This window comes from Eumetopias jubatus, unplaced genomic scaffold (genome assembly GCF_037043125.1).
Source record: "Eumetopias jubatus isolate StellerSeaLion01/CBP00866 unplaced genomic scaffold, mEumJub1_p1.0 scaffold_15, whole genome shotgun sequence".
Lineage (NCBI taxonomy): Eukaryota > Metazoa > Chordata > Mammalia > Carnivora > Otariidae > Eumetopias > Eumetopias jubatus.
This window is the reverse complement of record NW_028274821.1, coordinates 6174424-6237390: the sequence shown is the minus strand read 5'-3', so window position 1 is coordinate 6237390 and position 62967 is coordinate 6174424. Positions and strand designations below refer to the sequence as shown.

Sequence of the window (62967 nt, the reverse complement as noted above, 5' to 3'; positions counted from 1 at the left end):
TTCTGTTGTGGCACTTACACTGCCCCGCACTGTCACCACCAACATCCCATCTCAGGAGGAGAGACAGACCCCAGTGTCCCTCAGTGGGCAAGTTGTCAAGGCAGGCTAGAAGATAGTGGGGTGTTTCTGTGCCTGCATTTACCAGCCTCTACAATAATTCTGTTCATTTGTCATTCTCCCCACTGGATGTGGGCTCCTCGAGGCAGAGACAATGTCTTGTGCATCCGCAGTGCCAGGAACATAACATCATTTAATTAATAAACACCCTTCTTAGAGTGAAACACTGGAAATTATAGCCACGTGGCCTTATGATTTCAGAGTAATAGTCAGGGAGAGCAATGCTTGCCTATTAATTTCTTTTGGTTTCCTGTTTTCTCCCTCATCTGGCACCATGTTCAGAGTAGAAATGATCATTAAGTAAAGAAGTCACTAATTTTTACCATGCCACTTCTGCAACCTAATTTAAGAAATTATAATTTACTATGTAATAATTTTCTATATAAGTTAGAAAATACCATTTACAAAATTCCTTCTATTGGATCAGGCATTTTCCCACCACCACTCAGAGCAGTCAAGTCACACAGCCAGTGTGAGTGGAGCCCGATCCAGCGTTTCTGCCCTCTATGTCCACTGCTCTAACTGTCCACATGGTGTCTACTTTCTGTCTATGTTCCACATAGTGCCTCCCTCCTCTGACCAATTACTATGGTTTCTAAATCCCCACATGCCACTAGCTCTGGCATCTTAGGAGAGTACCTCATATCAGAGTGCTTGCATATTCCCCCCATGGGTAAACTGAGGATCATGAAATCAGCTCGTCTTACAAGAGAAAATCGAAGAAGCAGAGGCAGATATAAGGCACATGTTGCGATAACCACTGTTTTTGGGTTCTCACCTTCCTTTCCTCCCTTTTCCTCACTTTCCTTCACAAGGATGGCGGTGACCAGAGGAATCAAACCGTGGGATTCTCTGTTCCTGAGCCATCGGTTAGGATATGCTGGTGACATCAAAATCACTTGATCAAAGTTTCCTCCAAAATGCCTATTTCTGCACCCCAACCATGGAGATTTTCAATCAGGAGGTCTACGGTGGTGCCTAGGCACCTCTAGGCTTTGAAAGTTCCCCAGGGGATTCTGATGTGCAGCCAGGTTTGGGAAAAACTGGTCTGGGTCAGAGTCTCCTCAAAACATGAGTCAGCTGTCTTCTCCTATCTCTGACTGCCTTTGAAAAGATGAATCATCACTTCACTTTCTTTTCTTTTTTAACTGAGTTGAAACCAAGAGTCAATGTGAGAACTTCTTATTTCCTTTATCTGAGGTTGAGTTCAGATGTCCCCCCCCACCCCCGCCACTTCATCCAAGCACTGCGTCTTCTAAAGATCTTAAGGGTGAAGGACATTAGTCCAGGACGTAGGAGAAAGATTCCCTCCTCCATTCAGTCCTGGGACCATGTTGTAGTCTTAATGAGCCATGGTTAGGGAGTCCCTGGATGAAAGGGCTGTATGATACTGTGATTTCTAAAAGAAATAGACATTTGGTCTTTGGCCCAGAGCTCTGCAATCCCTTGGAATTTTGTACGTGACAAGAGCTATGTTTTCGTTATGTCAGGGAAGTGACTTTTGGATGCACCTAAGTTTGGGGCTGGTTGCCAGGAGAGCGAACCATGTGATTAGAGGCTTGGAACTTGGAGTCCTAACCCCCTGACCTCCTGGCAGGAGAGAGGTGTCAGAGGTTAAATCACGCACCAATGGTCAATGATTTCAACAGTCTTCCCTATGGAATGAAGCCTCCATAAAAACCCAAAAGGGGAGGGTTCAAAGAGCTTCCAGGTTGGGGAATCAGAATGCTTCCACATGCCACTGTGCTGGGCCCACAGTCTACCAGGACAGGAGGGCCTTTGTTCACGATCTCACCCTTTGTATCTCTTCATCTGGCTAGTGATTAGTATTTTCTAATATCCTTTGTAATAAGTCAGTTATCTAGTGAGTAAACGGGTTTCCTGAGCTCTGTGAGCCTCTTCAGGAAATTAACCAAACCCAAGAAGGGGTCATGGGAACCTCCGATCGGTAGCTGCTCTGTCAGAAGCCCGGGTAGCAGCGTGGACTTGGGACTGGCACGTGAAGTGGGGTCAGTCTTGTAGGACTGAGCCCTCAACCTATGGAATCTGCTATTACCTCTGGGCAGGTAGTGTTGGAATGGAGTTGAATTGTAGGATGCTCAGCTGGTGGCCAAGAGCTGCTTGGTTGGTGTGGGAAAAAACCCACCCCCAACATACACACTAAAACTGGGTGCTGGCTCTGGGGAACCTTCCATCCTGAGTTACTGGGACCGTACCGGGTGCATCTTAGAGCGGGCCTCAATGTCTGGGGCCGACAGTCTTGCCTTCCTCTGTCCTCCCGGAGATGAGGCAGGACCAGGAAACAGGAGAAACGTGGGGATGCAAGTAGATTATTTAGTTCCCTAGTTCTACCTTGTCCTTCTCCCCCAAACCACCCTACAAACGAGGCCAGGCCTGTGTCAGCATGTGAGGGGATCTCAGGCTCCTCCGCTCCTTTGTGTTACTAGAACTGTCTGATGTAACGCTTGAGCAAAAATCGTAATTCCACCAGCTGTCTAGGCAAACCTGACACTGAAACTACAGGCCAGACTGCAGAAGGGACTGGAACAAGGACCAGAATTCTAGTCAGGACTGTCTCTCCCTTCTCTGCTGCTTTCTTCCATTTCTCTCTGAGGAGCTTCCTGGGCTGAAGCGGCCCTCTCCCCCGACCCCTGCCCATCCTCCCATCCCCCCACCCCGGTTGGGTAGAGAGTGAGCTTCTTCCTATCTCAGTCCAATTTCATAATTTGTAGGTAGGTCACTTATGGCTCAGTTAAGTTCCAGGTCTTTCAACAACTTTTTGAGATATAATTCACATACCATACAATTCACCCATTTAAAGTGCACAATTCAATGCCTTTTTGTACATGGACAGAGTTGTGCAGCAATCTCTACAATCAATTTTAAAGCATTCTCGTCATCCCGAAATGAAACCCCATTCCCTTTGGCAGTCAGGCCTCCGCATCCCCTCCTAGTCCCAGTCCGAGGCCATCACTAACTACATTCTGTCTCTAGGGATTGTCTATTATAGACATTTCATATCCGTGGAAGTATACAGTATGTGATCTTTTGAGACTGGCTTCTTTCGCTGAGCATGACGTTGTCGAGGTTCATCCACACTCTAGACCGAATCAGTACTTCAGTCACTTTTGAGGCTGGATGCTGTTCTGCTCGGTGGGTACACCCGAGTGGATTTATCCATTCATCAGCTGCTGGACAGTTGAGTTTGTTCTGCTCGTGGCTATCATGAATAATGCTGCCACGAACATTGGGGCACACGTGTTGTATGGACATGTATTTCATTTTCTCTTGGTTATATTCCTCTCTAGGAGAGGAGCGCTTGGTCATACAGCAGCTCTCGTTTTAACATTTAGGGGAACTGCCAGAGCCCAGTCCCCCTTGAAATTCCAACCTCATATCCTTTTCAATCTTCCCCCTGCTCGCAGAACAGTGTAAACACGTGGTTTGGCTATCTTGCAGTGGGAGAGACAAATACCCCCAGGCTGGGTCTGGTTCAGGCCAATACGTGTGGCCTCTGATATGGTCCCAGGACCCCTGTGCCTGTGGCTTAGCTCCCTTCTGTGTCCCCTGAGGACACAGGAGCCATGGAGTCTCTGATGGTCACTGAGAGCTCCAGGGCCTGGGATGAGGGGTGTCCCCATTTTCTTCATCCCTGAAAACAACCCTGCAGCCCTTCCCACCCCCAGGCATGGGGTACTTCAGGGAACCTCCCTCCCACCTTCAGAAACTCCAGGCAAAAAGCAGGTGTCACATTTTATTAAGAGCACTCTCAAACCTCAGGATATCTAGCATCCCTTTTTTTTCCCCCAAAGATGAGAGGGGAAGGGAACAGTCCCCATTCCCTTCAGGTCCCCAGAATGTCCTCCTTGCGTCTGGAATTCCTCTCTTGTGGTTCACATTAGAAAGGCTAGTGGACCAGGTCAGCCTCTGCCACTCCTCCGTTCTCCACCCTCATTTTCCGGCCCTGGACCTCAGAGACTCCCCTTATTGAATCTGACCTTTGTGACTGCAGTAACTTTGTTGTCTAAGCAACTGTCTCCCAAGCGTTTTGTCCGGATGCAGTCACCTGGGGCAAGATGGGGCAGGAAAAGTGCTTCATCAGTAACTTAACGTCAACCCATTCAACTTCCAATAAACCTCCCTTTTATCTGAGTTGCTTTCAGGGAATGAGCCAAACCTTGACTTCTTTCCTTATAAAAACAAACATGCATCTCTGTTGCTCTGGCCAAGAACACCTTTTCCACACCCTCCCTTTCCTCACATGAAGGCTAGGCCCTCCTTCAGGGGTCAGGGCAGGGGTCAAGTAGGATCCAAGCCACATGCGTGACTTCCGTAGGATCACTAGAGGCTGATCCCCAGCCCCTGGGCTGATCATGAGTCAAGGAAAGCCGGTTTGCAGGGTGTCCCCAGGTGGTCTCCTCTCCCTCTCTGCCTCCAGGTACCCACGACATTCTCCATTTTCAAGAGAGGGGGCTAGCTATCATTGCTTCTCATCATATTCCAGATAAACCCACATCAAAACCTTGGTTGTTGGCTTTGGGGAGTTGCTAAGGCTTCTTCCAGATAACCTGCTGGCTCCTTGCAGTTCTCACCCTTCCTGGGCTCTTGATCTTTTCTCATTTCCCCCAAATGCTGGCTGTACTTCTTTCTCACTCTTAGGCTATGTTCTCTCTCTCTCTCTCTCTCTCTCTCTTTTTTTTTTTTTTTTTTTTGTTCTCTCTAAGGCGAAGCAGGGTGAGAAAGACGGGACTTGTTTTTTGGATCTACACTAGTGAACACTGATTTAGCTCCTGCTCTTTGACAAGGACTCTTCTAGGGGCTTTCCACGAACATTGACCTCACATCACATTACATTATATGCATTGCATTTGGTGGAAAATATTTGGGGAAGAAAGGATAGAAATGACTTCTGCCCTGCATTCACAAGGTGATCCTGGTGAAGATGTACAATCTCTCTTTGCCTCAATTTTCCCTTCTACAAAACGAGGGATGGGGCCTCGCAGACTGGTGGTCATGACTATGCTTATCATATTGCAATATTTATGACCTAAATTCTAATTTTCCATTACCAAGTATCAGTGCAACATGGAGTGGTCTGTATCCTACCCACGCCTGCACGTGCACACGCATGCATAATTCGGCAATGCCTCTCCAGGATCTTCTATTATAAAGGGAACAACACTAAATTAAATAAATTGGAAACAGACATAGGCCCTTGGCCAAATTCTTAAAATGTTTTCTTGTTGTTATTGGTTAGCAACTGAACTGTACTGTCCATTACTGATTTTTAAGGATTATTTCTATGTCTTTACAAAAGTCATTTGTGTCCATGACAAGTTATTTAGGAAATAAAATATAAGTAAAGAGAAGGCATCTTTAAAAAATCACCTGCAAGTCCTCCACCCAGAAACACCACTGTTAACACTTTGGTATCTATCCCGCTGGTGTTTTGTTGAGACGTATGGATTTAGGAGGCAAGCAAATGTGCTGAGATACCAGTTTGAGTTTTATCTGGGTGCTGTTGTCAAAACACCCCAGGCTTCCTGGTAGGGGTGAGTCTCTTCTCCTAAACCTCAGTTGTGCAGAGAAGAGCCCGGAGCAAAGAGTGGAGATGAGTGGGCAGAGAGGGAGGGGCTTAGGCCAGACCGAGGAAGGCATACAGTGGGGAGTGTGGCTTCCTCCTCAAGACAAGCAGGAATGCTGGTGGGTGGTGTGGGGACCCTGAAGACACTAAACTCTGAGAGCCACGCAGGAGATACAGCCCGCTCCTCACACTATCACGGTGGCTGGGAAGAAGGTCAGGAAAGAACAGGCATCCGCCCTGAAACCACCAACCTGGAGCTGTGGGTGGAGAAGCAGGTCCCCAGGGGCAGGCCGGCTTCCCGCAGACACAGCCCTGTCCTTGGGGGCGAGGCAGCCAGTCCCGTCTTGTAGCCAATACAAGTTTCATTCCTTCTTGTTTGAGGGATGCAGTTAAAAGAACAAGGAGGAAAGAACGATGCTTTTTCAGAAGAAAACCAATTAAAGGCAAGGCATGGAGAGACGACAAGGAAACATTAAAGAAATATGGCTAAGAAAGCACGTCCTCTCTGAGCTTCAGAGCCCTGCCCGGGCTCACCCCATCCCTCTGAGCCCAAGGGGATGGGGCCACAGGAGCGAGGTCGGTCATCCAGATTGCTTTCAAATTGGCCTTTTCTTGCACCTGCCTTGAGTCTTACTACTGAAAAGCCTCACAATGTAGTGGGACCACAGAGGCCTACGTTCAAGTGCAGCCATGCAACTGAGGAAGGGTTGCTAGACCTTGACACTTTCTTCACGTGTAAAATGGGCCTAACGGTGTCTAGACCACACACTGCTTCAAGAATGAAATGGGTTAAATAATATTCTCCTGCAGCCTCAGAATATGACCTTATTTGAAGTAGGGTATTTGCAGATGTAATTAATTAAGAGGAGGTCATCCTGGATTAGGGTGGGCAATAATCCAATGGCTGGTGTCCTTCTAAGAAGAGGAAAGGACATTCAAAGATACACATAGGGAAGGTCCTGTGAAGATGGAGACAGAGATTGGAGTGATCAGCTACAAGCCCAGGAGAACGCCAAAGCTTGCCAAAATCTACCAGAAGCGAGGAAGAGGCAAGGGAGCACTCTTCCCTAAAGCCTTCAGAGGGAGTGTGGCCTGATTTCATACGTCTCTTGCCTCCAGAAATGTGAGAGCACTGTGAGCACGGGGTCTGTTGTCTGAAGCCACCCAATCTGGGATAACTTCTGACGACAACACTGGGAAACTCACAAAGGTACCTGTGTAAGGTCCCGGGCCCAGAGCGAGAACATGCTGGTGTTCTTTCTCTCCCCTTCTCCTACCACTAAGCTTGTACCAGCTTCCCCAGGGACACAGTTCAAGGGGTACCTGAGGGCAGAGAAGCCATGCTTAAAAGCAAAACCAAAACTCAGTAGGCTAGGCTTCGGTCAGTTCCTCAGAACTGGTTTTGGTTTGAATTACCCTCATGTTACAAGGAAGCCTGAGCTGGATGGAGATGACATCTTTTCTTCCCTTTCTTCAAGTACCTTAAGGGACAGCTTTTCATGACCCATCTTCGTATGTCCCTCTGGCAGCCGGAAAGAGTCCTAGTTTGGAGCTACTGCTTGTGTAGTGCTCAAGGCAGTAACCTATGTTTGTTTTGTTTTGTTTTGGCTGTTTGTTGGCTTCTACGAGGGGATCTGACACAAGAGCAACTGTATGTTTTTGTATTTTCCTTTACTTCTTTCCCTGAGGAGTGGTGCCAAGTTCTACTGTGAGTTTTCAGTAGGCTGAGATTTTCTCTTACCTTGAGTTGGTGTTACAGACAATGATGAGGCCGCCGCGGTTGGGTAAGTGTGGGCAAACTTTCACTCCACATCACTGGGGGCAGGAGGAAATCTGCTTTGGCAATTGTGCTCAGGCACACCAACAAGCTCATTTCTGGCTGTCTCCAAAATAGTGGGATTTCTCCTGCTTGCTCGTCTACCTGTTACTCGTGTTGGGAAGTTTTAGGAGATGAGATTTTTTTTTTTTTTCTGCACATAATAAATGCACAGTGGAAAAAAAAAAGAACTATCTTGAGATTGTCTCACAGCTTAGAATTTGGGGAGGGTTATTGGAACTTAAAAATTTGTGTCTTTTTTTTTTTTTTTTTTTATGTTAGACATCTGTCTGTGGTTATTCCGTTGGCAGGCAATCACCATCCCAGGCGAGCCAGTGTTTACAAGCTATGCTCCAAGAATAAGCTGTTTAGAACACAGAACAACAACAACAAAAAATGCAACTAAAATTAAATTAACTTATAATACAGGCAACCATTATTAAAAACAACAACATGATTCGATTAGAGCAAGTTTAGCTAAATGAGAGAAACCTGCAGCCATTGTTCTTTATTGCTCACTGCCTGGGTGCTGATGGTAGAAAAGAGATGACTATGGATTCTTGTGGGAGTGGGTTGAAGTGAGCAGCTTGAGTGAAATTGCCTACAAATAAGGCCTTCTAACCCTGAACTCCTATGGTTCTGTGGAACGGAATCACAGATATCCATTGACAAATGCACAGCAAGAATACTCAGTGTCAACAGTAATCAGACATAGTCTCAGGAGTCAAATGCCAATTGACTGGATGTTCTCCAAGCTCCCTTCCAAGCCGAAGGGTCAATGAATGGATGAACCATATTGCTCTTGTCTCTCAGAGGTGGTCTATATGTGTTCCTCACCTGAACTCTCACTACCGGCAGTTCTTCCTTACCTGCAGCTTCCAGGTGTCTTCTCCCCATATTTCTCTTATGTATGAGCCTTTCCATTCAACCAGAGTTCTTCCTGGGCAAGGACCACACCTTTTAGGTTCCCTCAATCCCAAGGGCCTGGCACAGTGCGTAGGCGCTCACTAGGTGCTTCTTGAGTTGTAAATGATTTGATTTGATGAATCCACAGCTTGAATCCCTGGATGAGGGAAGTTTGTGGCATATACAGGGGGCAGTTTGGGGTTGATTTGAGGAGACAATGCAAAGGAACTCAGAGACAGGATTTCAGGTCATGCTTCCGAGTTCACTTGGTTTAAGATGCCTGGGACAGACTCCATAGATTGTTGTGTGATGTTTTTATTCCACACAGCAGTGTCCAAATACAGCATGTGCCTTCACTGGGGCATACTTGGGTTATCATGTAATGAGGCCCCTGCAGCCTGACCTCCTCATGCCGTAACCTGCTCTTCTGCAGCAGGGCTTCCACAGGTTATGTTCCCCCAGTCTTTCATCAACCAACAGAATTCCAGGATGGATGAGCGAGTCTGAAAGTTTATCCAGCCCTAGTCGGCTCAATGCCTTCTAGCCCTCTCTAACCCCTCTAGGGGCTGGTTCCTAGTTCTTATTTTCCAGACTTCTATTAGCAACCCCCTCTGCTTCTTGGAGTTTTCCTCCCTTGGCTCTGAGATACTACAGTGGGGGAACTTCTCATACTCTTAGGACCATTTCTTCTTTGCCTTTTTCTCTGGTCTCCTACGCCTGCTCTCCTAATTTGGGGGCATTCATCAGACTTCAGACCTTTTTTCTCTAACCTGTGTTTTTATAGTCTCCCCCTAAGAGAGTTAATTTATTCCCCAATGTCAATTAACATTTGCATATTGGAATAACTTTTTTATCTTTATCTCTATCACTGAATGGTGTCCCAAACATTAGACTTTCATTTTTCTTGAACTGTTTCAATTACTTCATGACTCAAACCCAATTCATTTCATAGAACCTAGCCCTAAAACTTGGCTCCTGATCTAGTATTTTCTTTGTCCCACCCTTCTGCAATGGCATCAGTATTGTCTTGATTTTCAGGTCTCAAAACCACAGTCCACTGTTTGCTTCTCCTTCTTTCCTGAATGGACGATCACTTGTTAGTTACTTTGTCGATTGTTTTGTCAATTGCCTTGTAACAAGTTTCTCCTTCCTCTGCCTTTCTTCCCTTTTCTGACCCTGAATCAGGGACTTCACCAAATATCTGGATTAATACCATGACCTTCTAATTGAGTGACTGGCGTTCCATTTCACTCCCTCAGTTCTATACGGATAAAAACAAAACAAAACAAAACAAAAAACCCGCACCAGCTTTAATCTATTTCAAACACTCCTTTGGTATTGTCATTCACTTGTTGAGTTACTGTCACTATCTCCTCCTGGCAGATCTACCTGGCATTAAGCCCTTGACATTTTTGTCTCAACCTGTATTTCCAGCATAGATATGCTACTCCCAGTCCCCCTCAACAAGCCCTGTGTGTGTGAACCTCTGAGATTACCTCTAACATTTCTGCAGGAGCCTCAAGAGTAGCTCTGACTCTGGATGCCTGGGTGGCTCAGTTGGTTAAGCGTCTGCCTTCAGCTCAGGGCATGATCCCAGGGTCCTGGGATCGAGTCCCACATCAGGCTCTGCTCGGTGGGGAGCCTGCTTCTCCCTCTTCCTCTCCCCCTGCTTGTACTTGCTCTCTCTCTGACACATAAATAAATAAAAACTTAAAGAAAAAAAAAAGAGTAGCTCTGACTCTCCAAATCTCACTCATCTTGGAAGTGTCCTTCCACCAGTCAACTTCCATGGTTTGGGCATTTTTATGCAAAACCTTTCATATCACTTCTTACCATTTTTCATGTGTACAGAATTTTAGCTTTCTGATTACATTACCATGTCTTCAAAAGGACAGGAACCCTTTCTTACAGGAATCCTTTTCTTGGTTCCCCACTTTGATTTGAATTGATTCCCTAATTCAAAGACTTGCAAAAAGTGGGAGCATAGTATTTATTGGCTAAAACATTGAGATGCAATTTGAATTTAAGCTAAATTTGAACGGAGGTTAACTAGACTAATGTCTCCTAATGCCTAGCTCAGAGACCATGCCATTAAGAGAAGCACCTTCACTAGTGACCTGGGGCAGGGCAAAGGCAGGGCAGCAGTCTGAGCAGGACTTTTCACCAATTGAAAAAGAGTAGTCTTTGCTTCTTTTCTCTCTCAAGCCTGAGAACTCGTGACTGAAAGGCCCTTCATGACTCTTCGTGGAGCCACCAGAAAATGTTCTTGAATCTTATATCCTATGCTGTTCTGCTCCGTTTCATACCATGACAACACCTCAACTGCTAGGGTGTGTTCATTGGCAGAATTGTTAAGAATTACCCAGAAATTCATTAAGAATTATCCAGAGATTAAGAAATTCAGCTAAACCGATCATGTGATTGAAAACTGTTTTTTTTTTTTTTTTTTTCTGCTCATGATCCAGTGTGTCCCTTCGAGGGTAGCTTGCCTGAGAACAGATAGCTACAGTGAGCATCCTCTGCCTGATGGAAGCTCCAGCACAAGCAAACGCATACATAAGGAATATACAATTAAGATAAAAATGAAAAGTCATGCAGACCTGGATAGTAAGAGATACTCATATCCAAACAAAGGTGAATTTTAAAAGGGGAGGCTAAGGAGGAGGCATGGTTGTTTGAACACATTCATTTCATCTCATGGAGAGAAGTCATCTCTATGTGCTTTTGGCCAAAGGAGAGCCTTACATACGGATGCTCTGTAAATGGTCCTTGAGTTAATTAGTTTTGGCAATACGCTCCATAAGTTCTCCAAATAAACTCTCTCAGGCTTTGCCAGCCTGCATATAAAAGAGTTCATACTTCCCTAATATTGAAGGTTTCCAGAACCTGCTCTTTCAGAAAATTTCATCTTCCTGAGCTACCCAGAGGGCAAAGATCTCTTTGAGAGGAACTGGCCTTCTGAGAGACCTTGGGGAGGGGCTTGAGGTACCCATGGGAACATCCTTTGGGGAGACAACCTTGTAAATAATCCTACTAAAGGGATATTCTTTTAACCTCCCATCTCTTGTGGAAACACTTCATTCAACATGCACCTTTGCTTAAGGAATTCCAGGGGTGATGACGTCCCCACCCCATTAGCAGCCCATTCTGCTGTCAGTGACTTAAACTGATGAAAATTTCTTTCTTATTTGGGGCCAAAATTATTAACCAAATTAAGTTTTCTGTTTCTCCAATAGAGGAAGGAGTCAACTGGGGGGCCAGTAGTCTCAGAGTGTGATGCTAAATTGCCACGCATGCATTCATTCATCTGTCTATTCAGGGAACAGTCATAATTGGTTATAAACACTCATAAATACTCATGAAACACACACACACACACAAAGAAAAAGAAAATTGTTAGGAGGACCAAACACAGTTCAAAGAACTCTTGTTCTAGCACGGAAGACAGATGTATAACCAATTACTATACCAGCAGGGAGATAAGTGCTAACACTAGTTAATAGCAGATAACAACTGAGACAGCAGGAACAGCTTAAGAGCAGTTAGGAAAGGCTTATCTCCTTCTGTTGAAGGCAGAAGAATGTAAGGCCGCTTAAGGAAATATTTATGACCCAGGACAGTTTCTTTGAGCCCAAGTAGAACCTGAGATAGGGGGAAAATAAGATTAGACAAAATAAAATAAGACCAGATATGAGAGATTAGAATCTCAGAGCACCTGTGAGGACCTAGTCATGGAAAGCGCATGTATTATTTCTGTGGCTGAGGCAGGAGGGACCAGATCACAAAGGGTTGTGTAGCCCATGTTAAGGAGAACTTTACCTTGTAAATCATGGAAGCTATTGAGGTCTTTTAAGCAGGAGTGTCATGATCACATTTGATAATTCCATGTTCAGGAGATTCTTCTGCCTACCAGGTGAAGGGCTAATTCATTCAACCAGTATTATTGGAGTGCTAGCTTCCTACCAGACACAGTTCTAGAGACTGAAGGATATTAGTAAGCGAAACAGACAAAGATCTCTGTCCTAAATAATCACTAAAGTGATTATATTCTTATGGAAGATGGCAGCTTATAATCTGATATAAACAAATGAGTATATTATATGGTATGTTAAGTGGTAATGAGTGCGTTGGAAAAGTGAGAGAGTAAGGAGAGTTGGAAATGCTGGAAAGGTGGTGCTTTTGCAATTTTGCATGAGGCAGTTTCACCAGAAAGAGCAAGGAAAGTCTCTGGATGTAGGGAGCTGCACACTGGCAGCAAGGTCAACCCTTGGGGCAATGGATCTGGGGAAGAAGCCCCGCAGGCCTGGGAGCGGGCTTAGGTCCATTTAGAGAATTCCAGAGCCCCAAGAACCCAAATTGTAATGGGTGGTGGGTCAAGAGAGCTCCAGAGGACACTCTCAGCTCTGCAAACACCTCACACTGCTGGGAGAGGCGTGGCCACCCTTGGGTCCTCTAAAGCGTGGGGCTCAAGGCGGATGTCCCTCTTGCCTGGGCTACTAGACAGACAGGATTTTATTCTCAGTGAAATGTTGAGCCATCAAAGGATTTTGAGCAGGATGCTCTGCTACAGTATAAGGAGGAATGACGAGAAGGCTGAATTGATAGCAGTGGGTGGTAGAAAGAAAAGGCATCATCCAGAAGTATCCTGACACAGAATTAACAGGACTGGGGGTGGACTAGATTTGCAAGATGAGAGATGTGTAGGTTTAAGATGACACACCCAAGATTCTGGCTTGAGGTGGGTGTTATTATTATTGGTATTATAAGAAAATGGGGCACAAAGAGTTTTCATAAAGTGCTCAGGGTCTTAGAGGCTCCTAATTTCTAGACCTAGGATTTGAGCTCAGATGTGTCTGACTTTAGAGTGTGAGATCTTATCCATTGCACAGAAGATACTATACCTAGAAGGAAGAAGGCAGCTGGTTGGAAAGCATCTTCATAGCAGTGTCTATTTCTCTCTTGGACAAAGGAGGCAGTGTACGAGGAAAGTCCCCTTGGAGGCGCAAGGAAGAGAGGGAAGTTACAGCCAGAGGTGGGTGAGCCAGGCATCCTTTCTGTTGCCAGAGCATGTTACACACTACCGTTTTGAGCTCCAGAAATAAGGATGCTGGGCAAGTGCAGCATTAAGATGATACCGGGTCTGGGTACATTTGCATTTTCAGTAAGGAAGAGGGTCTTCAAGTCCAGCTAAGTCCAGCATTTCCCTATGGAAAGCACTTGATGGGGCCCAGGTTGTTGCCTGGTAATATGTCCCTCCCTAAAATGAGAACAAGACCACCACCCACTGTGGACAGTCCTTTCTAGCTACTGCCTCATCGTTCACTCCCTTTATAGCGCTCTGAAGCACTGCCTATACTCTGTTGTCTCTGCACCCTCACTCTTATTTTCTCTTCGCTTTACACAGGCTTTCATCTGCACCAAATCCCCTAGGTCCTGCTTGGCAGGCTCACTCATGACCTCCACACTGCTAATACCAACTCTACACAGCATTTGGCTCAACTGAGCACTCCCTCCTGTAGCACTGCGTTTTAAACTCTAGCTTTCATTATAATTGAGGTATGGCGAGGCCAACAGATCAGGAGATAACTGCCATTGAAAAAAAAAATAGTTTGTTGTGTTCTCAGATCCTGAGAGAAGGAGGCATGCCACTGCAGGGGCCACCCAGGGAAGCACCAGGGTCAGAGAGGAGGCAGAACGGAAGGGGAAATGTGACCAGAAGTCTTGATTGTGGTTTCCACAAGAAGGAATGGGCAAGGCCGGGTTAGCAGGCTTCAATTGTCTAGTTGGAAATAGTTCATCAGGATTTAGAACATAGGGGCTGTTCCTTGTTGTATGGTACCTGGCCCTGGGGTGGTTAGGGCAATAAAGGAGGTGGTTGGAGTTAAGGGTTCTGGGTTGCTTCTTTTGCATTTGAAAGGCCTCCCCTGGGTGAGTTGTTAACTATCTCTTGGAACTGGCTAACCCTGGGACGGGCAGTCCCTGTAGGATCAGCAAGCATCAGGTATCAAAGCATCAGAAAACAGAAAAGACTTGATTAATTGCCTTTTTGCCCTTCACCTCAATCTTCTTTGCTAGTGCCCTCCCTCCCAGAGATCCCTAAGTGTTGGCATGCCCCACATCTCAATCCTTGGACACTTTTTCTCCCTTGTGTATCTTGTGGTGATGTCATACAGCCCCCTAGCATTAAGTAACATGCAGACATTGAGGACTCCCAAATTTGTCTCTACCAGAAACTCTGGACTATCTGTTATCCAACTGCTTACTAAACATCATGTGAATGACTAGTTGTCATCTCAAACTACATACCGATTTCTGCTCCTTACTCTGTTATTCTCTGTCTTCTCCAGTTTAAAAGTAGTACTTCCATTGCCCTAATGCCTCAAGCCTCAAATCTGGAAATTTTCCTGGATTTCTCTATTTTTGTCAAACTGCATATCCAACCTGACAGCAAACCCCATAAGTTCTTATTTGAAAAAATAGAAGACCTGGGGATAAATCCCACTTGGTCGTGGTGGATGACCCTTTTCATGTATTGTTGGATCCTATTAGTTAGGATTTTGTTGAGGATTTTGGAATCCATATTCATCAGGGATATCAGTCTGAAATTCTCCTTTTTAATGGAGTCTTTGCCTGGTTTGGGGATTAATGTAACGCTGGTCTCATAGAATGAGTCTGGAAGCTTTCCTTCTGTTTCTATTTTTTGAAACAGCTTCAGGAGAATAGGTATTATTTCTTCTTTGAATGTTTGGTAGAATTCCCCAGGGAATCCATCAGGCCCTGGACTCTTGTTTTTTGGGAGGTTTTTGATCACTGGCTCTATCTCGTTACTGGTTATTGGCCTATTCAGGTTGTCAATTTCTTCCTGTTTCAGTCTTGGCAGCTTATAGGTTTCCAGGAAGGCATCCATTTCATCCAGATTGCTCAGTTTGTTGGCATATAGTTGTTGATAATAATTTCTAATAATTGTTTCTATTTCCTTGGTGTTAGTCGTGATCTCTCCCCTTTCATTCATAATTCTATTAATTTGGGTCCTTTCTCTTTTCTTTTGGATAAGTCTGGCCAGTGGTTTATTGATCTTATTAATCCTTTCAGAGAACTAGCTTCTGGTTTTGTTGATCTGATCTACTGTGTTTCTGGATGAAAGACCTCAATGTGAGACAGGAATCCATCAAAATCCTAGAGGAGAACACAGGCAGTAACCTCTTCGACATCGGCCACAGCAACTTCTTTCAAGATACATCTCCAAAGGCAAGTGAAACAAAAGCAAAAATGAACTTTTGGCATTTCATCAAGATAAAAAGCTTCTGCACAACAAAAGAAACAGTCAGCAAAACAAAGAGGCAACCCACAGAATGGGAGAAGATATTTGCAAATGACACTACAGATAAAGGGCTGGTATCTAAGATCTATAAAGGACTTCTCAAACTCAACATCCAAAAAACAAATAATCAAGTCAAAAAATGGGCAGAAGATATGAAAAGACACTTCTCAAAAGAAGACATACAAATGGCTAACAGACACATGAAAAAATGTTCATCATCATTAGCCATCAGGGAAATTCAAATTAAAAACCACATTGAGATTCCACCTTACACCAGTTAGAACGGCAAGAATGGACGGGGAAAGAAACAACAAACGTTGGAGAGGTTGTGGAGAAAGGGGAACCCTCTTACGCTGTTGGTGGGAATGCAAGTTGGTACAGCCGCTTTGGAAAACAGTGTGGAGGTGCCTCAAAAAATTAAAAACAGAGCTACCCTATGACCAGCAATTGCACTCCTGGGTATTCACCCCAAAGACAAAGATGTAGTGAAGAGAAGGGCCATATGCACCCCAATGTTCATAGCAGCAATGTCTTCAATAGCCAAACTGTGGAAAGAGCCGAGATGCCCTTCAGCAGATGAACGGATAAAGAAGAGGTGGTCCATATATACAATGGAATAGTACTCAGCCATCAGAAAGGACGAAGACCCAACTTTTACATCAACATGGATGGGACTGGAGGAGATGATGCTAAGTGAAATAAGTCAAGCAGAGAAAGTCAATTACCATATGGTTTCACTTATTCGTGGAACACGAGGAACAGCAGGGAGGACATTAGGAGAAGGAAGGGAAAACTGAAGGGGGGGAAATCGGAGGGGGAGATGAACCATGAGAGACGATGGACTCTGAGAAACAAACTGAGGGTTCTAGAGGGGAGGGGGGTGGAGGGATGGGTTAGCCCGGTGATGGGTATTAAGGAGGGCACGTACTGCATGGAGCACTGGGTGTTCTACGAAAACAATGGATCGTGGATCACCACATCAAAAATTAATGATGTATTGTATGGTGACTAACATAACATAATAAAATAAAATTTTAAAAAAAGAAAAGATAGAAGACCTAAGTAAATGGAAAGACAAGCTGTGTTCATATTTGGAAGACTTAATATCACAGCTAATTTCCCCAATGGATCTACAGATTCAGTGCAACTCCTATCAAGATTCTAGCTGCCTTTTTTTGTGTGTTAATGGACAAGCTGATCCTAAAATTCATATGGAAATGTAAGGGAGCCAGAATAGCCACAGACCCTGCAGATCAGTCTTTGTGTGAAGGAAGCCTATTGGCTGATCTGCATGGCTGCAGCCTGAGGGGCAGGCTTCTACTGAACACATGTCTAGGGGCTGGTGTAAATCTTTCCAGAGACCTTGGAAGGCTGGTGCTCTTTGCATACTCACCCTCTCACTCACTCCAGAGCACCAGTGTTTCCTGGTGGGGAGGCTTCGAGGTGTCTGGTGTACTGGTTTTTGCAGGAGCTGCCCAGGTGACTCCCCACCCCGACATCACCTGCCTCTGTTGGCCAGGGACTTCCTTGAATTACTCCTTTCCAGGGAACTGTGAGAATCAAAGATGTGTCTTGGCAGGCTCTTGCCCCCAGAGCACTGAATAGGCAGCACACTGATGTACACACCCCAGTCTCGGTGTGAGGGGAGCCTCTTTGCTTCTCCTTAGAGCTTCAGCCTGAGGGGCAGTCTTAAGGTCTTGCACACATTTAGTGGCCTAGAGAGCTGCTCTCAAGGAACATAGGCTGTGGACACCATCTTGGTGCTCTCCCTCTGCCTTGCTTCCGCTCACCAGTATGATCCAGAAGAAAGCTTATATAATCATCTGGAGCCCAGATTTTTGTGACTGCCACTCAGAGAACACCTCCAGATTGCCTGGCCTTGGTGGCCAATAGGACTTACGCTTCCAGCCCACAGGACTGTATTATTTTCATACTTTCACAAGCTGCTGCCTAAGGATCTGACTTTCAACCAACTTGAATCTAGGTGCTAAGATCCTCCCCTTTGGGCTACTGACAGATCTTGGCACATCCTCCACTACTGGGAGCTATTAAAAATAGAATTGGCTGCTTGGATAAACACAAAGGTTTCCAAGACAACTAAGAGCTGAGGCAGGGTTGAACATCAAATTTCATCTCCCATATAAGACCAATTCTTCAAGACTGGGAGAAGTAGTTGTTTCATCTCCTGTGTAGAAAGAGAGAGTCAGGCAAAATGAAGAAACGGAGGAATATATTCCAAAGTCCTCAATAAATAGCATTGGAAATATTGGACAGTCACACACAAAAGAATGAAACTGGACTGCTCTCTTACACCATGCACAGAAATTAATTCAAAATGGATTAAAGACTTGAATATAAGACCCGAAACCAAAAAAGTCCTAGAAGGAAACCTAGGCGATAAGCTCCTTGACATTGGACTTGGCGATGATTTTTTAATCTGACACCAAAAACAAAAACAACAAAAGCAAAAATTAAAAGTTGGGACTGTATCAAACTAAAAAGCTTCTGCACAGCAAAGGAAATCATCAATAAAATTGAGTCAACCTACTGAATGGGAGAAAATATTTGCAAATCATATATCTGATAAAGGGTTAATATCCAAAATAGCTAAAGAACTCATACACCTCAATAGTAACACACACACACACACACACACACACACACACACACAGTCAAAATAAAAGTGGATAGAGGATCTGAATAGATATTTTTCAAAAAAAGACATACAAATAACCAATAGGTACATGAAAAGATGCTCAACATCAGTAATCATAAGGGAAATGCAAATCAAAACCACCATGAGATATCACCTCACACTTGTTAGAATGACTAGTATCAAAAAGACAAGAAGTAACAGGCATCGGTGAGGGTGTGGAGAAAAAGGAAAACCCTGTGCACGTTGGTGGGATTCTACGTTGGTACAGCCGCTATGGAAAACACTGTGCGGTTTCCTTAAAAAATGACAAATAAAAAATGAAACTACCATATGATCCAGCAATTCCACTTCTGGGTATTTATCTGAAGAAAATGAAAATGCTAACTCAAAAGGATGTACACACCCCGTGTTCACTGCAGTATTATTTACAGTAGCCAAGATATGAATCAATCTGTGTGTGTATGTGTGTGTGATGCAATATTACTCAGCCAAAAACAGAATGAAATTTTGCCATTTGCAAAACCATGGTTGGACCTCAAGGGCATTACTATACGAAGCAAAATAAGTCAGAGAAAGATGAATGCCGTATGGCTTCACTTACATGTGGAATCTAAAACACACAAGCAAACAAACAAACCAAGCTCATAGATACAGGGGACAGACTGGTGGTTGCCAGAGGTAGGGATTTAGGGGGTGGGAAAAATGGGCAAACTGGTTGTATTTTATTTCTAGTTTTAAAAAAATTGGAAAAAAAAGGACTTCTCAGAGAAAGTCTAATTGCATGCTTGGGCCGCAGAGACATGAAATCGGCTTAAGGCAATTTGTACAGAAAGCAAACAAACTTCCCAAGATTAATAGGATTGTGTGAAAAGGAGACAGAGGGTACCTTGAAGGGACTTCCGGTGGCCAAAATTATGATGATTTAGGCTATAAAAGAACAATTATTATTTTTTAAAAAGCCCTCAAAATGGATCAGAGACCTAAATATAAGAACTAAAGCTATAAAATACTCAGAAGAAAACATAGACATAAATCTTTGTGACCTTGGATTTGGCAATGGTTTCTTAGATATGACACCTAAAGCATAAGCAATAAAAGAGAAAATAAATTTGGCTTCATCAGAATTAAGTTAATTTATGTTTTAAAATTAAAATATTTGTGCTTCAAAGAACACTACCAAGAAACTGAAAAGAATTTGCAGAATGAGAGAAAGTATTTGCACATTATATATTTGATAAATACTTTGGCAGTTTCTCAGAAAGTTAAACATAGAGTTACCATTTAGCCAAGAAATTCCACTGCTATATATCCAAGAGAATTGAAAACATGTCTACACAAAAATTTGTACATGAATGTCCATAGCAGCATTATTCTAAAAGCCAACAAGTAGAAACAACCTAAATGTCCATCAACTGATGAGTGGATAAACAAGATGTGGTATATTCATACAAGGAAATATTATTCAATCACGAAAAGGAATGAAGTACCGATATGTGCTACAACATAAATGAATCTTGAAAATATTAAGCTCAGTGAAAGAAGCTAGATTCAAAAGGCCACACGGTGTATGACTCCATTTTTGTGAAATATCGAGAATAAGCCAGACAATAGAGACAGAAAGTATACTGGTGGTTGCCAGAGGTTGGAAGGAGAGGGAAGGGGAATTGGGAAGTTTCTGTCCATGGGTAGTGGGTTCCTTTTTGGGGTAATGAAAATGATCCAAAATTAGTGGTGTGGATTTCACAATTCTGTGAATATACTGAAAACCACTGAATTGTACCACTGAATTGTCTTTTAAGTATATATGTATATACACACACATTCACACACACACACACACACACACAATTCTTTATTGTATGTCACTTATACTTCAATAAGGCTGCTGGAAAAAATAAAATTAAGGAACAAATACATATTTGTATATAATATATACCTTCCTTCACACCACTTCTCACCTCTACCAGCGCCATCACTCAATCCAAACTATCATGTCTGTGAAAACATTCCTCACTGGTCATCCTGCTTCTAATCCTGTCCAACCCCCTGTCCTTCCCAAGAGTCTATTGTCTACACCAAAGCTGAGTCCCCTTTTGAAAATGTAATGAGATCCTGTCATTCACCTGATCCAGATCCCTTTTGCCTCAACCATGAGAAGTCCTTGGATTCAAGAAAGCCTGAGAACAAAGGTAGAAGCGTAGGAGGTGGAGCAGGACCAAGGTTGGGCACCCACTCAGTGTAGCCAGTTCTGCGCTCTCTCGGTCTAAACTTCTTAGTATCAGGTAGTTCAAATAATGGGCAAACTCCCATCACAACACTCAAAAGAACTTGACACTTTCCTGCTCAGGCAAATAACGAGTGTTTATTGAGAATCTAGCTCTGTTCTACTGAGCGCTGTCCTTGAGTATCTGACTCCCAGAGTTCAAGTCCAACTGAAGAAGTTGGTGTGCATTATCCATTTGACAATCATTTGATTTTCAAGGACCCACTACTGAAAAAAACTATGGGAAGCTTCATAGAAGAGACAAAGGGGCTCAGAAAATCACCAGTGTGGGTGAGTCATGAGAACTGGTTCATAGTCAGAAAAGGACAAAGAGCCTCTAATTTGGATTGATAAAGAACACCTTGCTTCCTCTTACCTTGTCTCCCTTCTCCTCCAGGCAATCAACTTTTAACTTCTCTCTAACTCAACTCCGCTGTACAGCGGAGCTCTTGGAAGAGAAGTTTTATCTTCTCTCCAGGGGCTTGTTTATGGGTCATTTCCCCGTTTATAGGAATGAGCAAATCACCAAATCACGAGACCCAGCAAAACTGCAGGAGGCTCTGAGACTTTCAATTGTCTATTTCAGATCGGGTACAGACCATGTTCCTCCTTCCGCTAATCATGAGCCTGGGAATGCAGCTTCATCAGACAGCAGGTAAGAAAGGAAAAAGGGAGGGGGTCTGAGAAAGGCGTAAGCAGTTGCCCCTAGTGGAAGCCAATGATGAGAATGGGGGTCCTCAGGCTGAAGGCTTTCTTTGAGAGGAAGTGGGATTACACTCTGTTACATGAACAGGAAAAAGAATGGTGCCCAGGGTGGCCCGCGCTTGCCCATGTCCCTGTCTTACAGAAACAATAACCATCTGGCAGATGAGGAAACTGGAATTCAGAGAAGTTATTTCATTTACCCCAGATTCCTCAGTCACTAGGCCGCACAGGCAAGCTGGAACACAACTACTGTCCTCTCTACCTTACCATGCTACGGTGATGATGATAATCAAGCATGGCAGACAACCCCTAACCTTCCCACTTTGGAATGGGATTTTGGAATTAAGTTTGATTATTGACCTATATTGAATGTTGATACTGGACGTTCACAAAACCAAAAAGTATGTATGATGAATTATGTTTTAAGAATTAACCAAAAGGAAAGTATAAACATGTTGTATCTTGCTTTCTCCTCCAATTTGGAATTCTTCTCTGCTTCCCACTTTACATTATGCAGATAGTATCAGTTCAAATAAATACTAATTACCTGCCTAAATTGGACTGCCTTCTCCTCAGGGGTATTTTTTTTTTTTTTTTGTAAGTCTTATCATTTCATGTCTCCCTAATTAAGGAGTTTTAACTTCAGAGGTTTCTCGTAGAGGCTACCTGAGGGGAAAAAAGTAACAAAAGGATCTAAGGCCTGATGAGAAAGCTTACTTCTGGAGAGGGGAAGCGATCCGGGATGAGAATTAAAAAGGACAATCTTATAACTATTACGTTTCCCAGTTTTATTTTTTTTAAGATTTTATTTATTTATTTGACAGAGAGAGAGACCCAGCGAGAGAGGGAACACAAGCAGGGGGAGTGGGAGAGGGAGAAGCAGGCTTCCGCCTGAGCAGGGAGCCCGATGCGGGGCTCGATCCCAGGGCCCCGGGATCATGACCTGAGACAAAGGCAGACGCTTAACGACTGAGCCACCCAGGCGCCCCGCAGGTGTTTTTTTGTTTTTTTTTTTAACAAGAACTATGCATTTACTTGTATATTGAAAGAAGTATTATACCCTTGCTTTTCTATTAAAAGAAATACACAAGTTTTACTTGTATGATAAAAATATAAATTTTAAAATATAGGAATTCTTTTAAAAAGAACACTTTAAAAAGCGTTTGAAGGCATTGGGCTGTAGCCTCCGGTGCCCGAGGACAGCCACGACTCTCAGGGTGGCCACACTGATGGCCTCATTCCCCTCACTGTGTTTGTTCACCCCTAAACTTGCACTGTCTTTGAGAAGGAAAAACAGAGAACATGAATTGAATCAATATAATTCTTTATTACCCTATGTAAATTTCTATTTTTAAAATTTTTAAAAGAATGCTTACAGCAGCATTGTTAGTCCTTCCAAAAAAAAAAAACCCCAAAACAACCAAATGCCCATCGACAGGATAATGCATAAATTGTGGTATATTAGCAGAATGGAAAAATATACAGCGTGTAAATAAATTAATTACAAAACTAGGCAACTACATTTAAGAGTCTTAGTAGCATGATATTGATTAAAAAAACAAAAAATCAAACACAGAAGACAACATACAGCACAGTGTCCTTTTATTTATTTTATTTTTTTTAAATGTTTTTATTGTTATGTTAATCACCATATATTACATCATTAGTTTTTGGTGCAGTGTTCCATGATTCATTGTTTGTTCATAACACCCAGTGCTCCATGCAGAATGTGCCCTCTTTAATACCCATCACCAGGCTAACCCATCCCCCTACCCCCCTCCCCTCTAGAACCCTCAGTTTGTTTTTCAGAGTCCATCATCTCTCATGGTTCGTCTCCCCCTCTGACATACACTCTTGCACAATTCACAGCGCTCACCGTAGCACATACCCTCCCCAATGTCTATCACCCAGCCACCCCATCCCTCCCACCCCCAACCATTCCAGTAACACTCAGTTTGTTTCCTGAGATTAAGAATTCCTCATATCAGTGAGGTCATGTGATACATGTCTTTCTCTGATTGACTTATTTCACCCAGCATAACACCCTCCAGTTCCAGCCACGTCGTTGCAAATGGCAAGATCTCATTCCTTTTGATGGCTGCATAATATTCCATTGTGTATATATACCACCTCTTCTTTATCCACTCATCACAGTGTCCTTTTTATAAACAATATATATGTATACATATACCTATATATATTGCTTATGTATTGCAATATACCTATATATGTATAATATATGTATATAATGCATGTGATATGCATATCATAATAATATGATATAAGCAATATATATCTATATGATAGAGCTAAAAAATAAGCCAGAGATTAATAAACACAATATTCAGGATGCTGATTACCTTTGGTGGAGGAAGTAGATGTATGTCATTAGTAATGTTCTGGTTCTTGGGGTGGGTGATGGATTCTCAGGAGTTCATTTTACTTGATTCGATATCCTTTAAAAGTTTTCTGTATTTAAACTTTTGTGTTGTAAAAGATACCACAGGTACAAAAAGCCACATGAAACAAGGGTAAAGCATTACGTTACCGTAACGGGAACACTTGTAACCGTCACCCTTGTCAAGTAGTAGAACTGTACCAGCCTCCCCGAAACGCTTCCCCTGCCCCAGTCCTACATAACGCCCTCCCCATAACACTGTACTATCTACCCATTTCTCCATTAAAAAATGTTCCTAAACATCACTAAAAGAAATCTTAGTAAGCACTCAGCAAGGTATGTTCTTTATAGTTTCCAAATCAGCAAATACAGATATCGCTCATTTTAAAGTGGCTCTATATATTTTATTGGACATGCTGTAATTTATTTAACCATTCCTTTATCGAGAGAAATTACAGTTATTTAAAGAACAGTTGTTTCTTGCTGGATTAATGTTTGAAAAAATATGTGTTTCCTAAAGACTGTGATGAAGACTGCCTCTGAGTATGACCCACATAAACCATTCATCATGAACTCTTTTCCTTACTTGTATGTCTGTGGGGGCTCTATTCTGTTATCTATAAAACAGTTTAAAGTTTGAAAAGAAAAATTGGCAGAAAACATTTTCATTTCATTTTTTAAACATTTGTTTACTTTCAAATTGACATACAGTAACATTCAGTCTTTTTAATAGAAACACCTATGAGTTTTTGGCAAACGTGACCATATAACCACCACCACAATCAAGATCCAGAACAATTCCACCACTTGCCAAGCAAACAAACAAAAAACCCTCCCTAACTCTTAAACCCAGGTACCCACTGATCTATTTTCTACCCTATAGTTTTAAATTTTCTGGATTATCATATAAATGGGATTATCCACTAGATACCTAGAGATGTGTTTTGTCTGGCTTCTTTCACTTAGCATAATGCAATTGTGATTTATCCATGTTGTTATATGTACCAGCAGTTTATTCCTTTCTGTTGCTGAGTAGAAGTCCACTGTATATATTTACCAGATTTTGCTTATTCATTCCCCAGTTGGGGGATTTTTGGGTTGTTTCCTGTTTTGGGCAATTACAGATCAAGTTGCTATAAATGCTTATGTATAGATTTTTTTGAGAACATAGGTTTTCATTTCACTTGGGTAAATAGCTAGGGTAGGATTGCTGGGTCATGTGGTAAGTATATATTTAACTTTATAAGGAACCTCTAAACCTTTCCGTCGTGGCTAGACTATGTTTGCATTCCCGGCAGAAAAGTATGGGCACTCCAAGTTTTCCACATTCTTGGCAGCACTGATGTCGTGTTTTTTAAAGTCATTCTAGTAGGTGTGTAGAAGTATCACTTTGTGGCTTAATTTGCACTTTCCTAGTATCTAGTGATGATAAGCATATTTTCACATGGCAATTGGACATCCATATGTCTTCTTTGGACAAGTTTGCATTCAAACCTTTTGACCATTTTTAATTGGTTTGTTCATTTTCTTACTAAGTTTTTAGAATTATTTGTATATTCCAGATGCAAGTCTTTTATCAGATGTGTGACAAGCAAATATTTTCTCTCAGTCTGTGGCTCATCTTTTCAGTCTTTTAACAGTGTCTTTTGCACAGCCAAGATTTTAAATTTGGTGGAATTCGGTTGATCTTTTTTTTTTTTTCTTACATGGACTGTGTTTTCGGCGTCATGTCTAAGAACTCTGCCTAAGCCAAACTCTCAAAGATTTTCTCCTATGGTTTTCTTCTAAATACTTTCTAGTTGTACATTTTACATTTAGGTTTATAATCCGTCTTGAGTTAATTGTCATAGAAGATATAAAGTATAGGTTGAAGGTAGTTCTTTTTCTTTTTTGTGATCCGAGGTCCAGTTTCTTCAGCCCCATTTGTTGAAAAGACTATCCTTTCCTCACTGAGTTGCCCTTGCACCTTTGTCAAACATCAGTTGGCCATATTTGTGTGGGTCTATTTCTGAACTGCATTCTGCAGTCTGTTCTTTGTGTATATGCTTTCCCTTATAGCACACTCTTCTGATTTCTGTAATTTTGTAATTCTTTTTTTTTCTTATATTTTTTATTTCAAAACCTAAGGACATCTTGTAACCCAGATACATTTAAGGGGAAATATTCATTTCTGTATTTTGTCATGTCTTGGAGGAAAAGTAACCCCAATTATTATTCCTTTTATAGATTTTTTTCCTTCTTTTTTCATCCTCTGGAGAGGGATGAAAAACCAGGGGGTCACATGACCCTGGCGATGCTTGAGGTCACTCCGGGGTGGGGACCACACCCTGGGTCACTCCCCTTAACCTATCTTCAGGCTCTAAAACTACTTCTTCAGACCCCTGAGGTATACAAAGCAGAAGAATCAGGCTGTGGAAAGGATTTCTAAGAGATGAGATGTCCCCGTGCAGTATTCCTGCAAAGAGGAGCAGATGAGTCAGGTGCCCAGAGCAGGCTTCGATCCTAAACTAGCAACTAGAGTTTTCTGAAGACTGTGGTTTTGTAAAGCAACCCCCACCTTTCAAGTTCATTGAGTACGGGGTCTGAAAAAAACTTCAGCTTCTGTTATCAAATGGAAAAAAATATATAAAATTAGCTTAAAGAGGAAGCTATCTTAGGAGGTAATGCAAATGATTTGTTTTGTGTTTCTGGAGACATGACAGTTGCTGACTCCTACTGATGCCTGATTGCAAATAAAATACACAATTTCCCTAAGAACTTTCAAAAAGGCTCCAGCATTACTGAAGCCCGCTGCTTTCATCTGTTTAAAGAAACTGCATGTGTGAATTTTTCATGCCCTGGCCAAATGTGTTACCCTTTAATTTAGTCAGGGGGGGCCAAAATGAACGGGAAAACCTGCTTTGCTTTGTTTTTGTCTGCTTAATTCTGTAGTTGTGGAACCTTTCCAATTTTCTTCTTTGTCTCATAACTTCAGGACTTCAGTGCTGGGTTGAAGCTTAATATAATAACCCCTGATTTCAAGCTGTATTACAAAGGTATAGTCATCAAAACGGTATGGTATTGGCATAAAAACAGACACAGAGCTCAAACGGAATAACCCAGAAACACACACAGACACACACACACACACACACACACACACACACACACACACACACCCTAAATGTATTTTCTTTAGCATAAAGCTGAGAAGTGTATCTATCTCCTTCATGGATGTAATATATACATGCCAGGGGACATATGGTCATATCTGTAGAGTTGTTAGTACAGGCTTTCAAGACACAGAGCTATGAACTGGAATTCCAACTCCATGAGCTACCACTCTTTGACCTTGGACGAGTTGTATCACTTCTGTAAGCCTAAGTTTCGCCATGGTGATTCCTACCTTGCGGAGTTTGGGGAACATTAGATGAGATGATGATGTGAAGATTAGCCCAGTGTCTGGCTCACTGTGTTTAATAAATGTTGACGATTACTCTGCTTCCCAGTAACAGCCCAAGGGTAGGCTCATGTTATAAGTCTTCTTCTCAGACAGTAATGTGCACATGAACCACCTCAACTTTGTTAAAATGTGGAGTCAGCTTCCCTAAGTCTGAGACCGAGCCTGAGATTCAGTAGCTCCCACTTGCTCCCAGGTGAAGCTGAGGACACTTTGAAAGGTGAGATAATAGAAGATGTTTGCCTGCACAGGTGTTTTGCCTATCTAACCAATGGTTTTCAATACTCTGCGCATTAGAAGCTTCCAAGGAAATTAAAAAAAAAATTGATGCTGGCCTCACAAATGAATTTGAATTCATATTTAAAGGATCCAAGGTGGGGCCTAGCATTTTTTTTAAAGGCCTCCCAAGTGATTCCAGTGGTGGCCAAAGTTGAGGCACTCTGCTTGGTGACTCTGATGTGCATACAGGCTTGAGAAAAATATCTTCATGCCGCTGTTTGCAAGAGTGTTTTTTTGCCTCTGTAATTTACAATAAGTAAGAATAATTTAGGATCTTAAAAGTATAGTGCATTTCCTGAGAATTTACGGGGTAATCAAGCTCACAGCTTTGCCTGTCTTAGAAGCTTTAATTGAGGCAAAATTACACCAAATAACAATTAATCTTCTAGTTATTCTGAGCTACTCAGATATTCGATTCAGGTTTGCTAATTGCTCTTTCCTCTTATAAACATTAGCTGAAAAATAGGTAACACACTTTATGCCTACAACCCCTGCATGCGCACTCTTCAGGAGAGAAGAAGCAAGCAGAAAATGGATTTTTGTTAAAGGCCCAGAGTGTAAAGAGGGGAGTTCTGCTGTCTGCTATGGGGAGTTCCAGAGGAAGTTACAGACGTTCTCTCTCTCATGAGAAGAAAGCCTCAGTGTGGTAAAAAAATTTGCTAAATAAATTCAATAGAGGCAACTCCCAAAGTCCTCTGACAGTTATATCTCAGACTCAGCAACTGAACCTCCTTGCAAATCCCATTTCTTGTCCCTGCTTCCTGCTGTATCATGTGTAATAAAAAAAAAAAAATAGGAGAGTAACAATGAATTCCTGAACCTGGTCGAAAATGGTTACTTATGTATTTGATCAATGAGTAAGTGAATATTCCTCTTCAGACCAGAGTGGCCTTGATAGCAAGTAGCTCTGTCTTGGTTAAAAGGGGACTTAATAACTCAGAATTTGGAGATGATCCCCATCAGAAAGGGATCTACCCTTAAGAGGGTCCTGTTAGGGAGAGCCAGAGGGAGAGTTACTACAGGTGGATTTCATGAAATGGAATCATGCAGGACATTCGGAAGCACGAATCTCTTCACATGGGACATCCCACAGTCTTCTCAACCTGTCCAAGCAAATGCGGGTGTGATCAGCAGCGTTTTACCGAGAAGCAGTGATGTTCTAGACCTGCTCCCACCCCAGCCTGCACAAAAGCATGCAGGGCAGATGTGAACTCTCTCCTGTCCCATAGATCTTTTAGAAAGGCACATCAGTGTTCTAGTGATGGTGAAAACGGGGGTTGCAGGCAAAACGTAAACTTGCCCAGTTGTTCTTGATAAATCTCAAGTTGGGGCATAACTATCAAGTGTGCTGTGGGATGATGAAGAACGCCAGCCAGTTTGTGCAACACGGGCAAGTTGCAGTTTGATGAGAGGAAAACAGAAGTGAGTAGGTTTAGGCTCATTCTTATTTCTCCCTCTTGCTGCCATGTGCCCAACCCTTAACTGGAATGGAAGATACCGAAACATACTCAGCCTGGGCACTGCCTTCAAAGTCTTGCAGGATTATAGGAGGAGAAACTCGGGTCAGAAGAGAATTGCCATGTGAATCATTTAAGCCACGTAAACCCAACATTTATTTATACTTTAGGATCTATTGCCCAGGGGGCACCTGGGTGGTTTAGTCAGTGAAGCATCTGCCTTCAGCTCAGGTCATGATCCCCGGGGTCTTGGGATCAAGCCCCATGTCCTCCTGCTCCCTGCTTAGCAGGGAGCCTGCTTCTCCCTCTGCCCCTCCCCACCTTGTGCATGTGCGATGCACGTGCTCACTCTCCCTCTCAAATAAATCTTTTAAAAAAAAATCTCTTACCCAGGATGGTCAGGGAATGGGCTGTTCTGGTTAATAAAATATCATGGTAAATAAGGAATGGCCCTGTGTTGCATATACGAATTACCACTTGCCCAAGAATTATAACAGGGTATGAAAGAAAGGAACCAATGTTTGCTGACCACCTATCCCCTGCCAAAATAAGGCACTTCACATGTGCCATTTTGTCTAATTTTCACCACAATACTTTGAGGCAGATATTAACCTTGCACCTTTATAGATAAAGCAGAGGCTCACAGAGCTAAATGACACAGTCAAGATCAAAGGGCTCATAATCTCAATCCAGTTGATCTGTCACTAAACCCCATACTCTTAATGTACCACTTTTTATAAGGGTAAAAACTTCTTGAAAAGCATATGCTTAGAAGCCTCTGCAAGTATTTATTGAATGGATGTCTTGACTAACTAAATGAATGAATGAAGCAAGCTCTCCTGAGTTTGATCTGATCTTTTGTCATGATTCAGAAGTTACTTTAAGGTCTTGCCACACCTCCATATAATGAATACCCTTTCATTAATGATGGAGGTGGCATAATCTTGTAGTTTCCCACAATGTATTCACGCATACACTACCTTGGTTAGTTTGACTTTGCTTTACCACTCTTCATGCCATTGTTTTTATAGAATTCTTTAAAATCAACTCAGCTTTTATTCTTTGAGCAAAATGGTATACCCCTGTGGTAAATGGAAAACCAGTATCACTGTTACTGGTAAATAGAGGATATAAGCAAAAAACAAATGTGATGAAAGTAGTGTTATTAAATTCTACCCAGATATTTACAGTATCTGCCTGGGAGCTTTCTGTTTTATTAAAAGGAGAAATAGCCATTGTTGGAGGTGTGAGAGTCTAGTTGCAAATTATATGTTACTTGAAGGGTTGAAACAGAATTGAAGAGGACATAAATTCCTCCCTGAGTAATTCAGTTCCCTTTAGGCCTTAATTCTACCCTAAATAAAATTATCTTGCGGGCACCTGGGTGGCTCAGTTGGTTAAGCGACTGCCTTCGGCTCAGGTCATGATCCCGGAGTCCCGGGATGGAGTCCCACATCGGGCTCCCTGCTGAGCAGGGAGTCTGCTTCTCCCTCTGACCCTACCCCCTCTTGGGCTCTCTCTCACTCTCTCTCTCTCTCAAATAAATAAATAAAATCTTTAAAAAAATTATCTTGCATGCTTCATGTGTGCCTCATATTTTGGGAAATATTGTTGCAGTGGAAACTTTAGAATTTTAAGCCAAACATCTAACTGGCTCTGAATTTTTTTTAAAAGATTTTCTTTATTTATTTGACAGAGAGAGACACAGCGAGAGAGGGAACACAAGCAGGGGGAGTGGGAGAGGGAGAAGCAGACTCCCTGCTGAGCATGGAGCCCGATGCAGGGCTCGATCCCAGGACCCTGGGATCATGACCTGAGCCGAAGGCAGACGCTTAACAACTGACCCACCTGGGTGCCCCAAACTCTGGCTCCGAATTTTAACTTTACTAACTGTATGTCCTGGTGTGAACCTCTTTGAGCCAGTTTCCTCAACTGTAAAACAGTAATAATAATAATACATATTTCATGGTTGTATTTTCAGGATTAAGTGATGTAGTTATAAAGAGCCTAGCACAGTGCCTGGTGCACTAGGTATACACTAAATATTAGTTCTATTCTTCCTTTCTCCTTATTGACAGAAAAGAAGAAGCTTGTCCAGTGGGCTCGTGTGACTCGGTGTTTGAGGGCCCTTGGAGCTTAGCAATCCCCGGGTCTGATCCTGGCTACTTTCCTGTGCCTTGGTTTCATTTTCTAAAAAGAGGATGGCTCTCTACTTTGCTGGCTTTCTGGGAAAACTAAACGAGATTGTGTGTTGGTAGAGGACGAACACATAGTAAGACTCAACAAATGATAGTTATTATTACTCCCAGTCACGAGAGGAGGTCGTATTTGGCAGGGAGGGTATAATTTGATCCATATGGAGAGAATGGCCCTGGGTAATAGGAAAGCAATCAGCTGCACAGGTGGGCGTGTTGAGAGGAGAGAAGCACCTCAAAACAGCGGGTCAAGAGTCCCACTCTTGACCAGATAGGACAGGGCAGAGGAGAGAGAGGAGCCTGAAGGAGGGCCCAGCTCATGACAGGGGTCTCCTGGGACATGGGGCTGGGCTGGGCCTCACATCTACAGAAGTGAGATGTGAAGGCAGACAACGGGAGAACGTCTTGTTTTTTTGTGCAGCTTTATTCACAGTGACGATCCCTAAGGAACTGTACACAGTAGACTATGGCAGCAATGTGACCCTGGAGTGTCACTTTGACACCGGAGGTCACGTGGAACTCAGATACTTAAAGGCCAGTTTGCAGAAGATGGAAAACGATACATCCTTGCAGAGCGAAAGAGCCAGCTTGCTGGAGGAGGAGCTGCCCCTGGGGAAGGCCTTATTCCACATCCCTCGAGTCGAAGTGACAGACGCAGGCCAGTACCGCTGCCTGATCATCTACAGGGTCGCCTGGGACTACAAGTACCTGACTCTGAAAGTCAAAGGTGAGTCGTTCCAAAGACTGGAATCTGTGGAGGCATTAGCCCAAGCCAAAACTGGGAGGGTGGTTACAGGGAGACGGGGCTACCTTAGAGAAAACAGAAGCACCTGCCCAGAAATAGTTTTTAACATCTGAGTATAAAGCAGCTGAGGTGAAGGTAGTAAGGGTAGGAGTTGCAGGAATAATGTGGGTCTAGGGGGAAGGCAGGAAGGGGGTCCCTGAAAGCCAAAGATAAGCTTTGCCTGGCTCACAGCTCCCCCAAGGAACAACGCTGACTTGATCACCAAGCTCCCCTTTAAGAGAAGCTTATTCCTCTAATCCAGAGTTTTTTAAATCGTGGTTTGCTGGCCGTTCATGGTTAAAGCATCATAGTGAGTAGCAACCAGGTGAGTGTCTTTCTCCAAATAAAATGAATAGGTCAGAAGGCAACGCACAGTAGGGCTGAGCGTCCTTTTGTGAAACTCTTGTTTCAGAGGTGGTGTGTGTGTGTGTGTTATATTGTGATGTAAAATATTTTTTCTCACTCTGGGACATAGTCTAAAAAGTTTGGAAAACACTGCTCTAGTCCAAGCTTCACGTATTGCAAATGAAGCAGCTGATGGGGGTAGAGCTCAGTGGTAGAGCATTTGACTGCAGATGAAGCAGCTGACGTCCAGAGAAGTGAAGGGGGGTGGATTTGGGAAGCCCAGTCAGGTACACAGCTGTCCCCATTCCTCTAGGTTAGGGCTCTCCTCACCACAACACAAGCCAAGAACCTAAGTCTGAAGAGAATCTTCAAGTTTGTGTTTGTTTTGGAAAAGGCCATTTTGGGAAAGCCCTCTAACAAGTACAGAAGAACAGACTCGGCTCTGTTCACCAGCTTGTGCCTTTCAGCCCACACTGACGGTTCTGGGTCTTCTCTGTCTCCTCCTAGTCTCACCCAGTAAGCCTCAGAGGATCTGTCCTGTCTTCTGGAAAGTCCATAGGCTTTGGTCCCTAAAGACCATTGACCTTGGCAGCAAACTCCAGAACTTTGAAGTTCGTCTGCTTTCAGTTAATGGGAGGAAAGCGGGCTTTACATTCTCATGATCCCCTGATGTATTCAGTGTCTACACCCCTAACTCACTGCCTCCGAGTTTGTTAACCTCCGAATGCTGTAATGCATGTAGGGTCTCTGGGCCATTCGAGGCCAGTCCTTCCGCTCTTTCTCTCCAGCTGAGGGCTGCCTCTTGTTCCTAGGAAGCTACGTTGCCAGCTCATCACCTAGAGCGGAGATGGCTCAGGTGTGGGACAGGTTTATTCCTTAAATCTTATTTATTCTTGAAATCCTTGCCGCTTTTCAAACTACGGTGTATGGGGAGCACAGGACTTTCTGAGGGTTTGCAGAGGCACAGGCAGTTTTAGGATATGAGTTTCTAATTCTTCATCTTCCCACATATTCTTTCCCCAAACTGAGTGTGCCTGAGAATTAGCCTTCCAGGCAAGGCTCTTGGGGTTCCCCTAAAACGCTTCCTTTTTTATCATCACCTTCTTCCACTTCATAGAAAGTGTACCTCTCACCAATGTGATGCGTTGCCTCGGGGTGCAGAAAAACTACATCCTGCTCAACAAAAGCCTGAGTGGAAATATTGATCCCTTATCAAACTGTAATGACTAACAAATCCTTCTGCAAAACAGGTGATACCGAATTCTGTTTTCAACAAAGCTGGAGGAGGCCCTAATACAGTTAAGAGCTGATAGTAAAAAATGAAGTAGGGTTGTTGGTTTTTTTTTTTTTTTTTGCCGTATGAATCATAAGGCTTTTAAGCATAAAATGACATCTCTATAACAAAACTGCTTCCATACCCACTTACTTGTTCACATGAGTAAGTTTCCTTCGCCTTTCTTGCCATAAAAATGGAAAAATTGAAATAGAGCTGAGGCTGATCTTGTCTCATCCCAACCACAGCCATCTGTACCTTGGATACATGAACAAATAAAAAAAGAGAGCCCCATCCATCCTCTTACGGGATACATTCCCAGAAAACCTTATCTTTTATGTTTAATCATTATCAATATTCATAATATTTTCCATTTTGATTTTATGTGTGTTGATAATAGAAATTAGATTTCAATGCAGAAGGAAACCAAACACTTGAGGCCTTGTGATCACAAGTAAAAAAAAAAATTAATCTCAATTGCTGTACATATTTTGTTGTTGCAAAGAAACATAAGGATCACCGATACAGGAGCTTTCTAACATGTTGAGTTAGGATAAAATCCTATAGGAAAAGTGGAATGTGAACTGAGGGTCACGGAATGAAACAATGTGAAAAAGAGTGTAAAGCTCTGACCATGACAGGAAAATTTTTCTTGAAGATTTTACTTATTTGAGAGAGGGAGAGAACACGGCGAGGGAGAGCAAGAAGCCGACTCCCCGCTGAGCAGGGAGCTCCATGCAGGGCTCGATCCCAGGATCCCGAGATCATGACCTGAGCTGAAGGCAGACGTTTAGCAACTGAGCCCCCCAGGCGCCCCTACAGGATAATTTTTATATGTATTTTTCCATGGACCGTGGTGTATATAAAAGATACCTCCTTTGATATCTAGACAGCATTAGGTACATATGTAAGAGTGAAACCATTGTTTGACTTAAAATATAAATGTAAAATGCTAAACATTATATATTTTTCCAATACAGATACTAAGGAAAAATTTTAAGAATCTACCTAATAAATGTGTGAGAGGGTGCATACTGTGTCACAGCCTTTTAGGAGGAATGCAAGCAAAAACAGGAAAAGCTGAAGACCATCACCTAAGAGTATTCTACCCTGATCAGGGGAGATCTGGTGCCTCAGTTAGGGTTTGCTTCAGTGAAACAGGCCTGGAAGAAGTACGTGCTTTTTCCTTAAAATGCCTGATCTGTGGCCTAAACTTGAAAACAGGTTTATAGTACTTTCTTTGATATCTGGGCAACGGTTGATCTTAAATATAGTGAAAAGAGAACTAATTTTTTAAAAGCCCAGGAAAAACAGTGCTAAGTAGAACGGCTAGAGAGTCAGAAACCTGTGTTTCTGACAGGCAGCTAGGATGGGTGGCCTGTCTGAGGGAGAGTAAGGACCGTGGCACCGTGGCCCCAAGAGGCCAGAGCGCCCAGGGCTTAAGCCCCCAGGCCGGGACCTGGACTGAGCCAAGGATCCCAGACGGACACAGCACAAGTCCTGAGAACAGAAGGGCCAAACCCGCCCCACGGCCCTGGCAGGACGTGAGGAGGGCAATGGCAGAGCACCAACCCCCAGAGCGGACTGAGGCTCTCGGAAGTATTTCAAACCCACGAGAAGGCCCGGGCTGGATGGGAGTTTGACTTGAGCAAGTAGAGGAAGGAGGCAACAGGGCTTCCATTTTCTCTCACAGTGGCCTTTGCCCTGAGGAGGGGAAACGGCCCAAGGAAAGCGGTGCAGCCTTGAAAGGATAAGGGACAGTCGGCCTCTGGACCTAGAGAGCGTATTGGCTTAAAGCACTTACTGATGGGGCTAAACCTCTCCCTCTCCTCCTCCAGAGAAGCAGAAGGATAGTGAGGAAAGCTGCAGTTAACACAATAATATCCTGAATTCCTCAGTGGGCCAAAGCTCCTGGGGTGTACAAACTGTGTAACCTGAGGTTCCTCCCCAGGTCATCTGACAGATGAATTGGGAGCAAGCCTCAAAGATTTCCTTCAGCGATTGCTAGAAACCTGCCTACGTTCTGTAAGACCAAGGCGTGTGAAACTACGTTTTTTCACCTTCGTCATCATCATCACGATGATAAGCAGCTAATACTACTTGGAGCTTATCTCTATTTCAGGGATGCTAGAGTTGCCAGTCGTGTAGGGATCCTATTGTCAGAGACGAGCAGGGAGACAAACCATTCAAAGCAGCAGAAATTTAAATCCAAAAATAGAAATTCTTTTAATAGAGCAGACTGAGTAACTAATGGGGGGGCTGGGGAACAGGGAGGCAAATCAGCAATTAGCAATAACAAGAAGCTGCTGTCTGCACTGGACTGGAGGGAGAGGAAGAAGGCAGGGTTAATGGAGCTCGGGGGCTGGAGTCACGGGGCAGATACTGGAACCACAACGGGCCCATCCACAATGCAGAGTACTAACCACTCTACGATCACGGCCACAACGGGCCCATCCAGTGGCAGCAGGAGCAAGGAAGAGCTGTGGGTGCTGCTGGAGAGGCCATTGCAGCATAGAGCGTGGGGGGGGGGGAAATACCCTAACTTCTCCCTCCTGTTTGCCCTCCAGACTTCCCACCGTGTCTCCCGTGGGCTGGCAAGAGCCTGGGAGACACGGCCTGCCGGAGTCCGCCTTCACACGGTACAGAGCAAAGAAGAACACTTGAGGGATGGATCTGAGAGCAGATAGGCCCAGGATCCACACAGCACACATCTTGTGCATACACTGGTAAAATGTGAGATGAATAGTAGTGTAGTTGGCTAGAACTGTAGCAGACTCAACAACGAATAGGTGTTGACTCAGGGCTAACAAAGGGTGGTGGATGGTCTTGGGTCCGCCAGGAGAGGGTCTCCAGGTGCCCACTGGGCTGTTATAACCATCCTAGCTGCACCTAGATCATTCGTTAATAAAATTAATCTTATGACCTTAGGCTGCGTTAAAACCCCACGTGGGCCTAAAATGTGCTCAACACATAGGAAGTAATTAGTCACACTGTGCTTCGTGCTGCTTAGGTTAAATCTGGAATATAGGTCATGTTACATTGGCAAACACAGGGAATCCAAAGACTGGTATGTGGCACTGGGTCTAAAAACTGTCCTGTGAGATATGGTTGAAGGAAGGAGGCATGTTTTACCCCAGAACGGAAAGACTATATGGAGTCTTGCCAATTATTTTCAAATACCCAAAGGATCATATGCAACAGCTAATAATAATTGCTAACATTAATTGAAGTTTTACTATGTTCTAGGCACCTAACTCATTCAATCATCCTAACACGTCTGTTAAGGATAAGTATTATCCTACCTGTTTGTAAAAGGGAGAAACTCGAGGGCTTTAAAGGTCATGTAACCAGCCCTTGGCTCAAGCCTAATCAAACCACATTCTTAACTACTATGCTGCTCATATGTCGTCTTACTAAACCAGACAATTACCAATGGGTTGAAGCTGCCAACAGGCAAAGTTTGACTTGGCAGAAGGATGATCTTTCCAGTGAAAGTTTAACTGTCTAATTGTCTAATCATGGTGATGGCTCCTCCTGGCAGTAGGAGCTTCCATTTATAGATGTATTTAGCCAATAGTTATCTAGCAGCTTACCAATATCAGAAAAGAAGTATTATTAAAGATAAGGGACATTTCATCATGATAAAGAAGTCAATATGACAGGGAGGCATGAGTCCTAAATGTGTGTACATCTAACAACATAACTTCAAAACATATAAAACAAAAACTGACAGACCTAAAAGGAGAAATAGATCCACAATCCTATTTGGAGATTTCAACTCATCTCTATTCTAACAGGTAAAGTAAACAAAAAAGAAAATAGAAGACTTGTGTAAACACAGCCATCTTGGCCTAACTGACACATGTAAAACTTACACCCAACAACTGCAGAGTAGGAAGTTGGACTAGTTTGAATTGTAAGATCACTTTTAGCTCTGAAATTCTAAAATTTACTCATCTCTTCCTAAGAATATCCCCCTTGGTCCAGCTTCCCCATTGTGTGTGGCTAATAATGATGCCTTTTCACCAACTTCCCAAATTGCACAAGGCTGTGGAGGCATCTTCAATATCGCATGCATGCAAGCTATGAGCTCCCATCCCTTCCCCCCAGCCTTGCTGGTTCTTTTCGCTGAACATCTCTCTCATCTTCTCCCTCATTTATATATCCCAGGTTACAGCCTCCGCCTCCCTTCTGATTCTTGGCCCTCCTACCTCTGAAATCACCTCTCAACTTGGCCCCCAAGATCAGCTTCTTGTTCTGAGCTACCCTGCAGGAATGGGCCAGACCTTCATATGCCACACATTGCTCTTATGCATCTATTTGTTCTCCTCCATCCCCTCCCCCCAAAGACCCCAGAGCTTATAGAAATAATCTACACTGTAATAGGATAAATGATCATAAGAGGACATCAAACCAAGGGAAAATAAGTATAGATAAATAACATAAAAAGAGATTAGTGAGTCCTCAAGATGCTTCGGAGATCCTGTTGCGTTGCTAGAGGTAGATCAAAATTGGCTTCAAGGAGACTGATAAGTCCAACCAGTTCAGGTCTCACTAGGCTGCTTCAAAACCTGATTCTCCTCATCTTCTATGATTTCTGTGTGCCCCTAAGTCCCCGCCCTTCCTGTGTCTGTGGCTCCATCCCCAAACTTTTTGCAATTACACAGACAATCATCCTCTTATGATGATTCCAGTACAGAATTCAGAATAATGTAGCCACGAAGGGCATGGGTTCAAGTCCCCCTCCCCACCCCAGATTCCAGCTGTTTCCTTATTTATAAAATAGGAATATGAATTTTGCCTACCTCCTAGGGTCCTTGAAGAGTTCAAATGAGGTAATACATGTTAAAGAGATAGAATCAGGTTTTGGAGCCACTATCATCCCTGTTCCTCTCCAAGTCCTTGACCAAGTGAGCTATACACACAACAATCAGTAGCCAAATGGGAAGTGAACTCCATTTTTTAAATTAATAACCGGATGAGCACATGATTTTCTCCTTTCCCTTCCCCCAACTTCAGGGCTTCCCTGGTGGTTTACAGTGGAGAACATGACTTAGAATAAGGGCCTCTTTCTTCTTGCACCCTCATCTTAACTTAGAGTTCAGGTTTGCAGAACAGACCCTGAAGTTACTCATCTATCCAGCTTCATGGGTAAGAAAGTTTACCCCACCCACCCAGTCACAAGCAGAAGGTGGAAAACCGTGAGCAAGGAAGATGTGAGTTTTTTGAGGCAGGCCACCCAGGAGGCACAGCCGAGTATGCTTTACCACACGGAGGCCAGAACTTGAGAGGGCCGCGGATTGTGAACCGTGCTTCGAGACACAGTCACCCAGTCCAGTGAACCGTGATCCAGGGAGCATCTTTGGCTATAACTAATCAAGTTAGCAACTCAAAACACAGCGACACAAAGGGAGGTGCTCAAGGGGCAAAAATTGTGGAGAGGGTCCTGAACATTCCTTTCCCCTCCACAGTATGTAAAATCACAGGGCACGAAGCTTAGCACCTAGAAAACCCTTAGTACCTCGTGCACATTTGATGTTTTCCACATGTCTGTTATCATGATTTTAATGTAAAATCTCTTTTCACAAAGGGTGTGCCTATTTATACTCCTCCCAACAATTTAAGAAAAAAATAGTTTCACCGCCCCTGTGCCATATATGCAATCAAAGTTTGTATCAAAATTCTGTTTCTTAAATATTTCCTACCTATTGAAAGCTAGTACTCATTTCCTCTTCCCTTCACCGAAAATCAACAGGTTACTTTCCATACTCCCTGATATCTGCATATGTTGTTAATATCTATTTTGGGCTATCATCTGAGATAATTGGGCAATTTGTCCTTGCGTCTTCCTATTGTTTTCAATGTCACTTGTATGCATTTTAGATCTCAGTTTTCTAGAGGGCAGGGAGCCACATTTGATTAATTCACTTGGCATATACTACACAAAAGTGTGTGTGTATGTGTGTGTGTTGTGGACAGGAGAAGCAAGGAGTAGATACAGCCAATTCTTGACTACTTATAGACAGAATCTGGGTCTTTATTTTTTCTCCTCCTAATCTCAGAAGAAAGGAGAGGGGGAAGTGGGAAAAGAATTTTCTCCTGTAGGAGAAGCACCAAATAAAACAAGAATGTGGGGGTGATCTAGTCTCCAGTCTCCTCTCTTGTCTCCAGTCCTCAGCTGTGAGATAGTTTACAATCATACAGGAAGCCACAGAGTGTGGTGGGATAAAATGCTCTTGAGATTTGGAATCAAACTTCCAATGTGCAAACATTGGCTCTCCCAGTTATTAGCCCTGTGACTCTAGGCAAAATACTCAATCTCACTTCAGTTACTCCAACAAAAATTGGGAATATCAACAATGCCTTTTTTGTTAGAAGAATTAAATCATTCAGTGTAAATAGTGTGATACCTGAGACAAAAGAAATGTGTAAAAAATTAAAACCATTATTACTTCATATTGATAGTGATAATTGTATTCACATGGCATTTAGCACAAAGCCGTCTAGGAACCAGAAAAGAAAGACTTATTTCTTTTTCTTCTTGTATTATCCAGCTTCCTACAAGAAAATAAAAACTCATTTACTTAGGATCCCGGGGGTAGATGAGGTAGAGCTCACCTGCCAGGCAGAAGGTTATCCACTGGCAGAAGTGACCTGGCCAAACGTCAGTGTTCCTGCCAACACCAGCCACATCAAGACCTCGCAAGCCCTCTACCAGGTCACTAGTGTTCTGCGCCTAAAGCCACACCCTGGCACGAACGTCAGCTGTGTGTTCTGGAATGCTAACGTGAGAGAACTTACTTCAGCCGTCATTGACCCTCATGGTAAGAGTGCCCCCCCCCCCCCGCCTTCCTAACTCCATCAGTCGGGGTTTAGGCACGAAATAGATGGCACACTCGGAGTGAGGATAGAGTGATAAAAGATCTGTATATGAAGGTGTGGTCAGGATTTAGAGAAGCTAGTAAAGCTATTGCAGGACCCTGGGGCTTCGACGGTCAGAGAAACAATTACCACCATTGGAGTGGTTACTGAATCCTGGGAAAGGGAGCTGTAGGGAACTTGCCCCTTGACAGGAGTGGGGGCCTCCAGTAGAGGGATGCTGCCATCTGCAGCAGCTCTGATGGAAGCTGGGTAAGTGAACTCCCTAAGCTCCTCCTCCTCCCACCCTCCAATCTCCTGCTGGTGCCTCCTATTGGCTGAAGCCACCTGGAAGTCAGAGAACAAGGGAGTCTGCTGATGTGTTCCATAAAGGTCAACTGCTCAGAGCTCAGAGCACAGTGTGGAAGTGTAGAGAATGGATCTGAACAGGAAACAGAAACTATCCAGCACAAAAGCTAACCCTTGTGACTCAGGTGCAGTGCAAGGAGTCAGCAGGATGAATATTACTTTGCTGGCTTTGCTGATAGTCAAGTGGTTATGGGGTTTCCGAGGAAAACTGGCCTTTTGTAAAACCTTGCGGAGTCTTTCCTGATTATGCTGAGTCCCACCTTTAGAACTTCATACACCAGGGCAATTTTTTTTTATTTGCCAAATAAGAGCAACTAACATCTAGTATCAAAAATCTTTCATAAGAGACAGGTCATTTTATCACCAAGCACATCGTACATTTCCTAGTGCTCCTATAACAAATTACTGCAAACTTTGTGGGCTTAAGACAACATGAATTTATTAGCTTACGCTTCTGAAAATCAGAAATCCCAAAGGGGCTTTGCTGGGTTCAAATTGTTGATAGGATGGCAGTAGCTCTAAGGGAGAGTTCCTTTTCTCATTTTTTCCAGCTTTTATCGACCACCTGCGTTCCTTGGCTCATGGTCCCTTCTTCCACCTGCAGAAACAGCAACTACATCCCTCAGACCTCTGCTTCTGTGTCATCACATCTTTATTTAATTCTCCTGCCTCCCTCTTCCACCTTGTAAGGACCCCTGTAATTACATTCCATTCCTTCCCCCAACCCAATAATTCAGGTTCCTTTTCCCATTTCACGGTCCTGAATAGAATCACATTAGCAAAATCCCTTTTCCCATGTGGGGTAACACATTCACAGGTTTCAGGGATTCAAACATGAACATCTTTGAGGGGGGTCGGTATTCTGCTACATACCAGCAAAGGATATAATCTTTGAATAAAGGACAGTCCCTAGTACTGCTTAAATTTGACTTTATAGAAAATTTACTGTGTTGTCATTGTATTACACTTTTTGCCCTTTGTCTTAGTTAGACAAAACAGAGCCTATGACAGGAGCTTGTGTAGCATGTAAGTATTTAGGTGGTGACCTCAGGGAACAGAAGGGAGAGGTTTAGGAGATTCAGACAGGGAAGAAGGAAAAGTAAATATAAGGGTACATTATCAAAGTTGTTGCTGTTGGCAAAACAGGAGCTCAAATACCCAAGGACCACCTGGGAAGTGTACAGATGACCTCCTCAGATGCTCACTCAAAGCACGTCAGGTGGTTTCACCCGTATAGATTGACAGTAGTGTCCAGAAGTGTACACTCCATCCCCCTGTGAGCTATGCATGCATGTGGGCTGAGTGAGACCCCCCCCCCCGCCCCAGCGTCTGCAGTGTCAGAGTCATCCCAGGACAGAAAGCAAAGTACCCATGTAAGGTGAAGGAAGTCCACCTAGACTTCTACCAAGCCGTGGCTGAAGTTAGAGGTGAAGCCGAGAGTCAGTGAGGCAAGACCGCAGTGGTCTGCCCCTTGCACCTGCTCAAGCTCACCTACAACCTCACATTAAGTCCACTGTGACTAAGCCTTCAGGCTGGGAAGCAGCCATGATCTCTTCAGGAGATTTCATGTGCAAGAGTTCATAGAACAAGCTACAGTGCCTGCTGCTACAGCCGATCCCAAGCCATAACTGATAATTGAGATCTCTCTCATCCACTGTACATCCTAGATTTCCCTCACTCAACACTTCAGATGGAACAGTTTGCTTCCCTGGGGTTTGGGGAGGAGACTTGGTGACTCTGACTCTCAGGCCTGAGAGAACTGAGCCTTCTTGCCCTGAACAGACTGAGTTGTCACAATTACCTTTTCATTGTTATTACTGAGCATGGAAGTCACACAAATCAGATAATCACGTGGTGAGAAAGGGGAGCTGACTGGAGCCCAGGAACCATGTCAGGGGCTAGTAGCATGGATACAACTCTGGGAAGCACGGGTAAATCTAGGCTGAAAAATCTAAGTGCACAAAGATCTCTTTATCTCTTTGCCAGTTGCATTTATGAGTGATATCCTAGAAGATCCTGAACTGATGCAGACCCCACAGGCCCCTCCCATGACTGTTGACTATGCATTCAGCTACATTGGCTTCCATGGAAAGAAGGGCCACATGACTTCATTTGTAACTTTTCACTAGTTCAAGGTTTCCAGAGGAATGGTCAGTGTGCCCTTCCACTTCTCTACCACAAAGAAAAAAGTACTGATGTAATCAGTGGGGCAAAGCCTAGATCCTAGTTATTTCTAAATTCATCTTACCCAGGCCCCTATTTCCCTGACCCTTCTGGAAAGCCACATTCCATCCGAAGTACTGGCTTGCACTTAACCAGGCAGGAGATTCCACACAGCAAAGGACAATTAAGTAAGCAATTCCGAGAAAAATAAATTCCCCTGTGATTATTAGCATTTAAATGCCTCTAAAGTTCTAGTATGAGTTAGTTATAGCTCAGTTTTCATAAAATGACAAGTCTGCGGATCTTCACTGTGATAGAAAGAGAGACGGAGAATGTTGGAAGACCAACTTGCCTAATTCACTGTTTTTACTCAAAGTTGACCCTAAAAATGAGGTGTTTCTAATGGCTTCACTTCTAACAGGATTCTCAGAGTTGTATCCATGCTACTACCCCCTGGCAGGGCTCCTGGGCTCCAGTCAGCTCCCCTTCCTCGCCACGTGCTCTCTGAACTTGCTTGCACGTCTCTCACCTCCATGATTTCTTTGTTCAGGCAGTTTCTCCCACATAAAACATAATCCCCCTCTTCACCATCTTCAAGGCCACCCTCTCTCCAGAGCAGCTTAGATAACTCCAGGGCACAAGAGGTCTTTACCTTCTCTCTCCTCCTAAGACTGATGACATGCACCATGACTTTGTTTGCCTGTGACTATACATGTCTTTTATCTTTCATTGCTGTTTTATTTTCCATGTATTTGAATTGTTCACATGGGTCTTCTTTATACCCAGACTAAAGCAAAAACAGAGCGGTCTGCCCCTACCAAGTGCTCAGTAAATGACAGATGAGTGGGTTGGAGGATTAGTCTTGATAATTCCAGTCCCATTACCCCAGCTGCCAGACTGTATGGGCAGCCAGGTCTCGGCAATCAAATGATCCCCTAGTTTGTGGTCCAAATGCCAGCAACAAGAGGCCAAAGTCACACATCCTCCCACGGTTCCTCACTTCTATTTCTCAAAGGGATTTTTAAGTTACTTTATGACTGTCTCCTTTCTACTCATTCTCATCAGTTGGCCTGCTCCTTGCTGACTTCTCTGACCCGCCGCAATCTTCTCCAGAAATCAGTGAATAAAGCAAATACTGCAGTGAGAGTCTGGTGGTGGGAGGTGCTCCAGTGGCTCTAGGATGTGACTGAACAGCCTAACTTTTAACCAGAAACGGAAGGTCAATGAGACCATTCTCTTTTCGAAACAGGGTTCTTGTTCTTGGCCAGTTGTTGCATTTTCATGAAGAAATGTGATGAAATTGGAGACAGGAGATAACTCTAGCAACATTCTTGTGGGGTGGGAAGTGAAGCCTACCCAAGAGACCTGGAGGGGACTCTCTGACAGTGGTCAAGAGCATGGGCTGTGAAGTCAAACTGACTTGATCTTTAATAGTTTTTTTTTTAAGATTTTATTTATTTATTTGACAGAGAGAGTGAGAGAGCACAAGTAGGGGGAACAGTAGAGGGAGAGGGAGAAGCAGGCTCCCTGCGGAGCAGGGAGCCCGATGCGGGGCTCGATCCCAAGACCCTGGGATCATGACCTGAGCCGAAGGCAGACGCTTAACCATCAAGCCAACCCTGACTGGACCTTTAAATCCTCTCTCTACTACTACTAGCTTTGAGAACATGAACATATAACTGAGACATCCTAGAACTTGGTCTCACATTTGTAGAATAAGGGTAAATAATGAGAGATACGTTAGAGCATGATTGTGGGGATTGAACGAAACATGCTGGCAAAGTCCTCAGCACTCGTAAAGCGGGGAAATGGGGAAAAATATCATGCCCCTAGCAAGAGTGCGTGGGACTGTGGCAAGGATGAAACATGGTTTTCCCATTGCATCGTCATATCATTGTTAGGTAACATCTAATTATTATAAAACAATCTGTAAGGATATAAGGATATAGACTAAGCTGCCATAACAGAGAGACCTCAAAATACGACTCCAACAAGACAGAAGCATATTTTTCTCTTATGTAATATTCAGAGATAGAAGGTGATTCAGAGCCGGGAAATACCTATATTCTGTTCTTTCTGGGTTCTTTCCATCTTGTTGCTCCCCCATTCTGTAGAATGTTGTCTCTGTTGAATTGTCAAAGCTGGATGACTACTACATCCATGTTTCAGAAAGGGAAAAGAGTGGTGGAAGACATATCCAATGTCTTAAGGCCAAGACTCAGAAGACCCATGACTTGAACTTAGTTTTCACGGTTGGTCACACCTAACCGCAGGGGAGGCTCCAAAATGTAGTCTTAAGAAGCCATGTGTCCGGCTAATGCCCTCATAGGGAAGAAAGGGAAAATGGATTTAAGGGATAAGCATCAGTCTGCCACAAGGTGACTAAGGACAGGGAGGATCGGGCCGGGTAGACTAGGTACACAGATGATTAATTAAGCCCCCCAAATCCTTATTGACATCTTTAATGTAGATGGTACTTGGCTCTATAGGGGATTTTGAGGTGACTTAGGTGAAGTCTTTGCACTCCAAATACTTACAGGCTAAACAGACTAGTGTGCATTGTCAGAAAGTCTCCAGGGGTGAGTAGAGCTTCTGTACATGGAAGGAGCTGTGAAGGTAACCTGCAAAGGACACAACAGGTTTGCACAGAGGTGTTAAGGTAGGGATTTCTCCTGTTGTGAGGGCACTGAAGGTCCCAGGGCTCCTTGACTCACAGTGCTACTGCAGTGGTGCTTAATAAGCACCTCCTAAAAGTAAAGGAGCAGTTGTAGTTGGTGTGGGTTATCCACTGTGTAGATGAGCCAGGCTTCTGAATCCTTTCTTCCTTACTGTTCACCACACTGTTTTCAATAGAGACAAATATCTGTGGGGCCTGAGGTCTGGATCAAACAGATCCAGGCTTGCAATCCTGGCTCTGTCCCTTCTTTAGCAGTGATAACCTCAGATAGATTATTTAGCATCCCTGAGCCTTACTTCCTGAACTCTAAAATGAGGGGCTCAGATTAAATGATGTCTGATTTCTTCTCAGCTAAAACGATCTATGATTCTCAGATGGCATTGAGATGGGGGGAGGGAAGGCAGTTGGCAGGACCACGCCCTTCCTCACGAGCAGTTTTGCCAGATTTTTCCTGGACCAGGCTCTTGTGTTTATTCTGTATAAGTTACTCCATGGGGCAAATTCAGGCTTTTGGAAAGGGCACAGTTTACTTTGGGTACTCTTCTACCTCCTATTATGAAGCCCCCTCCAGCCCTCCCCATTGTCAGTCTGGAGCCCTTATTCTAACCTATAGATACCCAGAGCTCTCCTCTACAAGGCCTTCCCCTGTCTCCAAAATTGCTCCTCTCATCCACATCTCTACTAAACTCACCTTTTCCTCAGTGCCAGAACACTGATAGCTGAGCCAAGGAAAGGGCTCATCAGGATTTTGTATGTTAACACTGTCTACAATATTGTGTTTTTCCAAAACGATCCTGTTAATCCTTGAAATTGAACGACTATTGGCATAGATTCTGAGCGCTGCGAGTGCTTGACAGTAGAGGGAGAGGACATGTTTGAATTGAGGGACTAACCTACTAGAAAGAAAAATGATGATGATGATGATGATGGTAATAGATAGACAGACAGACAGATAGATAGATGTATCAGAATGATGAAAAACACAGAATCTGGAACCAGACAGCCTAGATTATATCTTAGCTCTGTCTCTTACAGCGTAACTTTGGGAAAGTTTCCTAGACTCTCTGCACCTCATTTTCTTCACCAGTGAAATGAGGGTCATTGCAAATCCTGCCACATGGGGTGGATGTAGGAAGTAAATGAGCCAGTACATCTGGCACACACAGATCAGAACCTGGCATGGAATAAATCCTCGCTGTACGTCGGCTGTGTTGGTTGTAACCTACTCAGCTGGCCAACTTGTTGGTTTACCTCTAAGCTACCATGTAATGGGATTCTGGTGCTTTTCTTTCATCCAGGTGGCAAAGAACTTGACACCTCTTCAAATCGGCTGCTTCATGTTTTCATCCCTTCCTTCGTCATTGCTTTGATGTTCGTAGCTACAATGATAGGCTTAAGAAAACAGCTCTTCCAAAAGCTTTCCTTTAGAAAAGGTGAGTTTTATTCAAGGTAACCAAATGGACTGGGTGTCTGCAGTGTGAGGCTCTGCTTTGTCCCAATGGCCTACAGCTTCCCAGTTTCACATGAATCTCCTCAGGGCTTGTGCATCGCTTTGGGCTCAGGGGGCTCGTCCTGATGGTCTTTCCCCCAGAAGAAAATGGCTCTAGTCTTCAGTGAGCTGAAATCCTCATACTGAGTATTTTAAAAGGAATGTTTTGTTCCTGTGCTAAAATAGTTTGCTTTGTTCTTTGAGCCAAGAAGTGTCATTAGCCTCATGAGATCAGTGTTACTTTGGCAGTGCAGACGGCTCTGTGGTCAGAGTTCATGGGTGAGAGGGTACCAAGATCACCTCAGAGGATTCCTTCGGTTCTCATCCCTCATTTCCCCAGCCTGGGTGTTAGCTGGGCTGAGCCTTCCCCCCAGCCCCAGGAATCTGAATCGCCTGGTCCGCAAGGAAAGGAGAAAAGTGTGTGAGGCCATTTAGGGACAGGAAGAGCACCTGTTTTGATGGTGCCCTGAAGTCTTTCAGCAGCTCCCCGGGAGGCCCTCCTCATCCTGCCCTGTTGTCACCCACCCACTCCTGCTGTGCAAACTTTGAACCCTGGCCACAATATCTGCAGACTGTCTAGTGCTTTCCTAGACTGTTCCTTTGTCAGCACCCAATGAGCTCCTCCTAAAGTCTACACATGGCCTTGTCTATAGAAAAGAAATGACATGTGGGGATAATTCACTAGGAATTTGGGGTGGCCACTATTTGAGAATTGGGGGGCTTTTAGGTGGTTGTCATGCTACATTTACAGTCTAACTTCTGTATTCTCTTCTGCCATAAGATATTATCATGCTCTGTTTGTCCATTGCCCTATGTATGCATCAACTTGGGTGCTAACCGCAAAACCCTCTACTATAAAATCCGAGGAATTATTGTCAACAGTAAGGGAGGGTGAGGGTTGAGGAGGAAGGAAGAAGTGAAGAAGGGAGGGAGGAAAAGAGGAAGAAGGGGAAAAGAAAAAGAGAGAAATGAAGTCGATTATCATATGGTTTCGCTTACTTGTGGAACATCAGGAATAGCGTGGAGGACATCAGGAGAAGGAAGGGACAAATGAAGGGGTTGGAAATCGGAGGGGGAGACAAACCATGAGAGACTATGGACTCCGGGAAACAAACTGAAGGTTCTAGAGGGGAGGGGGTGGGGGGATGGGTTAGCCAGGTGATGGGTATTAAGGAGGGCACGTACTGCATGGAGCACTGGGTGTTATACGCAAACAATGAATCACGGAACACTACATCCAAAACCAATGATGTACTGTATGGTGATTAACATAACATAACAAAAAAAAAAAAGAGAGAGAGAGAGAGAAATGGTAGAAACAGAGAAGAAGGGCATCTCACCATAAAGGAGGACTTACAGCATCTGATAGAACTTTAACTAAACAGGATCACTTCTGCAAGTCTGTGACCTCAGAGAGCCATGGCAGGTGCCCCTCGTGAGAATCTTATCTTCTGCCACCTTCTTTTACCTCCCCTAAACCCACCCCTAAGAAACAGATCTATACCTAGTTCCAGGCCTGGGGCCTGAGATCCCTTTAGTACCTCAGAAATGAGCAAGAGTTTTCTGTCCCTACTCTCTTTGGAAGAATGAAATGCGGTCACACTCACAGGTAGAGCAGAAAAAATTCTTCCCCTCATCCTTCATCCCAGTCTCAAGGTGAGTGAGGATATCTGTAGTTCCAAGCCGGATGCAAGGCTCAGGTACCAACTGTGGTGGGAGACACTTGTTGCTAATGAGAGTTAAGTGAATAAATTTGCAAATGATTCCCTTTTTGTTTTTAATGAGCCAGAGTGAAATCATGGCTGCCTATATAATACCCACCCTCCACCTCCACTCCACAACTCACACGCACTGGGATCTGCTTTCTTTCGTGGGAGGCACTCGGACACACATGTGGAAATGCATCTGCCATGCACACAGACTCATGTGTCATGGAAGAGGGTTGAGAATGGCTGACACCATGAATAGAGCTTCAAGCCAGGGTCAGAAGGCTAGTTCTGCACCCTATGCTGCCACATATTGGCTCTGTGATCTTGTATGAATTACCTAACTTCTTTGAGAAGTTTTTTTTTTTCTAGCTGTAAAATGGGAAGTGACTTTGTTACCAAAGTGCTTAAGAAAAAATTGGCCCAATCTGAGTAAGTATTATTTTGGGCAATGGAAGGAGAGAGTCTCCACCCAAAAGAACTGAGTTTCTAAATGTTTGCACTAGATCTCTATAAGTGTCTCATTGGGGGCTGGTAAGCAATAGGTCACCTTCCACCACTAACCCATGGACTCTACACTTTGAATGGCACTGCCTTAAAAGACTGAGCCAAGACTTTACAGGGATTTAAACCAAAGCCCAAATATGTTGGCTAATGGTTGCATAAGAACCACAGGATGGCACCACTAACCCCAAGCATTAGAGAGGATTGCCCTGAAGCTCCGCCATGCAAGGGCAATGTCTATGGGTTCACTCTTAGGCTTCTTTCATATGGGAATCCTCTTAGAGGAGATGGCAATGCTAGATGGAGGCCCGCAAAGTCCAGGCCAAGGTCAGTATTGTCATGAGGGCGTTCCTAAAAATCTGGTGGACAAAGCAAAGGCAGAATTAGGGATGCACTGAGTTCAGAAACCCAGGCAACTGCAGGACATGAGCATCCAGCTCTGGAAGAAAATCAGAGTGGGGGAACATGTGACGTTAGCAGTTGAGAAAGATGAAACCAGGGGAACAGTGGTGAGCGGCATCCTATTATGTAAATTTGTGCTTCTACTCCCCAAGTTGCTTTGAAAAGTATCTGTCATTTACATCCTAGTGTAAATTAATTGATGAGACCTCTTGCTCTGTGTAGGGCAGACAGGAGGGAAGTGGCCGTCAAGAGCAAAGCAGAAAAGGGAGAGAGAATTCTGAAGCTGGACGTTTCCTGGGCTGAATACCCAAATCAGCAGTCCCTTGGCCTTTGAGTGCCTGGGACCAGGGGCTGAGAAAGGAGTGGAAAGTAGAGGACTGCTTTGTTTGCAATTTTCACCCAAGGGTACAGTTTTACTCTATCATTCAGCCTGAGGTCTCAAGCCAAGCCACAGAGCACATTTGGGCTTCTATACATGTGATTTATTGGATTAACTTTTTGTTCTGCCATCTTTTAGTCTAGAAACAGAAGACTTTTCTCGTTAATCTTATCCCATCACTGGGGATTTCTCTTTTTCAGACACAACAAAAAAATCTGACACCACCGTAAGGAGGGAAGTGGACAAAGCTGTGAGTAGTCATGATTTTTCTTACCGTTTTCTCTCCCAGCTTGAGTTAAGAAATAGCCCCTGTTCTATGAATGCACAAAGGGCAACTGAATAGTTTCAGCCTGTACAGAATCTTCCTGTTGAGTGGCATTTCAGCCAGCTGCCGTTGTAAGCTTATGTTGTTCTGACCTTTCTTGGGAGGAAAAAAGGTGTCTGCTGGACAACCACAGAAGCGTTGTATAGCCTTTGGTCTGTCTCTATTCCTAAGTACTCCTGCACAGGACACCTGGGCTCACATACTTAGAAACATGGTTAACACTTAACAGCAAGGCAAGATATTCAACTGTGAAGCAACCGACAGCTCATGGTTTTGCAACAATTACTAAGTACATTGCTGGTGGCTGTGGGTCAAGGTTGCCATGCTCAGGGAGCAGAAGTCTCTTCAGGAGGCTGACACGCTTGGAGCTAGAATTTGTAGAAAAAGATGTGATGTGGAGGTCAGGAGAATTGGGGTTGCTAAGACCATTGAGGCTGGTTGGATGAAAAGCTGAGACCCTGGAGAAATGGTGTTTTGGGGACCCACAGACCTGGGTCATAGTGCGCGAAGAGTTATTTCTGGCTTTCTTGAGAGAGCCGCCTTTCCTTTCGTAATCTAGGAATCATGTGGTGTGACACATGAATTCATGAGTTCACCATAATTATAGGCAACTCACAGAAATTTCTAAATAATTTTGCTATCAGCCACTCAAAATATTCAGAACTGGTCATTTTAGAATTCTGCTGAATATATATGTCAAATTCCAGAGACATCAACTGTAAAGATAACTCTAGAAAGCCTTCAATACCAGGGTCTGCATCTGGCTAATACAGAACACATGGCAACTCGTAAGCACACAATATGACTGGAAGGAGTGAAATTAGGCCCTGCACCCTCCCACCTCCCACCACCTCCCTGAGAGCCACTCGTGAAAATACATCGTCTTAACACAGTACTCATCCCTGGGCACAGAACCAAGGAACAGATGCAGCTCAGGCCTGGACTATTCTTGAGGTCCAGTTATGCTGTGTTTCTCTGGATCAGCAGTGAGATTTTCTTGACTCGGAAAAGCTTCAGATTAATGTTGGCTCTCCTGATTGAAACATCTGTTTCTTGAGAAACAAAACTCGTGTGTTCCTATAGATCGGTCCATTTTGCCTACAGGTGAGTTTCCATGGGAGCGGCCCCAGCATTTGTCTGAGTTTCATGAGCTCTAGTCTCTGTGTAAGTGTCTCCTTCAACTGCTCAGCATGAGGAAGACATAGTGAAAGGCTTGAGAGCAGAGGTGGTAAACTCAGATGCCCACAGGGCCAGGCAGGTGCTGAAATGAGTAGAAAGGACATTCTATAACTGGATCGGGAATGGTGACAAATTGGCGGGCATATTCCCTGTCAATTTAGCACTAGCCTAAAGCTGTCAGAGAAGATGGAAATCCAGATTTTTATATAAAATGTCTTAGTTATTAAATGTTGCCCGAAAGTATTTCAGATACCAAAGCAAATAAAATATGTCCATAGGCCAATTGAGCTTATCAGTGACCGTATGTAGCCTCTGTCCTAGAGAGAAAGTATTGTCAGAAAAGAGATTAGAAAAAAAAAAAAGAAAAAAGAGATTAGAGTCTGAGTAACGAAGGCAGAGCCGTCTATCTGAGGACCTGAGGAATGCTCAAAGGCTTGCAACCACTCTAAATGTCCCACCCTATGGCCCCCGTGTGGTCTGAATATTGCACTGTTAATAGAGTGATTTCTTTGGATTAACAGGGTATCACAACCATTTTTATTTTTTTAAAGATTTTATTTATTTATTTGACAGAGAGAGAGCAAGAACAGGAACACAAGCAGGGGGAGTGGGAGAGGGAGAAACACGTTTCCCGCGGAGCAGGGAGCCCGATGCGGGGCTCGATCCCAGGACCCTGGGACCACGATCTGAGCCGAAGGCAGACACGTAACGACTGAGCCACCCAGGCGCCCCTCACAACCATTTTTAAACAATACATCTCCTTATAAACAAGAAAGATCTCATACCCTTTTTTAGTGGTATCTGAAATTCAAAATAAAGTAAATATCTTGGCCAAAAGTCAAATTAAAGAAATTAGACTAATTATCTTCGCCCCCAAGCAATTATATATAGTTACCCTTTGTACCTTCCAACCTGGGGAAGGGAGAGTCAAGGAGGTGAGAGAATGATGCTCCTCTTCTCTCTTCCTCATCCCCCTGGCACTTACCTTAGAATACGTGGTGTGCTGTAAAGAGGTCAGGACCACTTAGGTATAGATCACAGAGGACTCACATAGGAATGTTCCTGGTACTATTATTTACAAGAGCAACAAATTAGAAATAATCACATGTGAATCAACAGGAGAACAAGTGTATAGGAAGTATATATAGCAACTGAAATGAAAGCACAAGAACTGGATGTCTTTCTGAGATGGATAACTTTGAAAAATATAATTTTGAGAGGAAAGATAGATTTCAGAAAGATATAGACAATATGTTGGCAATTACAGAGTTTAAAAGCATGCAAAGAACCTCCACGTAGTGTTTATGCAAACAGTTACGTGGCGTAAAAGTACAAAAACAGCATGGAAATTATAAACACCAAATTTAACCTCTTCAACTAGGTGGTGGGCACGCAGATGTTGATGATATTATTCTGGGTGGTGGGCACACAGATGTTGAGGATATTGTTCTGGGGGGTTGGTATGCAGATGTTGATATTATCCTGGGAGGTGGGCACGCAGATATTGATGATATTATTTTGGGTGTGGGCACGCAGATGTCGATATTATTCTGGGGGTGGGGCACACAGATGTTGATATTATTCTGGGGGTTGGACACACAGATGATATTCTGGGGGTTGGGCACACAGATGTTGATATTCTGGGGGTTGGGCACACAGATGTTGATATTATTCTGGGTGGTGGGCACACAGATATTGATATGTTCTGGGGGGTTGGTATGCAGAGGTTGATATTATCCTGGGAGGTGGGCATGCAGATGTTGATATTATTCTGGGTGGTGGGTACACAGATGTTGATGATGATATTTTGGGCTGTGGGTATGCAGATGTTGATGATATTCTGGGGGGTGGGCACACAAAGGTTGATGATATTATTCTGGGTGGTGGATACACAGATGGTGATATTCTGGGGGTGGGTACACAGATGATATTATTTTTATACTTTGTTGTATGCCTAAAATATTTTTATAAAAAAGAGGTCATGATTAAAATTCAAGAGATTTAGATTCAAGTTTTTCCGTGAGCTAGCTATACAATTTTAGGTAAGATCTACCCCCTTTCTGGGCTTCAGTTTTGTCACCCGTAAACCTAGAAGGTTGGACCAAGAGCAGAAGGGCAAACAGGCCCCCTGTCAGGTTCAGGAGGTGGCTAAGGCAGAGATGAGGATGGTTTGGGAGACCATTTGTAGGCAGGGAGTGTGGTGATTGATGAATGATGTCTGCTTTGGGTGGGGGATGGGGAGAAGTCATAGATCTTGGCCATATATTTGCCAAACATGGAATAGATGCTCTTTTTCAAAAAACAGTTTTGTATTTATCTCTGTTTCTGTTTGTCTTTGTCATGTACATACGTATTTTAACACTTCGATAAATGCTGACACATTATGCTGTGTTCTACGTGTTCCATTTGCATTCAAAGTTATTTGCAGATTGATTCAAATGTAGAAATTGACAATGATCAATGGTGGTGGAATATTAAAAGAAAAAGATGGCTCATTTTTACTTATCACAATGCTTTATGATTTTGTCAAGACAAATACCAAAGTGTTAGATTTCAGTAGATTTTTTTTTAAGTTCCTCCCTAGAAAGTTACTCACCAGTGGTTACCTCCCTATGGAGAACTCATTTAGTATTTTGGAGACTATCCCCCATGAAGAAGAGGGAGCAGGGCATGGAAATCCTGATTTGAGGAATGGAAAGGGGATGGGTCTGCGGCTCATTGTTTGGGTAGCTAAGAGAACTTGATACCTGTCGTTGAGGGAGGAGTACTTCAGGCTTCTCCAGGGAAACAGAACCACAGAACCACTCAGAGACTGGCAAGTGTGAAATCTGTAGGGCAGGCTCACAGGCTGGAAGTTCAGCTAAGACTTGAAATATGGAATCCAAAATCCGTAGAGTAGGCAGGCAGGCTGGGAATTCAGGTGGGATTTCTATATTACAGTCTGAGGCAGAATTGCTTCTCCTCTGGGAAACCTCGGTTGTTGCTCTTCAACTGACTGAAGGAGTCACATTCTAGAACGTAATCAGCTTTATGTAAAGTCACCTGATGGCAAGCGTTCATCACATCTACAAAATACCTTCACAGCAACATCTATACTAACTGGGTACAATAGTTTAGCCAAATTGACACAGAAAATTAATCATCACAGGCACCAAGACATGAGGGGGGCAGTTTCGGCTGGAGCAAATGAATTTGTCAGACTTCCCTGAGCCTTAAAAAAATAGAAGTATGTGACTCTCTATTATCTGGTCACAGATTTGTCCGAGAGGCCAGGGCTCTCTCTCAAACCCATTCAGCCATGAACCTGCCACTCCAGATGTGTGCGCAGACTCACTATTTAGGGTTTTCCGCTCAGCTCACTGCCTCTTTCAGCAACAAAAGGACATGTGTGGTATCAGCGTCCTGCACTTGATATGTTTTGAAATTATGCATGGCTGAGTAAATATGGAGGGAGGAGAACAACGCTGTCACCAGAATTCCCCGATAAAATTAAACCGAAGAGTTTGGAAATGATTTGTCTGTCTTACTGTCCATTTGTCTGTGCTTCTTGTAGTTTATGCAGCAGTAAATGTAAAAAGTAACTGATTTTGACTGAATTTGTCTCACTACTAAAAAACAAATCTTGCTTAATTTTAGTTGCTGGCCAGCTCAAAAATAAATAATTTATACAACTTTTAGAACATTCTTAAGTTACATAATTTTTCCTGAGCAAAAATGAAAAATAAAAAAGGATAAAGGAAATAAAAATAATTTATAATCCATTGCACACAGATTACCATGGTTAATACTTAATATTGCTTTAATTTCTAACATTTTTCTGTATTTAAATTTTATAAAATTAAATTATAATACGCATAGCTTGATATAGTTTTTTAACTTAATTTTATGTCATTAGTATTACTTATGTGCTAAAAATATAATTAATGGCTCTCATATTTTATTGTACACATGGACTGGGATTTATCTTACTAATTCCCTATTGCTGAACATTTCGTGTCTACCTCACAGAGTCGTTTTATGTTTTTATCACAGTTAATAGCCTTATACATAAATCTTTGTGTGCAGCTCTGATTATTACCATGGGTAAAATCTAAGATGCAGAATTACTGGGGTAAACCTATAGGCATTTTTAGGACTCTCAAAATGTATTGCTGAATTGCCCTCTAAAAAGTTGTACCAATTTGTACTAGCAATATATGAAAGAGCTAGTTTTATCATTATACCTGTCCCAATGCTGAATGTTATTGTTTTTAAATTTTGCTAATTTAAAAATTAAGAACTATACATCTTTCTCACTTTCTCTTTTCTTTCTTTCTTTTAGTGAGAGAGAGTGTGAGCAGGGGGGTGAGGGGAAGGGTGGAGAGAGAGAGAGAGAGAGAGAGAGAGAGAGAGAGAGAGAGAGAATCTTAAGCAGGCTCCATGCCCAGCACAGAGCACAGTGCAGGGCTCGATCTCACAACCCTGAGATCATGACCTGAGCCAAAATCAAGAGATGGACACTCAACTGACTGCGCCACCCAGGCGCCCCCATCATTATTATTTTAATTTGCATTTTAAAGTTTTACACCTTCATAAATGTATAGGTTTTACCTTCTTTTGGGAACTGTCTATGCATCTTTTGTCCATCTTTTTACTTATGTCTTCACTTAGAGTTAATAGTAACCCATTACCTGCTATATGTTTCATAAATTTCCGCCTGATTTGTCATTTACTGTTAAGCTGTTTTTTTCTTATCCTGAGAAAACACGTATTGGATATAATAAAATTAGGTTCAGAGGACCATTTTATAAACATTAATGTTCTATATGTCATATATTTATTAAAAGAAAGTAAGTATAGGGACGCCTGGGTAGCTCAGTTGGTTAAGCGTCTACCTTTGGCTCAGGTCATGATCCCAAAATCCTGGGATTGAGCCCCGCATCGGTTCCCCTGCTCAGCAGGGAGTCTACTTCTCCCTCTGCCCCTCCCCCTGCTTGTGCTCTTTCTGCTCGCTCAAATAAATAAATAAAATCTTAAAAAAAGTATATTAATTATAACATTTATGCTATGTAATAGCTTACAGCAAGTAGGATCTGCTGTTCCCAGAGGACCGAGTTATACATTTCTAGAAAGCAGGTGCAGGGTCTTCTGCTTCCTTTCAAAGCCTCTCACATACTAGGATGTGTTATACTTTCAGTACCTATGAAATGATGGTCGACCAAGTGAACATTCTGCTCTCCATTGATATGTGTCAGCTCAAAAGGAGTGGGTGAGCTATAGCCAGAGAGCCAAATCGCCTCCTGTTTTTGTAAACAAAATTTTCCTGAAGCACAGCTATGCTCAATGATTCCTTATTGTCCCCCAACTTTCACACCCCTTCCCAGCCGAGTTGAGTAACTGCGGCAGAGACCATATAGCCCATAAAGTCGAAATATTTTATAATCTGGCCCTGCAGAAACTGTGTGCCGGTCCCTGACCCAGTTCTCCACGGCTCTGTGCCTTCTCTCTCACTGAACGTACTTGGTCTTGCTCTCAACGTTCTAACACTACCCCCAGCTCCCAAGTCCGAGGACAGATCCCCACTGGGGTCCAGCCAGCTCAGGGCCCTCAGGGCTCTCTCTCTCCTACACCCATCCTCTACCGTCCCAGCTCTTACTCACCCCCAAACCACCTATGTGGAGACAGGGTCAGGTCGCAGGCTGTACAGATGGCATCCTGGCTCCCCTGCTCTTAGTCACATTTACCTAGTGCACAGTCTTGGGACTTGGCCCTGAGCATCTCCGTCACACATGAGACTGATGTGTCTGATGAGACTGATATGAGAGTCTGATGAGACTTCTGCTCAGATAAGTATTCTCCCTTCCTGCTTAAGAAGGGAAGAGCTTGGTGGTTTTGCTTCATTGACCAGAGACTGACATGAGACCCAATTCATGTGGAAGTGCCCAAAAGGACTCAGAAGCTCAGGTGACAGCTGTGTAGAGCTGGGTTTTCCACTCCATGGCTCTGCCTCGAACTTTCTAGGCAACTCTGGGAGAAGTGTTGCTGAGAGGTGTTGCTGTTCTTATTCTTGTGCAAATCCAGACTTCTCAGTCTCCCCAGATGGGCCTTCAAGTCCTTCACTTTAATATAATAAAATTAAAAGACTCAGATCAAACTCAGTGTGGCCGAAGAGATAGCTCATTGCCATTTTTCTCCATGGGGGATGTGGTGGTCATTTGTGCAATTTCACAGAGTTCCTGGATCTCTTGCTTTTCTGTATGTGATAGGATTGGACTTCCCTACAGTTAGTTTGTGGTTAAGTGTGGTCATGTGATCTGCTTTGGTCGACTAAATATAAGCATAAGTGATGTGTGTTATTTCTGGGTAGAAGATAAAAGGGCTAACTTGTGCTTTGCTGTATTCTCTTTTTCCATGCGTGGTAACCAGCAACATTTGAGGTCGTGATTGCTTCCTCAGCCTGGGTCTCTGAGTAACTACAGATAACAGAGCCCCTTGCTGACCCTCAGTGGACATGGAATAAACTTTTGTTTATTATACAGAGATTTGGGGATTGTTTGTTACTGCAGCATAATCAAGTCTCATCCTGACTGATACAACAGGGAAAAACTGGAACCTCTACTCAGTACAGCATATACTCCCATTTACAATTCTGTTTCTGAAGAATGATAACATGGGGAAATGCTTTCTATATAAAAAAAAGAAAAGGGTAAGATACAAATATATACTTACCATATAGTTAATGCTCTATTTAAAAACATGTTTTTAGTATACCACCACACCACTTTCTCCCAAAGAAGTGAAGTAAAAATATTTGAATGCTCATAATCATTGTCTTTATATATTGGAAGCTTGTACTGTTTGCTTCTTTTATGTTTTCTGAATTTTCTTGGTACTTGAATACATTTTTAAATGTCCCAATGTATCATTTTTAAGTACCCAGCAGAGCTTGTTAGATGAAGAATGATCTCTCTATCCTCATCTCTCGTTCTATATATCACCTCTTTTGTATCCCAGCATATCAAAGGCATTGTATAGAACTCTCCATTGGGTCCTCATCAACTCTAGGGAGTCCTCTTTCAAGGACATGTACCAATGTCTTAGTTGCCTTTACGAGATTCCTAACCCAGTGAACCTAGAAGGAGTGGACACATACTCCAAGGATATAAGAGATCAGGTCTGGGCCTATGGCTTCTTGCTCTCACGCAGGCAACCAAGCTGTCAACCAGTATAGCTTCAGGAGTCAATTCTGATACCATAGATATATATTATACTTCCTTTAAAAAAGAGTTATCCTGGTCATCATGACCTGGTTTGTTAGCAGTTACAAACCACGTAACCTGACTTCCTCATTCTACAGATGGCAAGTTTTGGGCTAAGGGGTGTTAAGCGACTTTCTTAAATGAAATAACGACAGAAAAATAAAAGGTCTTGTGATTCCCAGTATAGTGCTATTCATTCTCTCATTCCCTCTGAAACACATTCTGTCTGCTAATTGCATGATTCTCAGGTAGGCTGTGTAGGAACTGTAAGGATGAATGAAGCGCAGCATTAGTACTCCAAGATTCTTACAATCAAGTATTTGGAGATAAGGTATTCAAAAAACTGTTCTCATTTGGCATAATTTGGGCTAAAATTAAAGAAGCCAGATTTCTATATCCTCTCTAGTAATTGATCAGATGTCTGTGTTTTTGTTGTTTTCTTTTGTTGTGTGAGACTCTTGTCTTCCCTGTAGGAACTTCCACCTGAGAACTGACCATAGCGTCCACATCCACCACGGCGTAGGTGCCTCGTTCCCCTTTTCTCTTCAGTGGTTGCCAATCTTTTCTTTCTTTTCCCATGATAACCTTTTCATAAAGGAAATATTAGATGGAATACCTGTATGTAATGAGTGGGGGAAACCTGTGTGTCTCCTTTATTCCCATTACTGCATACACACCTCTAACATGAATCCATGGGGTTTGTTCTCCACCAGGAAATTCTCTGCGACACCCACTTGGTGTCCTGTGATTTAACTCAATTCTGACATTATCTACCTGGAAATAGGATGAGAGCCCACCCATTAAGGGCTCGGTCCCACAAGACTGCTCTCCCCACCCTCCACCCCCCACTCCAGATGCCAGTGGTTGAGTCCAGGTGATCACCTGTGCTCCTGACCAATCAGCTATAAATCTGAGGTTCCCACCGTCCCCTCCTTGGGTTCGATGAATTTGCTAGAGCTGTCCACAGAGCTCAGGAAAACAGTTTACTTACTGTTTAGCAATCTATTATAAAAGGTTATGACAAATGATGCAGACAAACATCCAGATGGAAGAAATGCCTAGGGCAAGGTGTGTGGGCATCCGTGCTCTATGCATGTGTCACTCTCCCAGCCCCAGCGTGTGCTCACCAATGCAGAAGCTCTCGGAAGGCCTACTTCAGGGATTGTTATGGAGGCTTTATCACATAAGCATAACCATCCATTAACTCCATCTTTAGCCCTACTCTCTTCCCTGGAGAATGGGGGGTGGGGGTGGGGAGGGCAGTCTTGTGGGACCGAGCCCTCCCACAAGAGGGGGTGGGGCTGAAAATCCCAAGCTTCTAATCATAGCTTGGTCTTTCTGGTGACCAGCCCCATCCAGGAGCTCACCAAGAGTCATCTCTTTACAACTAAAGACAGTGCTATCACCTAGGAAATTTCAAGGGATTTGGGAACTCTGTCAGGAAGTGAACTCAAAGGCCAAACATTAGAACAAAAGACGTTCATAGTGCTCTTATCTAGTAGGAAATTACAAGGATTTTAGGAATTCTGTGCCAGGAACCCGGGGCAGAGACCAGTACATATATTTTCTATTATCTCACAAAAGCAGATTAAAACAGTGGAGTGAGGGATATAAACACCTACCATAGGTCCCTGCATAGGCCTCAAAGGTATACACATGCTTCTTGGAACATATTCGGAAAATCATGTAGCTCTCAAACTATATCACTTTATCCCAAAGCCCACCTTCTTTACGTACCCTCGGAATCCCCGGAAAGGCCCGCCCCACGTCCAGCTTCCTCCCACGCAGAGCCCAAGCTGTTCCAGGGAGGGAGGTGGGCATTGAAGGAGGAGACTCTAACAGCCTCATTCACCTGGGCTCGTGAGTTTTTAATTCTGCCAGAAGTCAGTGTATTTTTTTTATAGTATTCTATGGCTTTACAAGAAGTACAAATACTACATGAGAGTTCAGAGATGGGGAAAATATCACTTTAGGCTGGGGATCATCAGGGAAGAGGGAGGTTTTCTATGGAGGAGGTAGCATTTGAACCAGGCAAGAATGGAAAGAGCAGACTATTCTAGATAGAAGAGACCACGGGGGAAAGACGGAGGCAGAGAGACACGGGCATCTGTGGGAAAAGGCGTGGGCTCCTAGCCTAGGAAGAACCAGGTGGGAGATAAGAGGAAAGACCATTGGGGGCCATCCTATGAGCCAGGAGTTCCAGGCAAAGGGGGTTAGATTTTACTCATCAGGCACGGGTGCCTCAGTCAGGTCTCAGCAGAAAGCAAGAGGCACACTCAGGAGGGGTGACTGAGGCACATTTACAAGTTTGTATTAGTTACAAATACAGAAGCAAGGTTAGGGGAGACCAGTGGGGGAGGCAGAGCACCCTGGAGCTGGCAAGAACAGGGAAGACTTGACCAGCCTGAGGCCTGGAGGGGAAGGGGGAAGAAAGAGCTACCACAAGGCTGGTGAGAAACAGTAGGAGAGGGCCACCCGCAAGGATAAAGCCAGTCTGCAGCCTGTCTGGGAGGTTGCTGAAGCATGCACACCCCAACCTCATGGCGTTGCCCATTACAATCCTCTTTATCCTCTAGCCTGAGAGAAAAGCAGGGAATGGAAGCTAGGGAAAAGAGAGCCCGACGAGCTGTTCAGTGTCATCATCCTGGGACCTGAGCAGGGTAGAGCAGAGAGGAAAATGAGTCTGCAGGAAACAATGGAAATGTCTGGTACAATGGGGAACGAGCAAAGGTTTTGAATAGGGGAGCCCCATGAACTGAACCGAGCTGGCTGCCGGGCAGAGAATGGAGGGAACAAGGCTCTTGCCATAGGTCTGGAGAGATAGACTGAAGACGCAGACCCAGGGCAGTGGTCAAGGAGTGCAACCAAAGGTTAGGACCTATGCTGCCCTCGGATGCATGAGCTTTTTCCCTTTAGCACTTTCTCACTCCAATCTGATTTTTGAGAGCTTATATACTTTCTAATCAAAAAACTGATTTTCCTATTTGTGGACTTCTCTCCTCAGATTTGAACCTGTGGTTTCAGGAGCTGGGGTGACCTGGTGGGACATCCTCAAGAAGCTTCTGGACTCTGAACAAAAGAGAGGCAGCACCTGGCCACGGGTGCTCAGAGGAGGCTAGGCAGCCCCCCCGCCCCCCGCACCGGCCCCCGCCAGATCCAGGTGCTCACCTCTGCAGCCTGTGACTCTAAGCAAGCACTATAGCACTTTAGAAAATGACCACCCCGGATCCTAGACCCCGATGTGTTCTGAGGCTCCTTCTTGCTGCCAGACTGAAAACAAGGGAATTTCCCCCCCTACTTTTCCAAAGTGATTTCCAGAAGCAAAGATGAGTGGAAATTTTCAGTTACAGAAACGGACCAATTGCCAATACAGTTATTTTTATCTGCAGTTTCTTCTGGATTCTGGAAAAGCCTATTGAGTCCATGAACTCACAGAGCTTTAAACAAAGTTGAGCCATAATTGACATATCATATGGCTTAGTGGAATCTTGAAGGAATCTGAGTTATTTTAATTACAGAAAGCATTTAAGTACACAGTGGACAACTCCAAATTGTGGAGAAAGGCCGTTGAGTATTTTTGTGAGATCTAAATCACAAAGCATTTGTTTTAACCTGTAATGGCACCATATTAAATGATTTTTTAAAACTACATCTTCCCTTTTAAAAATGCTATTTTTTTAACCTCAGAAACCAATGGCATATATTTAAAAAAATTTGTCATGCTAATGTGCTGTACCTACAAAGATTTCAGATGGGTACCCATAATGGTTAAAGCCCCAAACAAAGGTTCCTTTCCTGGCCCTCTCTCTGACTTTAAACTCCACCTTTCAGTGCTCGGTCCATGTCTGTGATACAGCGACGCGAGTCAAGGCCTTTGATGTGGAGTTCCCTTATGTGGGTGTCGAGGGGAAGGGTAACTGCATGCAGCGACAACTCATTAATCCTGTTAAATTTGGCCTGTGTGCTGCAGCTATGAAGTTCAGGGTACTAGGTGACCCATGGAATATCCAAATGTGTGCATTGTCGAGCACAGCAGAGTCCTAGGTCAGTGGGTTTTCTCTCTGGGTTTGGAGCCATGAGGACTTGAACACATGTTATATCTTCCCCTTAGATTGTGAGCTCCCGGAGAGCAAGGAGGGA

The 62967-nt window shown here is 43.6% G+C and overlaps 1 protein-coding gene across 1 annotated transcript; it reads left to right on the top strand.

Moving 5' to 3' along the window:
* The first annotated feature begins 21254 nt into the window (after positions 1-21254).
* PDCD1LG2 (programmed cell death 1 ligand 2) lies at positions 21255-62388 on the top strand. The gene is made up of 6 exons (XM_028117370.2): positions 21255-21318; positions 31558-31863; positions 40093-40362; positions 46904-47038; positions 50286-50335; positions 61832-62388. Exons 1-6 carry the CDS (start codon positions 21264-21266, stop codon positions 61835-61837), a joined length of 822 nt encoding a protein of 273 aa, XP_027973171.2. The 5' UTR covers positions 21255-21263; the 3' UTR covers positions 61838-62388.
* The last annotated feature ends 579 nt before the right edge of the window (positions 62389-62967 follow it).

Excerpts from the sequence above, each read along its gene's own strand:
- PDCD1LG2 (XM_028117370.2), top strand. The coding sequence starts at position 21,264 with ATGTTCCTCCTTCCGCTAATCATGAGCCTGGGAATGCAGCTTCATCAG. Across the intron at positions 21,319-31,557 it reads GCAGCTTCATCAGACAGCAG|CTTTATTCACAGTGACGATC; the intron begins GTAAGAAAGGAA and ends TTTTTTGTGCAG. Across the intron at positions 47,039-50,285 it reads AAAGCTTTCCTTTAGAAAAG|ACACAACAAAAAAATCTGAC; the intron begins GTGAGTTTTATT and ends TCTCTTTTTCAG.